General features: G+C 44.3%; 1 long non-coding RNA gene across 7 annotated transcripts; it reads left to right on the forward strand.

Annotated features, from left to right (window-relative positions):
* The first annotated feature begins 3,577 nt into the window (after positions 1 to 3,577).
* On the forward strand, positions 3,578 to 21,948 carry LOC128340272 (uncharacterized). 7 transcript variants are annotated; one of them, XR_008313566.1, is made up of 7 exons: positions 3,578 to 4,122; positions 6,871 to 6,925; positions 8,574 to 8,682; positions 14,877 to 15,048; positions 15,846 to 15,906; positions 18,228 to 18,358; positions 19,613 to 21,948. It is a non-coding gene; the product is annotated as an uncharacterized LOC128340272 (long non-coding RNA). The 7 variants fall into 7 exon arrangements; XR_008313567.1 differs by adding an exon at positions 16,193 to 16,272 and having other exon boundaries at positions 3,578 to 8,682; XR_008313563.1 differs by having other exon boundaries at positions 3,578 to 6,925.
* The last annotated feature ends 50,141 nt before the right edge of the window (positions 21,949 to 72,089 follow it).

The following is a 72,089-nucleotide window of genomic DNA, read 5'->3' on the forward strand; positions in this document are numbered from 1 at the left end:
ACTGCATGTATTTGATTGCTTTGATTGCTTGATTTAGGAAAAAAATATAGCCTTACAAAGTATTGGTAATGATTTTTTTAAAACCTACAAAAAGCATGTCCAGCATTGTCCATGACAGGTTTGTACAATATAAGTAAAACATTTATCTATTTGCTGTGCTTTCTTGCCACTTGGTGAGGCTGTGCACACAAGCACAGGTTAGGGCAGCCCTACCCGGGTAGGACTGCTCGTATGCACTCCCGGAATTGAGGCTGATCCTGTCACTGCTTTCCCTGGTAGCCTGGGTTTTTTTAACCTGGGATTTAACCTGGGTTAAAGGGCACGTGCGCCCTTTACCCCAGGTCCAGGGTTGTGTGTATACAGAGAGCCAGGTGCCACTCGGATCGAGAGGGAATCCGTGAATGCACCGTGCTGCTCGCACAAATGTGGAGGCCACATTTTCCTGGCCTTCAGCAATCTACACTGCCGGGAGCAGCACGGATCATGTGGGTGTGCGACAGTACACCAAAGAAATTAGAGGAAGGTAGGTCCCTCCATGCCTCCCCCCCCGCCCACTCGCCCACCTGCCCGGTCATGTGAATATGCTTAGTATCTGTCGGTATAGACTACAAAATAGCTTTGGCTTGTAAGAAACCTATATTTTATAGGAACTATTTAGCAAAGCCATACCTATACAAGATATGACTGACCTGTGCTAGCAAGGAATTACAGGCTCCCTTGGAATCTATTTAGTCAAAGTTTGAGCAAACACTTCCACATATTTTATTTATGTATTTATGTATTTATTTGATTTGGATGTTTTAGCCTCAAAACAGCTAAAAATATCAAGTAACATACATATAAACCATCATATAAACATATAAACATCATATAAAACATCATATAAACCATCAACCCCCCCATAACTGTAAGACACAATAAAGGCGCAAAATGAAGATTCCCCTCCCCACCCCGCCAAAAATATCCACCTTGTACAATCTGCAGGAGAAATCTGAAAACCAGCAGAGATGGGGCAGCACAGATCTCCTGAGTGAAGGAGCTCCAGAAGCTGAGTTTGACCACGGAAAAAACCCTATCTTGTGTCCTTACCAGCTGAGCCACAATAGACAGCAGCATTTGGACCACAGCTTCCCCCAAAGGAAAATGTCAGGCAGGATCATGCGGGAGCAGGTGGTTCTTGAGATTCCTAGGGCCTCATATAAAAAGCTCCGTGGTAGAATCAGTCTCCCTGACATGCTGCCTTTCCATGGGCAGCAAGTTTATGCTATCTAGGCAGCATTCCCTAGGGAGCCCTTTCCCACACTTGGAAGTGTAGGGTTGTGCCGCTTTGAGCACATTAAAGGAGAAATGTGGCATAAATATGTGTTTAAAACAAAGCTTGGCATACAGTCAACATTACTCATTAAGTTGCATTGACATTAAAGGGACATTAGTCATGACGTCAGCCAAAATAAATACACGCTGCATACATTTTTTTAATGTGAAGGCTCAGCTGAAGTTCCCATGTACTCACATGGTGGTAACTGCAATGATAACTGCAGCTAATTAAAAAAAATGTGAATTTTTTTTCTAGTGAATCATTGTGGAGGAGTTTGTTATATCACAATACACTTAATTTTTAGGTAAATTACTTAAAAATGGGAGCCTAGCTTAGTCTTGTGGTAGCAAGCATGACTTGTTCCCTTAGGTAAGCAGGGTCTGCCCTGGTTGCAAATGAACGGGAGACGACATGTGAGCACTATAAGATATTCCCCTTAGGGGATGGATCCGTTCTGGGAAGAACATCAAGGTTCCAAGTTCCCTCCCCTGGCATCTCCAAAATAGGGCTGAAGGAGATTCCTGCCTGCAACCTTGGAGGAACTGCTGCCAGTCTGTGTAGACAATACTGAGATAGATGGACCAATGGTCTGACTCAGTATATGGCAGCTTCCTATGTTCCTTTGCCATATTTGCTTTCTACTCTCACCTTAAACTTCTGGTGTGAGTACTTTAACCTTCACAGTAATGTTGGTTAAATAAAAACTACTGTACTGCTACTACTTTGCACAGAAATTGAGGCTTCTTCACTTCCAATCTAATTCTTGACATCTCCACAGTACATGCAGAACACATATAGAGTATAAATAAATGATTCTGTATTCCCTCCTGATAACATATGCCCATGCAGAGCTCAAAATTAGAGGGAATATGAAGTGTTCTATTAATTGCATGAATGTTGATTGTTAAAATTGTGCACTAATTGGTGATATCTGTGTGTGGTAGGCTTCCTCAATATGTGTTAGATTATATTAACTAACCTTGTGTCCTGGATATCAGATATTAGGCATTTTGTAAGAGTAATTGTTAAACTGTGTATAATTGGCTGATACAGGTTATCAATATAAACCAAAAGCAACAAGAGGAAGGTATACAGAATATGCAGCAGGAATCACTTGAGGAAGATATATAACAGATGTGAAAGAATAGAGGTGAGAAGTGTCATTTTCAGTCCATTCCTGCCTCTTTTCAGAGCACTTTGACATCATGTGCTCAGATAAAAGATGAGAATATGTTAGGTGAAAAAAATAGTAACTGGTGCTGGAAGATCATTTTGTTAACTATTTAAATTTCTATTTTGTAGACTCTATCCTGTATAGCACTTACAAAGAGAAAAGTGTGTATTTGAAAATCACTAACTTGTAAAGTTTATTACCAGATTTTTCCCAAGAACCAACATGTGCCTATATAAAAATCTATATATTTAATTATCTAAGGCATACCCATGGCTAATCCCATGCGTGGCAGCTCTCGTGAGAGTTTGTGAGCAGAAGCACTGTGGTGATTGGGCAGTGGGGATTCCATATGTAGATAGGGAGGAAGAGCCTGTGGCATCATGGTGATTAGGCAGTAGGGATTCCATATGCAGATAGGGAGGAGGAGCCTGTGAGAGCAGAAGCATCATGGTGATTTGGCAATGAGGATTCCATATGCAGATAGGGAGGAGGAGTGTGATGGTTAAGGTCAGTTGGAATGCAACTGTTACTGGTTGATTGATTCTTACTGTTACTTCTTACAGTTGGAATGCAACTGTTACTTCTCGATTGTAGAAGAGAGGAATCTCTCTCTCTCTCTCTCTCTCTCTCTCTCGTGGGGAGGGGTCTGTGAAGAGGGGAGCTGTGAGGGAGGAAAGAGCCCCTTCAGGAGAAGGAGGCTGCCATTGTGGGAATTAGATAAGGAAACAAGAGAGAGCGAGAAGGGAGGAGAAGAGAGAAAAGGAAGAGCAAGGGACGGGCCCGAGCCTGTCAGCAGCCTGAGGGGAACAAGCGGTCATGGCAGTGGCAGCAGTGAGGAAGGGCCCAGTCAACCGTTGCTGCTCCTGTGGGAAGGAGCAGGAGTGGGGCTCAGGTGAGAGTGGGGAGGTCTCTGGGGATAGGGGGCTGCAGCTTGGCTAATAGGCACCACAATGCTACAGCTGTGACCAAGGGGGGTGAGAGGGATGGAGTAAATAGATGAAGGAGGAGGAGCAGGAGTGCAGCTCAGGTGATGGTGGAGAGATCTCTGAGGTGAGGGGGGCTGTGGCAGGGGGTGAGGGGAGCAATCAAGTACTAGCGCACAGATGCTCTGCACGGTTAAGCTAGTATATTATATTGCTTGTATACATTCTTATTCAGTGATGGGAAGTAACAAGGATGAAGGATTTTCAATCAGCCATTTGGGGCTTTTCATTATGGAAGAGAATTCCACTGTTGTAGAGAAACCAGTATTATGTATGTATGTTTGTTTGTTTGTAGATTTAATATACCATCCAATCCACAGACTCAGGGCGGTGTACAAACAAGAACAGCATCCGAGATTTTTGGGGGGGGGGATTAAAGGGCAAATGCCTGGCGGAAAAGAAGTGTCTTCAATAAGGTTTTAAAGGCTGAAAGGGAGGAGGCAGACCAAATCTGGGGAGGAAGAGAATTCCAAAGTGAAGGGACGGCAACAGAGGAAGCCCTTCCACGGGCACTAGTACTATGGAGCTCTCTGACACCAGGGACTGAAAGAAGTGCAACCTGTGAAGATCTCACAGGATGGGACAGGACTGGCCGGGAGACGTGGTCCTGAAGTTAAACAGGTGCTAAGTTCTGAAGGGTTTTAAAGGTAAGAACCAGCACCAACACAGACCCGGAAACAAATAGGTAACCAGTGCAGCGATTGCATGAGAGATGTCACACTATCATATCTCCTAGTGCCCATAAGCAGGTGGGCCGCCGCATTCTGGACCAACTGGAGCTTCTGGGTCGTCTTCAAAGGCAACCCCAGGTAGAGCGCATTACAGTAATCCAGACAAGAGATGACGAGGGCATGAGTTACCATTGCCAGGGCCTGCTTGGCAAAATGATGACTCTTTTCTGTTGGTTAAAGCACAGTAGTCTTAATGGGGTGAGCAATAGGCCTGTTCCCTGGCAACGGATAGGCCTGTGCCCTGGCAACAGATGAGAAAAAGCACAGGAGGTTCTGGGAGGGGTGGGTGAGGAAGTGCAGACCTTTCCCTATAGAGCTCTATGGGGAAAACACTTCCCAAAGCACCTGATGTACCTTCCCAGCCTCTGCTGGGGCACAGGGCTCTGCTTCCCATAAAGAACACACACACACACACACACATTGAAAGGACACAGTATTAAGTGGATATGGCTGTTCTTGGAGTGGCTGACTGCCTTAGCATGGTTTCAAAAGGTTGGTATAACTTATTAAGTTATTCAGATATTCTGAAATGCACCCCTAGTGAGCAATATACTTATTATATTGTAAGCCACCTTGAACATTCAGGTGAGTTCTGCCATAACAGGGAGGACTCTTGACAGTTGGAACTCAGACAAAATCCCTCCTGTGCTGGCGGAACTCTGTTAGAGTTCCAACATGCCCGTCAAACCCAAATTAAATGGCCCTCACCACTGAGAGGTACAGTTCAGGCCATTTTGAAAGTAAAATGGCAAGTCCAGTAGTTCTCAACTGGAAGGCAGACTGGCTACCATTTGGTTGGCTGCTATGTATGTTAAAGGGGAAACCCCTTTAACCCCTGCTAACTAGGCAAAGAGGCACCTTTTACCATGGTGATTCTCTTTATTTAACGGGGGAGAGTAACTGGCCCTATCCACCCCCAGCACAGTACTTCCAGTGACTGTTGCTGGTGTCTATCTTATGTTTCTTTTTCGAATGTGAGCCCTTTGGGGACAGGGATCCATCTTATTTATTTATTATTTCTCTGTGTAAACTGCCCTGAGCCATTTTTTTTGGAAGGGTGGTTGTTGGGGAATGCTGGATTTCTGATTTGACACAACCATTTTGGGAAGCCATTTTGGCCCTCCCAACTATTTCTTCATTGAGTTGCAGCAGATCCAATTTTGTTGTTGTTGCATATGTTGTCTCCAGTGCCCATGTAGGTAAATGTGAATGATTGCAAAGTACCATACCATGTATAGCTTGCTGCTTTACAGCTATTAAGGTACATTCTGAACATTTTGATCTACACAGATCATAGGGCCTTTTCAGCTTTTAAAGCAGTGGGGGCACAGATTGTTGCAAAAACTGAGGTCAGAGTGGAGGCTTCAGCAATAAGAAGGGAGAGGGGCTACTTTCAGGCAGTGATATTTGGTATGATAATAGAAGTGATTCAAGCCTGTCCCTGTTTTAATCTGTGAAATGCTGGAGGGGCTGTTGAACATATCTATATGTGTCATCTAGTTGGCCATAAGACAACAACTCTGCAGTGTATTCCTTTACAGATCCCAGCCAAATCTCCTGAGAAATGTGTTTAGGCAGTTATAATGGAATTTAGAAAATCCAGTAAACTTCATCAGTTGTCCTGAGAACTGCAGCAGATATTATATGAAACCAGTTTTTCCCCCTTTTACAAGCATCCCAAATGTTGACACTGAATCAAACAGTGCATAAACTATACTTGAGTTTTAATTAAAAGGAAAACTGATAAATTACTAAGATTCTGGTGTGTGCAAGATGGCTATCTGTTATGCAAACTCATTTTAGTGTCTAATGTTCTATCTCTAACATATGAAATGGTCTCCGGATTAATTTTTATCATAAATGGAAATTATATCATAAATACTTATATATCATTAAAAAAAAATTCCAGTTCTTCCCCAGCAAATGCAATTAGATTAACAAAATCATGGCATTATAAAGTGTGAGGCTTAGGAATTGCGGTGACCACTGGAAGTATGTGAGAAAATTTTGCAATTAACAATTAATAACAACAATTAAGAAATTAAGGAAGAAATTGCTTGTGTGTTGTTTTTAAGTTTAAGCAAAAATGACTATCAGTCCTTGAAAGGTTAACTGTCAGATTAAGTAATAGGGATGCAGACTGGCCAATGGCTACCCGGGGGCAAATATTAAGTTTACTCCAGCTCACACAATTTACAAAAAAAAGATTAGCTCCCTTGTGTCTCTCGAGAACTTATGGAGAGCAGGCCTCATATTCCACAGCAGGCTTTGATAACCCAGCAAGCAGCACCAGGCCCTGACTGGTCATGTGAGAATCTGAGCTAATGGTATACATTTCCAGTGATGTAAAAGTAAATTAGAGAACAGGAAAAGTTATTACACTGGAGATTGTAGGACTATGGGGAATAATAAAAATCAGGTTACCCTAATTTCCTTTGAACAACTAAATATATACAGGTCATTACTGCCTTTAATAGGTAGGCCTCAAAAGTGCAAGACTCAATTCTGAACTGAAACCTTGGGGGCAAAGGGGGTGGGATACCCAAGCAACCAAAGGTACTGTCAAAGGGAAAGGCCAGAAATAAGTTGTGTTTCTGCTTAAATAATTATAAGTGCAATATGCCTTTTTGATAGTAAATGTAATACGTATGAAATATTTGTTAGAAAGCTCAGGAGGAGAGATTTCTTCATCTACCCCTGCTTCAATGGAAGTGCACAGGTAAGGGAACACTGCTAATTAATATTGTCTGGAGACATGGAGTTAAAGTTCCAAATAAAGTAGTTTATTTAGGAAATCCATCAGGGAGAGAGATAAGACCTACATACATGAACTCTGGTAAAATGGCTGAAGCCTGTGTAGCACTTCCTAGGTTTGGTGAGATATCTTTGTGCCTCACTATGATCAGTAAGCTTTTCTAGCAACCATAATGAAGAAGGACTCTTTTGGTGTTTAAAGGTAGCCTCTCTGCTTTGACTATTTGAACATCAGAGAGTATCACAAGGTAGTTTAAAGTGGTAGTGTATCTGCATGATTAGCTAATTGAAAGGACATGTTACTTCCTCTTATGGGCTAGCGCCTGGAGTGATCCTTCTTGCCTGGGCTTTGTTCCCCCCCTGGGTTGACCATGGGCATATCAAGGTTGGAGTGGGCCCTTGGACAAAGATGAGCCCCACCCACCTTCTTTTAGGGAATGTGAGGATGGGAGAAAAGAGCAAGCTGTCACCTTGCTGGTAGGGCTCCCTCCCTCAGGGGCGTAGGAACATATATTCAATTGTAACTTCGCCCCTGAGGCTGATTCTGGTAGCTGTTGCTCCTGGATTCTGCTTATCAGCCATGCTTCTATCTTCCCTGCACCCATTTTTTCATTCCTTTATTGACTACAACATTTGGGTATCCAAAATTGGGAATGCTTGTACTAATTGTACTAATATATTGTGTAGAGTCCCCCGCCCCCCGCCGCACGCACACACAGACACACCTTCTGATAATTGCTTTACAACATTTTTTATTCTTGTCACTGGAGCTCTTCTGGAAGCTAGCTATTGCTCCACAGGTATACCAAACTGTGTTCTAACCTACTACCTCACTTTGGAATTCTTCAGGACTGGAACAAGTGGACATGCTCAGAATCTGTATGTGCTAATTTCAAGAAATCGAAACCAGAGGTGTTGATCTTTTGTGGACAACTGGGAGAACTTCTTCTCCCATGGCCTATTTCTCAGGATATTTATTTATTTATTTATTTATTTAACATATTTTCATACGGGCAGTTTACAACAAAGCAAAACAAACAGAAAATGTTAAAACATTAGTTAAAACAAAATAACAGAAAAGGTTAAAACATTACAACAATTTAATTTTTTAAAAACAGGGTTAAAACAATTAAAACAATATTTAATTAAAAGCCTGGGTGAACAGATGCATCTTTAAAGACTTTTTAAAAGGTGTCAGAGATGGGGAGGCTCTTATTTTAGCAGGGAGCTCATTCCAAAGACTCAGGGCAACCGTGGAGAAGGCCCAACTGCAAGTAGCCACCAGACGAGCCAGTGGCAACTGTAGATGGACCTCTCCTGATGATCTTCATGGGCAGTGGGGTTCATAACTAAGAATTTGTTCTCTTAAATACCCAGGGCCCAAGCCGTTTAGGGCTTTATAGATTATAACCAGCACCTTGTATTTTGCCTGGAAACCTATCGGCAGCCAGTGTAGCTCTTTCAGTATGGAAGTAACATATTTAGAGCATGCAGATTCATTTAAGCATTGAAGCTCATCTGACTGCCTTAATATTTCAGTTTTCCCACAACCTGGAAATCTGCCATTATTATACAGCTTGTATACAATCTTCCCTTTCTCCTTCCCAATGCAGGTTCCTGAACTCCTTGAAAAGCTACTCCTTAGAATCAGAGGATCCTTGGGAAAGGCATGAGATAGAGTGAGAGAGGGGAATTCCCCCATACTGGGCACAACCATCTTTGGTAAGTGGAGCTACTACTCCACTTTATGGGATCCTTGAGGGAAGTAAGATGGGAAAACCAAAGGTATTCCCATTTATTTAAGGTAGAAATGCTAGAGAGTAATTCAGTAAGCTTTCTTATGGATACAACAAAACTTGCAATGTCCAAGTTGATGAATGCATGTATGGATGTTTCTAACAACAACAACAACAACAACAACAACAACCTTTATTTGTTAGCTGCCCCATAACAAATTGTTCTCTGGGCAGCTCACAACAGAGGATTAAAAAATACAGTAAAACCACATAACACGTTAAATAATATCAGACAAAAAAGAAGAAAAATACAAAAGACAATACAAAGCAGATTAAAAACTCATCTTAAAATTAGTTAAAAATCAGATCAAAACTGAAAACCAAAATTTAGAAGACCTGTGTGAACAAAAAGGTCTTTACCTGGCATCTAAAAGAACAAAGTGATGAAGCCAGGTGAACCTCACTGGGGAGGCTATTCCATAATAGGGGTGCAACCACTGAAAAGGCTGTCTCCCTGGTAGCCACTCGCCTCACCTCGTTTGACAGGGGCACCTGCTGGAGGGCCTCTGAAGAAGATCTTAAGGTTTGGGTAGGGACACATGAGTCACGGTGCTCTCTCAGGTAACCTGGTCCCAAGCCATTTAAGGCTTTAAAGATTAAAACCATCACTTTTAATTGGATGCAGAAATGGACTGGGAGCCAGTGCAAATGATGAAGCTCTGGTGTTATATGATCAAAACATCCAGTCCCAGTTAATAATCTTGCAGCCCTATTTTGTACCAGCTACAGTTTCCAGTCAGTTTTCAAAGGCAGTCCCATGTACAACACATTGCATTAATCTAAGCAAGAAGTTACCAGAGCATAAGTAACTGTGGCCAAGCGATCTCTGTCCAGGGTAAGGTTGCAGTTGGAGTATCAGCCGAAGCTGATAAAAGGTGCTCCAAGCCACAGAACTTGAACCTCTACTGACAGAGCTGGATCAATGAGCACCTCCAAACTGATAACTGGTCCTTCAGAGGGAGTGCAATCCCATTTAGGACAGGCTGAACATCATTCACCTGGGCAGATGAACCACCGACCAACAGTATATCAGTCTTGTCTGGAGTGAGTCTCAGCTTATTCATCCTCATCCAGTCCATTACTGCAACCAAGTACCGATTCAGGACACTCACCACTTCACCTGCATCTGATGAAAAAGAGAGTTACAACTGAGTGTCATCTGCATATTAATGACACCTCAAGCCAAATCTTCTGGTGACCTCTCCCAGTGTTTTCATGTAGATGTTAAACAGCATAGGGGAAAGAAGAGAACCTTGCAGAACTCCATAGCATAATTGTGAAGGAGTTGAGCAGTAGTCCACCAGCACCACCTTTTGGTAACGGGCCTCAAGGTAGGAGCAGAACCACTTCCAAACATTGCCTCTCTCACACTCAACTCAGCTAGCCTATCCAAGTGGATACCATGGTCAATGCTATCGAAAGCTGCTGAGAGATCCAAGAGAATAAATAGGGGGTTGCACTCCCCCCCCACTCTCTCTCTGCATAGGTCATCCCACAGGGTGACCAAAGCAGTTTCTGTAGGGATGTGCATTTTGATTTGGGTACAAAACGTTTTGTGTCCAAAAATGGCACTTTAAGACATTTTGTACACATACCGAAAAGGGGAAATGCCATAACAAAGAGTTTTGGACCTGAATTGAAATGGCCCCATTTTGGAAATGAAGATTTGTATTTTGTAAAAAAAATTGGACTTATTTTTCAATCGCTAGCAGCCTCCAAAAGTATCCCTTTTAGTTCTTCTGCTGATGTCTGTTTGGATTTCCTGCCCTTCAGGCCTACAGATTGGCAGGCGAAAGCAGGGCCGGATGCGGCAGGGAGGAGCTTCCAGAGCAGCAGGGACAGAGTGGCAGACAGAGTGGCAGGGACAGGGACACAGGGAGCTTGCCGGCCAGAGCCTGGAGAGCTCTTTGCTTGTGTGGGCACAGCTGCGGTGTCAGAGAGGAGGCGGATGGCGGGGTGAGGAGCCATGGGTCCTGGAAGAGCAGGTGGGCAGTGGGGTATGGCGTATGGTGGGGTATGGAGGCAGCGGTGGGGTATGCAGGCGGTGGTGGCAGGCCCTATCGGAGGAGGTGGGCGGGCGAGTGAAAATGGCGGGGAGGGAAGGAGGGAGCCCATTACCGGGGAGAGAAAGCGGGGAAGGAGAACAGATGGGAAGGAGGACAACAACGGGGAATGGACTGGGGCGGAAGGGAGGGGGGAAGTGGCGGGCAGATGCAGCCTGCAATTCAGCTTCGGAGCAATTCGGCTCTGAAACCGAAAATTGGGGGCTTCGGGAGAGTTGATTTTGGACCCTCCCCAAATGGGGGGGCCCTTCAGATTCGGCCAAAGCCGAATGGAAAAACCCCTGAAATGCACAACCCTAAGTTTCTGTTCCAAAGCCGGGTGATGTTCAGGCTGATTATAGGCTGATGTATTGACATTAAGAGTATGCACAGTTGAGTTGGCAATGGATCACTTTTCCAGTGTTCTGGGTGAAGAAGGAACAGTGTGGGAGCAGGCCTCCATCTCTGGGTCTGTTGTCCAAATCTCCAGTGTAACATTTGCATATGTGTGTGAAACTGTATGTAGAAAAGACTCTTTTCTACACTCAAGAACCCAGAGAGGTTAAAAATAATATGTGATATTTAAGTTTTAAATTATACGGATATTTTGTCTGCCCTTTATGATATAAATAGTGCTGAATTTTGTTTGCATATACTAGTCTTATCTATATATATAATTCGCTTACGGACGACCGAGTTGAGGACTATGTCTTGAGGCATCTGGAGCCGTGTGGATGCCTGAAGCCATGATTACCTAATGCCTTGGGAAGGGAGGGGCAGCAAGCTGGGACAGCAGGCAGAATCTGCAGACTCAGGAGACAGAAGAAGAAAGGAGGAAAGGCAGAGGGGAAAGGAGGAATCATTGCCTGGGGAGGGACTGGGAGCAGCAGTGAGGGAGGTGGGAATCGACAGACTCGGGAACAGGAAAGGAAAGGAAAAGGGAAGGGAAGGTGGAGAAAACCAACCACAGAGAGGGGATGGCTGACCACAGAGAGAGGTGCGGGGGGGGGGGAGAGACAGAATGAGTGAGAGAGGTGTGAAGGAGGGAGAGACAGAGAGAGCGAGAGAGGCGTGGGGGGAGAGATAGAGAGAGCGAGAGAGGCGCGGGAGGAAAGACAGAAAGAGTGAGGGGGAGAGACAGAGCGAGCGGCAGAGGTGTGGGGCGAGAGACAGAGCGAGCGAGAGAGGCGCGGGGGGAGGCAGAGTGAGCGAGAGAGGTGCGGGGGGGAGACAGAGCAAGCGAGAGAGATGCGGGGGGAGAGGCAGAGCGAGTAAGAGAGGCATGGGGGGAGAGGCAGAGCAAGTGAGAGAGGCACGGGGGAGAGACAGAAAGAGCGAGGGGGGAGAGACAGAGCGAGCAACAGAGGTGCGGGGGGAGAGATAGAGTGAGCGAGAGAGGTGCAGGGGGAGACAGAGCGAGCGAGAGAGATGCGGGGGGAGAGGCAGAGCGATTGAGAGAGGCATGGGGGAGAGGCAGGCCGAGTGAGAGAGGCGCGGGGGAGAGACAGAATGAGCGAGAGGCATGGGGGAGAGACAGAGCGAGAAAGAGAGGCGTGGGGGGAGAGACAGAGCGAGTGAGAGAGGCACAGGGGGAGACAGAGAGAGAAAGAGAGGCACGGGGGAGAGACAGAGCGAGCAAGAGAGGCACGGGGAGACAGAGAGAGTGAGAGAGGCACGGGGAGAGAGAGAGAGCGAGTGACAGAGGTGCGGGAGGAGAGAAAGAGTGAGCGAGAGAGGCGTGGGGGGAGGCAGAGCGAGCGAGAGAGGCACGGGGGGAGAGGCAGAGCGAGTGAGAGAGGCATGGGGGGAGAGGCAGAGTGAGTGAGAGAGGCACGGGGTGAGAGACAGAATGAGCGAGAGGCATGGGGGAGAGACAGAGCGAGCAAGAGAGGCGTGGGGGGGAGAGACAGAGCAAGTGAGAGAGGCACAGGGGGAGACAGAGAGAGCGAGAGAGGCACGGGGGGAGAGACAGAGCGAGCGAGAGAGGCACGGGGGAGAGACAGAGAGAGAAAGAGGCGCGGGGGAGAGACACACAGAGAGAGAGGCGTGGGGTGGCTAGACAGAGAGAGGGGGGGTGGGGGGCAGAGACAGAGTGAGCGAGAGAGGTGTGGGGGGGAGAGACAACCCGAGCAAGAGAGCTGTGGGAGGACCAGCCAAAAGAATTCTCCCAACTAAACCCATAAAGGAAGTAAACTACCGCACAGATGCTCTGTGCGGGTTCAGCTAGTATGATATATTGCTAAAATTATTGTTTGTTTTTAATGGAAAATGCCAAATAGTTTTTTTTTTTTTAAGAATCCTATTTTTCCAAGGCTCCTGATGAGATTTATACACATAAGTTACACTCACAAGATCTCATAGGACATATTACACTGAAGATATGAACATCAGAAGCAGGGAGGTACACTACCATATTGACCAGAATAGAAGGTGACTCTGAATTTAAGATGATGCCTTAAAAGACTGATGTTAAATTCAGGTATACCTGTATTTACCCTAAAGAAAGAGGATTCTGAATTCAATACACACAAACACACACCATATTTACTGTAACTGGAAAGATCTGGGGGGAAACCTCATCTATTCTATTCTATTCTATTCTATTCTATTCTATTCTATTCTATTCTATTCTATTCTATTCAGGTAAATAGAATCCTGCTTTCTCCCTTCCATGCCCCTCCAGGTTTACACTGCAGATTACTTCTCTGTAGCTAAGACTATTTAATTTAATTTAATTTAATTTAATTTAATTTAATTTAATTTAATTTAATTTAATTATTTATTTATTACATTTATATCCCGCTCTTCCTCTGAGGAGCTCAGAGCGGTGTACATGGATATTTTTATCCTCACAACAACCATGTTGCGGTTGCCATGAACCGGACGCCCACACGACTGCCAGCTCTGTCATGGATCTGGCAGGGGCTTGGGAGTGTGGGGGCCGTGAGCCCCCCAGAAGCTCCAGCATGCCCTGTGCAAGTGTGCAGGGCATGCTGGAGAGGCCTCCTGGTTGGGGTTCTACTCGTGAGTTGCCGTGGAGCAAAGCCGTACTGTGGCAACACATGATTTTAAAAGCCAGGTTTGTGGAGCACTCGCTCCTCAAACCTGGTTTAAGGGCAGGGGTAGTTTAGTGGGTTACCCACTTAAGAACCACCGGGCTCTCAGCCGAGCCTGGTGGTTCTCACGATGGGAGAAAATCGGGCTAGCCTCCGCTAGCCCAATTTTCTCCCATTGTGTGGATAGCCTCACTATCTTGCAGCTCCAGTGTACACATGTAAGTTTGTGTAAGAAGAGATCAAGCATAGTCACATACTTAGGTCACACACTTTGGCAGATCTGTAATTCAGAAGACTTGGAATGGGAAATATGATGTTCATATACAATCAAATGCACCGTAGTTAGCACAAGAGAAGATAACATGTAGCTGAGACCCATGGATATTTTCTAGGTTACATACCAAGATATTGGTAGTATCAACAATATAATGCAAGTATTATGGCCTCATTCACACATCATGTGGAACTCCAGTCCAATAGACCTGTGGTTCCGCTCCCCACCCCACCCCACCCCACCCCACCCCACCCCACCCCCACTCTCCTGTCCACATTCAGACAAGACTGCAGAGAGGAGCGGGAACTGGCTATGCAGGTTTCCTTCTTGCTTGAAAAACAGCCCGCACAGCCAGTCATGGTTGGAGAGGAGGACCCGGTTGGAGCGAATGTAGCCTCCAGTGCTGCATTTGGACTTCACGCTCCAGCACTCTAACCCCGATTATGAGCAGCGAAACTCACTGCACACTAAGGGTTTAAATTCTAGTTTGCAGAACACAACCGTGGGTTGTTTGGAAACAGGACCAGAGTTGTACGCATTCGGACGTGACGGTTGCCCTGCAACTCTGATTCTGTATTACATGCAAACGCAGCCTATGTCTTGTCAGTACTGAGTGTGAATATGATCATCGTAAAAAGTCCAAAGGAACACCATAAATAAAGGGTCGAATGAACTTATTGCAAAGCAATTGTGCATTGGACTTAATCTGAAGGTCCTATTTCTATGTTTGCCTTTTTCTTTTCTTCAGACTACATTCAACTATCCAATGAGAGTGTAAGTCTAACTAGTGTCAGCAGAAGTTCATATGCAGATAGAAGGCAACTCATGCCCCCGAGCATTAAGCCAGTCCCAAATTAAAGTCATGTCTCCAGCATAAAAGTGCTTTGTGCTACCTGCCAGGCCACAAGATTGGCAAAAAAGTAAGTATTTTTTTCCTTTAAGAGCTATGGTTTCCTGTTGTTAATCTTAAAGCATAATAAAAACTTAAATATATATTGTGAAAATGCCGTGCCTGCCTAATCAAGATGGTTGCCTCGAAGAATATGCCATAAAACACTGTGAAAGGTTTACTGTACCCTCAAAAACTACAGGTTTATTAGTTCTCGAGGATATTTTGGAATTGCAATTTTTTTTCTAATTTCCTCTTGAACTTGATTCTGTCCAAAGATGAAGATAAAAGGGTTAAGTTCACCTACAATGAGAAAAAAACCTCTAAATATTCATAGGGAGATCATTTATAGCTCGATCCAATGATCTGGTATGCTGATGCAATGAGCTAATATCTGTTGAAAAAATCTGAGTGTAAACGGAAGAGGCCAACCTCATCTTGTCAAGATGAGGTGCTGGGACCTGAGACCTTCAGCTCCACTGACAGACACTAAACTAGCACAGCTGTGCCTCTGCTTCTTTCAAGATAATTCCAGAGCTGTGGGTTGTCATGCCTGAACAATGAATAACCTGAATGGAGCCCAACTGGATTAATCAAATGCCCTTGGTCTTCCCTCCTAAAGATGGACATCCTACATAGCCATCGTTACAGGAGAACGCTGGTATCAATGAAGGTTCCGTTCTCCGCTATAATAACAGATAACGGAACTGCGGATACCGAGGCATTGAGTCAATGGGAATCAGGGGTTAATGGTCCTGGGGGTGGGGGACATCAAAATAATGCAGAAACTGATCAAAATAATGCAAAATGCTGTATCATGCTTTGCAGGTCTCCAGATGTCCTGTGATGCTCTTCATAAGGCCCAATTCTGCAATTTCTTGGTGAAAAGGTGCAGTTAATTTTTTTTCTTTAAATATGAGCCACAAAATGGCTCCTGTGCTCAAAATGGAAGCCAGAAATTACCTTGGAGGTCATTTCAGGCCACCCTGAACCCACAGCTATATAGAATTAACCCCCCCTTTTTTTGCCTGTTCCCCCCGCCCCCACAACATATGCTGAGGTTGGGTGTCAATTACCTGACCGCAGAGACCCGAAAATATAAATGCTGGATCCATGAATGGTGAGGTTCTCCTGTACTAAAATTTGTTATGACTATGATCTAAACTTGTTTCTAGACCAAGGTCGGTTTCCAGGCCCCATTTTCTGGGACTTAAAGTACAGCCAGCGAAAGGACTGCTCTGCTGTCCAAACAAATGTAGGTAGACTCCTAGTACTTAAAAAAAAAAACCTGGCCCATCCTGTAGTGCCTGCCAATCACAGGAGGCAATATTGCTTACTCTTGTTTGCTTCTGTTTAAAAAAGTAGTCTGAGACCCAGTTACACATACTCCAAGGCAGGTTCCAGCTTCAGACTGGTCTTATCATCCCTAACAGTTCCTCCAGATCAAGGATAACATAATGGAAGATCTAGGCTGCCTTTCTTTACCTTGTGGTGGCCCCTTTACCATGAGGTAAAGGTGCAGCACCACAGGTGCACTAGCACCACCACTGCTGGTTTTCTTCCTTCCACTCTCTTACCCTTCTCTTTACTCTGCAGGGTGCTAGCGCCAATGCTGCACCTTTTCATCATCCCACTCCCACTATTTTAGAAAGGAGGAAGGAAGCAGAAGAGGAACTGTGGAGCAGAGGAGAATGATAGCTAGGCTAGAGAATGATGCTCTATACAACATGTTCCTCTCTTCCTGTTCCCTTCCCCTCTTTCTAAAATGTCAGGGTGGGAGGAAGGTTCAGTGATGATGCAATGGTTCACCAGTGTGTTGCCCAATGAGAGGCCAGTGAATGTGACTGGCTGAAGATGGAGACTGGTGGGTGCAAGATGCCTACTACCCATCTACTGCCTGAAGTTACCACTTCAGTCAACTTCATGGACAGGCCGGCTGTGAGAGAATGGTCTGAAGACACATGACGCTGTTGCACTGCTCAAGCAAAGAAAATATGGCCCTGTAAGGTGTGTCTGTACAGGAGATTGCTTGAAAACCTGGCAGTCTTTGGAAGAAGAAGTGATAAAATAGAAAATACTTGAAGAGCAATCTGATTATGTATGAAACAAATAGCAGAGAAACCTTGAAGATAGAATACTTATTTAAAAAATACAAGAATGGCAGGGAGACCATTGCACAATGTATAATGTTTCATTGTATTGCCTTAAAGATACTGTATCTAGGAAACAAACTAATGATTAAGTAAAGACGGGATTTTGCTTTTTGCTGTTTCTTTCCAAGTAGTCCACCCCCACATAGGTCACTTGGAATTCATTTGTCTACATCCTGGATGGCACGTAGTTCAGGGGAAAGGCCTGGGATCTTTGCAAAAGGAATGTGACAGGGCATGGGAATCATAGCATCACGGTGGTCACTTGAGCATATTTTGGCTTGCCTTAAAACAAGCAAGTACCGTCAGACCTCCTGGACTCTAGCAAATCGGTCTTGCTGTTGGGCTACCTACCAGGGCCTGAATGCTAGAGGAAAAGTGTGTGGGTTTTTGACTGCGCTGCAGGCACTGAAGGCCTCTTCCCCACTGCTGTGTGCTTCTTGACTTCCAGTTGTATACAGTGACCTCAGCAACAATCCAGCATCCTGTTACAGTCCATTTCAATAATTAAATAGTTAGAGATGGCAGTTTTCTCACCATCAGTAGCAAAACTGGTGCTCCACGTTCCTTCCACCCACACAGAAAATCAGGACTGTTTGTTTTTAATTATATTAGCTGGTGCCTATTAATGGATTTCACAATCTGCTAAAGAAATGTTTGCTGTTTGCAAAGAAAAAGGCACTGGCAAGTAGTAAAAGCAGTTTATTTCTTCGTTATGGTATTTCAAAGAAAGGAACCAGGTGCCAGCAAAGTCATATGTCTGAAATTTCAGTCATAGAAAGCAGGCTCAGTGGCAGATTTACTCTTCCAAGGAAGTGCATAGCTCACCCATCTGGAGAATAATTAGAATCATCAGGTCAGAAGGGTCCAAAAGGCCACTGGGGCAAGCTAGCTCCCTAAGATGGTCCCATGTTAGCTAAACAATACAATCCAGACTACAGTGCACTACAAACAAACACACCAAAGTGTATCACTTATCAGTGTCTGCAGAACAACTTTCCAGCTTACTAACCCAGCTTCTGTCCCCAAGTAACTCAAAACATTAGTTTCTCCATCACAGGTCAGAAGGCAATGCTAGATCTGGAGCTTTCAGGCTGCCTATGGCAGTGAGTTCAGTGATATCTGGGAACCTAAGGTGAACAGGACTATTTGTCACCACTATCTGTCTTCCAAGAGCAAGACCATCGCCAGGTATAAAGCAACATGGGCCAGGCCTCTTTGTCCTGCTTAGAGAATTCACTGCCACAGGGTGTGGTGAAAACCAATGACTTTAAAAGGGAATTAGAGTATTGGTTAATTAAGGGTAGGCCTTCTATGAGGGGAGGGGAGCTGGTTGCCTTAAGAAGCATATAACTGGGACACCAGTGGGGCAGCTGGACACCTCCTTCTGTCCCCACCACTTCGCCTGCCTTTTACCACTTGAACAAAAGGGAAAGGGAGCAGCATTTGGCACCCTCCCTCCGGTTTTGGGCCACTGCCAAGGTCAGTCAGGAACAATGAGTCGTGGAGGCTCTGTAACTCAGGATCTATAGCTAAACAGAAGCTCCATGTTCAGAAGCAGTATGCATCTGAAGAGTAATTGCTGGAGAAAAACAACAGAGGAAGGGCTGATGCCTTCATATTGTGCTTGTGGCCTGGCTGGCTGGCTGGCTGTTGCTGGAGCCAGGATGCTGGATTACAGAGTTCATGGTCTGATCCAGCTTTGCCTCTCTTATGCAATGCAACCATTAGCTTATATAGGAGAAAGTAAAGGGATGTCCCGCTGCAGTGGAAGCTGAATCTGCCTCTGATGTCAAGGCCTGGCAAGCATGTTTTCCCCTTTCCACATTTGTCCAGATTTACAGCCTGTTTTTCCTCACATGAAACTAGTGCTGGGGATAACTCAGAAGTGGCTAGGGGAAATAATTACTGTCTCCCCCAAAAATTACTGTCTCCCTGAGCCTAATGACAACCCAATTTGTGGGGTAATGCCCCCATTAATGTCCTCTGCAGTGTGGTAGCATTTCACTCTGTTTTTTCCAGTATCTAATATTCAGAGACATACAGTACTGGTTGACATACAGATTAACAAAGCATGTCTGCAATGAATGTGCTCCATGTGCTACAAGAGAGAGCTGGTTTTCTTGACCACCCCTTCCCTCTGCAGCCAATGGTGACTGGTGACTCCAGAAACTAAGTATCCCTGAAAACTGTGTACCAAAGCACATCCTGTGTACCAAAGCACATGTGTAAACATGTGCAACTTCCCTAATCCTTCTACCAGGGGCGTGGGGTTCATTGGACAAGGGGGGGCAATTTTCCCCAGGCCCAGAGGGCCAAGGCGCCCCACAGGGCTCTACAGATCTGTGGCCAGGGTGTGCCATTGCCCCCCAAATGTTTCTCTTCCCTCCCCTGCCAGCTGCGTGACTCCCAATCACGGCCAATGAACTGTTTCTCTTTTTTCAGGCAGGAGGATGACGACGACTGCTGAGAAAGGAAAGGGTTAAACCAGCCCAGCAGCAGCCGTCTTTGATTGGTCCTCCTTGAGTTGTGCTCCTCTTGTGCTTGGCAATTCAATGCAGAGTTGGCAAGGGAGCAGGAAGGGAGCATGGCCACAAGGAGAGCTGGAAAGGAAAGTCAAACAAACAAACAACTCTTGTCTGTTTTTTCTGTGAACGTGATTTCTTTCTTCAGAAGCCAACATGTGTTTTTCTCCCAGATTCATGAACCGTATGTGAATGTGTGTGTGAGAGAGATCCCATCCCCAATTGAAAACCTCCCTTGGTGTGTCTCTTCCCTATCCCCAAACCCTTGTTTGTGCTTGTGTGAGAGATTTTTTAACTTTTAAAAAATGATTTTAAATGATTGAATTCTTCCCAATAAGTCCTGGCCCATATGATCTTCTCCTCAGAACTTGCAATGAGTTGTTTTTCTCTCTGTGGAAAGGAAAGCAGAAAGTAAGAGAGCAAGAGCGAGGGGGTGGAGTTTATTGGCTGGTCTGTGGTGGTTATTAAATATATATTCGACTGTTTTTCAGCCAAACAAGTTCTCAGAATTGTATACATAGCTAGGTGGCCAGATTTGGCTTTTTAAAAGCCAAATTCTGGCTTACGGCCCATCTGACCCACGAGTATACCCCTTAGGTTCTGGCCACCCTGAACATAGCACAGAGAAAGAGAATTTTAGACTTTTAGAAAATCATTTTCAAACTTTTCAGAAGTATGCACTGAGTTATTTTCAATGCTTCTCATTTCCTATGTCTGGAAGCTAAGGGCTACCTCTGACCATGGCTGCTTTTGTTGTCCTTGGTGTACATATTTTGCCAGCCCTCAAAAGTCAAGTCCTTTCTTACTTCTCATGTTGTATCCAGTCCTTGGAGCAGCTTTGATCTGTGTGTGCGTGTGAGGGTGAGAGCGAGAGCGAGAGAGTACAAATGGGCAAATAGGGATAGGGACATTGCGAGGGTTGTATGCGTGAATACACAGTATTCACAGTAGTAGGCATATTTGTTAAAAATGTTTCTGAGCTAAGGGAATATGCATGCACAAGTACTGTATGTGTGTGAAAGTGTATGCATATATGAAGAGAGTGTAATATATGCACAGAAGGGAAAGAAAGGGCATGCTAAGAATCTTGTTTTTACCATTTCCTAACATTTTTTCTGCAAAAAAGGTATGGGGGGTGGGAGAAACAAAGAAGATGGAGAGCAAGGGAGCTCATCTTCATTTTTTGTCCCTAGGCCCACTCCAACCTTGCTACACCGCTGCCTGCTACATATGCTGTTGCACAAGCAGTAGAAATGTCTCCACTCTGCACGCAATCCAGAAGTGCTCTGGAAGAAAGGAAATATGTCACTGAGGATCAGTGAGGTAGTTCCTTTCTTCCAGAGTGTTTCTGGGGTGTGGGCAAAAGGAGGACGCTCTTACTGCTTGCACAACACACAGCGTGCATTCTAGAGGCATTGGGGGAGTTGCATGTTTGTGCAGATGTGTCCCTGCAGTCCCTCTTACATGTGTGCTTTGGCAGTCAGGATGTCAGCCACTAATTAGTTTTCCCTAATGGGACTAATAACAGCTTCAGAGTGACTCAGCGTAACAAACCTATCTCTCTTGTTCAACTGGGGAAACTTCAGAGAGGAAAATTATCCTGGAAGATAAATGTTATCCTGTAATAGATGGTGTCCTTCATATGAGCCAAATTCTGATCTCAGTTTAGCCACTATGAATCCAGCCAAAGAAATGAGGTTCCTTGTAGAGCTATATGCAACTGTCATCAAGGTGGAAACAAATCTTCCCCTATACCCTATATTTACAGTCCAAAAAGCCTCCTTTGCATGTCCTTTTTGTGTGGGAGAAAAGAAACTTGCAGAGTAAAAAATGAGATATTGGAGGCTCATCCTTTCCAGGTGTACATATGCCAAATAGTGCTATGAAGATGGCAAGCTCCCAGCATTACAAAAGAATGAAGAAAATATCAGACATGGAACTTTGTCCCTTTTCTGTGACAGAACAGCAATAAAAACTTGTCACTCCTTCTGCCTGTTTGAAAGCAGTAGACATTGAAAAGCAGCTGAAGCATTTTAAACTAGCACTTCTAAACCCTACGGAAATCTGCATGTAGAGAGCTTGAAATCCCTATGCCACATGGACTATATGGATGCCTTTTCCCCCCCTGAAAAGGACGTTTGTACTATTATGGTTGCTCAGAAAATAAGCAGGATGTTTCCTAAAACTGCAAAAAAACAAGTAGACAAATTTTATTTATGGTATTCGTCTATCTCATAATTTCTAAGTAAATTTCTTTCCCAGGGGATGAGTTATCATGCAAATGTTTGTAATCAACACAGGTTCTGTGGAACTTCTTAGTATGTCTGGAATACTCAATGACTGCACAGAACTGAGTTGTACTTCCCATTTTCCAGCTTTAGCTGTGACGTCTGCAGCACGACTCTCAGATATCAGAATTGGAGGATCATGTGGGGCTCACAAATCCCACAATAGGTAAAATCCACAATTCTCACTTTGGACATTACAATAGAAGCTCAGCAATTGAATGCATAGATCATTCACACTGTTGCTTTTCTTAGTTCTGGGTAAACCTCCAACTGGCTCCAAGAAAGGAATTGTTACACCAAGAATGGTTTCTTGGAAATGAGATCCAATTCAAACCCATGAGTTCTGGAATGCCACCAGTTAAAAGTTTGCTAGGATTTGGTGTCTTAGGTAACAGTTATTTAAAATCTGAATCAAGTAGCACTTTTGAATTGATACTGTTTTTTACTAGCAGCGTTTTTAACTGCACTATGACCTACTTCTTCAGTTGCCAGGAGTCACAAAGGTTAAGTTTAATGCAGTTTCGACTTAAAACTTGCTTGCCATTTTGGCAATGTGTAGGTTTGTGAGGAAGCACTGACAGAGGGCCAATTCTGAGAATATTCTTCTCCACGGGAGTGCATTATTTCCATGGAGAAACACACATGGAAGCTGTGGCTGTAAAGCCACATGTATCTTTCAGCAAACTTTCATGAGCAGGAACCAGCAGGAACCTAGTTTCCCACTTACTGATCCTTCTTTAAGAATCCATCTGGACTTCTTCACTAACCTAGCATTTTCCCACAGGAATCCTTCCAAAAGGACTCCTGGGGAGGAACACATTATGTTGGGAGAGGATTTGAGATCTCAGTCATGTGACTGCTATGCTCTGCATTGTTCCGAGAATGACCAGTTTTCAATAACACTGAGTGGGCTATGACACAATGTTGACAGCATTTATGCTAACAGAATCCAGCATATAATATATGTGCACTAGATGTATGCATATTAGCTGTGGATCAATAGCTTATAAAAAATCACACACACACACACACACACACACACACACACACACACACAGCGGAAATCTGGAATAAAGACTTCTGTAGTAGGCTTACAGTCGTGCCAAGAGCTGGGGCCAGATGAGGAATATTCCTGTGGGGAGACACATGGGTAGTGGAAGGGTAATTTTCCCCAGGTGCTTCTTATTATCATCATAATTTGGAGATACTTTTAAAGACTAAGCTCTGTCTGTAAAAAGCACTTGAGGTTATTTCTGCCTGTTCCGCTGTAGCTTTGCAAAAATTACACATGACAGATAATATTATGTGGGCTCTCCATATGATGAAACTAAACATTAGCGTTTTCCCATGTTGAAAGAAAAGGAAATAACTGGGAGCTTTGGTTCCTCATACTTTGTTCTGTATCCAAAAAAGAGTAAAACTACCTGAAATAGAACTCACTAAGGATTGCACAAGAGAATAAGATATTCATTCACACTCTTGAAACCACTTTCATATGTAAAAATGGGCAAACCATTTCATACAGAATATTCGGTTTGACCAACCACAGAATTCCTCACAGAGGAATGATTCCTTATTCTGCCTTCTTGTTTTATGAAATTGTCTATTTGAAAAGACAGTCATTAAAAAAAAACAACTCAATTTCTTTTTTCCAGTATATCATAAATAGGCAACTCCAAGATAGGGCTGAGAGAGATTCCTGCCTGCAACCTTGGAGAAGCTGCAGCCAGTCTGTGAAGACAATACTGAGCTAGATGGACCAATGGTCTGACTCAGTATATGGAAGCTTCCTATGTTCCTATGAATGCAAAGGATATGTGGGATTGTGTAATACTGAGTCAGATAATTGGCCCATCTAGCCCAGTACTGTTCACTCAGACTGGCAGTGGCTCTTGGTCTCAGGCAGAGTCTTTCCCAGTGCAACTGAGACTGCTTTAGGTGAAGATGCTGTTAATAAAACTGGGGTCTCTGACATGCAAAACATTCTCTACCACTAAGCTGTGGACCCTTGCATAGTGGTGAATGTCTCACCTGCATCCTTTTTCATAAAAAAGACTGAATAATGATCAGTTTTGAAATGCTGACCAGACAGTTCTAAAATTCGATTGAATGGGCCTCTGTTTTACTGGCATTTATATTGATAATGCCAAAAGCCTGATAACCCTGAAAAGTGTTACTCTTGTAAAGTGAAAGAATTCCAAGCATCAAGCATTACATTGCCCAGGTGATGTAATCCTCCTCCTCTTCCTCCTCCTCCTCCTCCTCAACAACAAATACAGTTGTTTATTATAATAATAATAGGTGTGATGTTTGAATGGTTATTCATAGTTGTATGTTCACCATGATGACTTGATACTGAGGTCATCATGGTGAACATGCTTGTGCGAATTATCAATTAGTCACTAATGGATAATAGAGGTCGAGCCCAAACCCCTGGACTGGCTCGAGGCTGGTTTGGAAGTCCTAGAGTATTTTTTAAAAAATGTTTTTTACTCACCACTGAGTTCAGGAGCAGCTTCAGGAGTGCTGCCATGGCCGTGAGGGGTCTCCCGCGGTTCCCACACACACACACCGACCTCCTTGCAGCCATTACCCAGCCATGCAAATGGCCTCCAAAATGGCTATCTCCACCTCAGAAAGGGCCAAAAGCCTGGAAATTGGCCAAAATGGCCTTTCAGTGACTGGGTGCAGCCAGCGGGGTAGAGGGAACCACCAGAAACCCCCCATGGTCACGGCAACACCCCTGAGGCTGCCGCTGAACTCAGTGGTGAGTAAAAGACATTTTTTTAATACTCTAGATCCTCCAAACTGGCCTCAAGCCAGTTTGAGGGTTTCAGCTTGACCTCGAACTAAACCAGACCAGTTCAATGTCAAACCGGCTTGAAGTTGAGCTGGTTCGCACAACTCTATCCAGTGGCTATTGCTGGTGTTTATCTTATGTTTCTTTTTAGATTGTGAGCCCTTTGGGGACAAGGATGCATTTTTATTTATTTATTTTTATTTCTCTGTGTAAACTGCTTTGGGAACTTCTGTTGAAAAGCAGTACATAAATATTCATAGTAGTCGTAGTGCATTGTTAGTCTGGATGTCAGCCAGTAATGGCAAGTACATTTGACTAGGATTTCCTGGAGCCCTGTGGTGCATAAGAACTGCCTCCAGCCAACCAGACAGGAAAGCTATACAGGGACCACAAATGACAAAATGTAAGTTTGGTGAGTGAACAGGCAAGCTAGTAACCGAATATAATTCAGGCACTTTTATGGACATTTGCTACATTAGACACTCAAGACCAGTGTGCTTTTGTTCAATGCAATACACTTTTTCCTATAATGCAGAGAAGAAAAGCTAACGTGAGCTGCATTTGAAGGATATTGCTATTCGGTACTTTACGCCTGGAGTTAATTACTGTCCCAGACCACCAAGTGTTTATTCTCCTCTCACCTTCAGTCTCTTCACAGCCTAAAGGGAATGGCAGAACCTTCCCTGATTAAGTTTTTGTTTTGATACTTGTAAGTTAATATTCAGATGCTAAGCCAGGAAGGGAGAAAAGGGGATGGCCCGAGAGGGTTTTGTTCCTCCAGCTGTCAGTGCAGAATCCTGGCAGGGCTTGTACTTGATTGTACCTGGGGGTGGGGCTGCTCTTGTGCTAACAAATACCTTTGTACAATATTATACACGTTTTCTATTCTCCTGGCACTAAATGAGAAGATTGGTTTGGAGTAGGGTCGCCAGGTCTCAGAGAACATCACACACACATTCAAACAGATATTCACAGCCATGCTGTGATACAAATTGTTGGTGTGTATGGGGCAGGGTGAGACTGAAAAGAGACAATTTATTTATTTTATTCATTTAAAATATTTATTCCCCACCCCTTCAGTACACTACTGCTTGGGGTGGGTCACAATATTAATACATTTCTGCATATTAATGTTGCGCCTCTCTCAGGGATGTAAGGGACTCAGGGACATAAGGACTCTAGCTCCCTGTGAGGGCAGAACAAGAGCTCCACCCTCGTAAATCTGTGGAGCATGTGGGCCAGTGTCCCAAAGATCTATAGCCAAACCTTCACATTGAACAGGGGCGTAGCTATAATTGAGCAGATGGGTTCAGGGGGCCCAGCTCCTGAGGGGCCACCAGCTCCACTCCTCCCTATTTTCTTCATTATCTTCCTCACTCCAAGGGGCCACCAGGAAGAGGGGCAAACACAGACCCCCTCTCCCCTAGCTATGCCCCTGACTTTGAACTTCAAGGGATAGATGGCTTGAACTGAAACAACCTCTTCAACTCTTTCACAGGTTAGCAACTGTGTGTGTGTGCATCCATCTTTTTATTTCAGTAGACACAGACAACACAGGGATGCAGGATAGAGCCTTGCCCCCAAGTTGCAGGAGCAATATGCTTGGTAGACATCCAGACTGCACTTCTGGTCTAAATACCCTAGTGTAACAGCCAAAGTACATGTAACTAGGGATGTGCAAAAAATTTTGGGCACAGATCGATCTGTGCCCGAAATGAGCAATTTCGGGTGATTCGGGTCCGAACCGAATCACCCCTGATGTCCCCCGATATTTTCCGGGGCCGAGCCGAATCACCCCTGATTCGGGCCCGAAAAATTCGGGTGATTCAGGCTGACGTCTCTTTGAATTTCCCGCCTTTTTGCCTCCATTGATTTGAATGCAAAAAGGTCTGATGTGACATAAGCTCGAATTTTGGGTCCCAGGGGCAAAATAGTGGGGTGGGGTGGTAGTGCCTAATGGATGGAGGCTACCACCCAAATTTCAGGGGGATTGGGCAAAGGGCTGATTTTGGGGGAATTTTTGAAGTTTTAGTGTCTTTGGGGCAGTTTGGGGGCATAGCGTGGGATCTGGGCAAAAAGAGTGGGGTGGGGTGGTAGTGCCTAATGGGTGGAGGCTACCACCCCAATTTCAGAGTGATTGGGCAGAGGGCTGATTTTGGGGGAATTGTTGAAGTTTACGCGTCTTTAAGGTTTTTCCCCATAGAGAAGCATTGAGGTGTCAGCAAATGTATAGCTTCACACGGGGGGCAAAGGGGTGGCCTAGAGCAGTGTGGGGTTGGTGGTAGTGCCAGGTAGGGTCAAGGAAGCTACCTGAATTTTTTCAAAGGATTCTATGATAGCAAATTAGAGTGGATTCATGGTGTTTCATTGAAAATCTCATTAGCTATCATAGAATCCACACTCAGAATACCTCTGAAACAACAGAACCCTGTACCCCATGGGTTAGAAACCAATGGGGGTGGTTGGCACCCTATGTGCACTACACTACCACTCGCTCTGGGCCACCCCAGCACCCCCCAAGTGCACTTATGGGGCTGCTGAAAGCTCCATGCATACCCTATGAGGAAAAACCTTAAAGACATGTAAACTTTAACAATTCCCCAAAAATCAGCCCTTTGCCCAAATCCTTTGAAAAAATTCAGGTAGCTTCCTTGACCCTACCTGGCACTACCACCAACCCCAAACTGCTCTAGACCACCCCTTTGCCCCCCGCGTGAAGCTATACATTTGCTGACACCTCAATGCTTCTCTATGGGGAAAAACCTTAAAGATGCTTAAACTTCAACAATTCCCCCAAAATCAGCCCTCTGCCCAATCACTCTGAAATTGGGATGGTAGCCTCCACCCATTAGGCACTACCACCCCACCCCACTCTTTTTTCTCAGATCCCACGCTATGCCCCCGATCTGCCCCAAAGACACTAAAACTTCAAAAATTCCCCCAAAATCAGCCCTTTGCCCAATCCCCCTGAAATTTGGGTGGTAGCCTCCAACCATTGGGCACTACCACCGCACCACACTATTTTTCACCTGGGACCCATTTTTCATACCCGAATTGATTTGGATTAAATCCAAATCCAAACCTAATCAAGGGTGATTCAGGTAGCCCAGATTCGGGCACAGAACAGAACGGGGGTGATTCGGTACGGGTCCCGAACCGAATCACCGAAAACCCGAATTGCACACCCCTACATGAGCCCCTGGTGGCGCAGTGGTAAAACTGCCGCCCTGTAACCAGAAGGTTACAAGTTCGATTCTGACCAGGGGCTCAAGGTTGACTCAGCCTTCCATCCTTCCGAGGTCGGTAAATTGAGTACCCAGAATGTTGGGGGCAATATGCTAAATCATTGTAAACCGCTTAGAGAGCTTCCAGCTATAGAGCGGTATATAAATGTAAGTGCTATTGCTATTGCTATTGCTACATGTAACTGAACAAATTTGATGTTTTTCTTCTATGTAGTTCTACCTCCACTTCTCTCCTCACCTTCTCTATCAAGGTATAGATCGGGGTAGGCAACTGCCACTGGAGATGGTGAGGGCTGCAGTTCATCAACACACAACTGGAGAGCCAAGGTGGTTTATCCATGGTCTAGACTGTGAGCACTATGGTGTGCGGACCAGTTCGCCTTCCTCTGTGATGTGCCATTCACTGCTAAAGATAAAGTGTGCCGTCAAGTCGGTGTCAAATCCTGGCGACCAAAGAGCCCTGTGTTTGTCTTTGGTAGAATACAGGAGCAGTTTAGCATTGCCATCTCCCACCCAGTATGAGATGATGCTTTTCAGCATCTTCCTACATTGCTGCTGCCCCGATACAGGTGTTTCCCATAGTCTGGGAAAAATACCAGCGGGGATTCGAACCGGCAACCTCTGGCTTGCTAGTCAAGTCATTTCCCTGCTGCTCCAGTAGGTGACAATTCAATTCATTGCTACTACAATAGTAATTAAAAAATACCTCAAGATGTTCTGTCTTCTGGAACATTTGAAGGTGCTTTTCAAACATCTAGTTTTAGATTTTGCTTGTTTGGCAATGCAGTGAAACATAGCAATGCTATCATATTAAAGACCACTTTGAATCTTGATCCAAGAAATTTGTAGCTGCATTAACTCTCTGTCAATGTTACTTTAAATTACTGCTTTGAAGAAAAATAGATCTCTATAAACCACTTTTTAAAAGAAAAAATATTTCATGTGGTTGCTTATTATTATTATCACCACACCACCTTCACCGACACGTGACTTTCAATTTTCCCATTTCAGACTTGGGCGGAGGGCAGGATGAAAAAAATTGCCACAATTCATTTTTCTGGATATGGGTGGGAGTTTTTTGGTCTTGTTTTGGTTTTTTACTCCTGGGCCTTTGAATCTGAGGCCTTGTCCCGTTTTAGAATTGTTTTTGTCCTGGTGGTTTGACTGATGTTTTACATTTCTTGACATTTGCTGGCATTTGAAATTTGTTTAGTTATCATAGCTAAATGTTTTAAAAGCTTTATAGTGTGAGTTCTAGAATACTTATTTTAAAGCACTTCGGGTGTCTGGCCAACAGAGGCTGCAGCACAGAAGCATCTTAATGAATCATAAAGAAATAATATTTCATATCATGCTTTTAAAAAATTTATTTGTTTGTTTGTTTGTTTATTTTTAACTTTATATACCGCCATTCATTAAAACTATCCCAAGGCAGTTTGCAGCAAAAATGTAAACACAAGATGGTAAAAAAGACGCAATTAAAATATTAAGTGAAAAATATTTCACTTTCTGGTGTGGAGACTGATTTTCAGTTCTACAAGTTTTATTTATTTGCAGGAATTCTGAAGTCTTTTGTGGTAGTACTTTGTCCTTGGTTTTTTTAGTTCCCTAATGTCTCTGGAATTCATATAATTGATTATTATTATTAATTAATTAATTTATTTATTTGATTTATATACCACCCTTCCGAAATGGCTCAGGGCGGTTTACAATTAAAACAAGCCTCTAAAACAATAAAAAGCTAAAACAAATTAAAAACAATATAGCAACAATTAACAATTTAAAAACATTTTAAAACAACAATTAAACAGTTTACAGTAATTAAAAGCCCCAAAATTGGGTTAAAATTAAAAAACCCTGGAAAGCCAGGCCAAAGAAATACATTTTAAGGGCTCTCCTGAAGGCTAATAGAGAATTCAAATTACGAATTTCCGCAGGGAGCGCATTCCACAGCCCTGGAGCAGCTATAGAGAAGGCCCGCCTCTGAGTCGCCACCAGATGAACTGGTGGTAACTGGAGACGAACCTCCTCAGATGAACTTAATGTGCGGTGGGGATCACGCAGAAGAAGGCGCTCTCTAAGGTAACTCGGGCCTAAGCCGTTCAGAGCTTTAAAGGTAATCACCAGCACTTTGTATTTTGCCCAGAAACATATCGGCAGGCAGTGCAATTGTTTCAAAATAGGTGTAATATGGTCTCTTCGGGTTACCGCAGAGACCAATCTGGCTGCCGCATTCTGAACTAATTGAAGTTTCTGAACTACGTACAAAGGCAGCCCCACGTAGAGCGCATTGCAATAGTCAAGCCAGGAGGTTACCAGCTGGTGCACCACTGTTTTGAGGTCATCCTCCTCAAGGAATGGACACAGCTGTCGAATCAGCCAAAGCTGATAGAAAGCACTCCTGGCCATGGCCTCCACCTGAGAAACCAGGGTGAGGCCTGGATCCAGGAGTACTCCCAAGCTGCGCACCTGCTCCTTCTGGGGGAGTGTAACCCCATCCAGCACAGAGAGTTCTAACTCACTCCTCAGATTCTGAGCCCCCACAATGAGCACCTCCGTCTTGCTTGGATTCAGCTTCAATTTCTTCTCCCTCATCCAGCCCATTACTGCCTGTAGGCAGGCATTTAAAGAGTGAGTGCCATTTCCTGAAGATGAAAAGGAGAAGTAGATTTGGGTGTCATCAGCATACTGATAACACCCAGCACCAAATCTCCTGATGACCTCACCCAGCGGTTTCATGTAGATATTAAAAAGCATTGGTGACAGAATGGAGCCCTGAGGGACTCCATATAATAGCTCATGCTTTGAGGAGTGACTGTCACCAAGCTCCACCATCTGGGATCTACCCGAGAGATAGGAACGGAACCACTGCAAAGCAGTGCCTCCTATTCCCAACTCCTCCAGGTGACCCAGAAGGATACCATGGTTGATGGTATCGAACGCCGCCGAGAGATCCAAGAGGACCAACAGAGTCACACTCCCTCTGTCGATTCCCCGGTAAAGGTCATCCATCAGGCTGACCAAGGCTGTCTCAACCCCATAGCCCGTTCTAAAGCCAGTTTGAAATGGGTCTAGATAATCAGTTTCCTCCAAAACTGCCTGGAGCTGGTTAGCCACCACCCTCTCGATTACCTTGCCCAGCCAGGGGAGATCGGAGATTGGCCTATAACTATCCATCGCTGAGGGATCCAGGGTAGGCTTCTTAAGAAGAGGTCTAACTATTGCCTCCTTCAAACAGGAAGGCACCCTACCCTCCCCCAGCAATGCATTTATGATATTAACTAGGCCATCTCCAACAATCTCTCCGCTAGATCGAAGCAGCCAGGTCGGGCAAGGATCCAGAGAACAAGTGGTAGGCCGTACCGCTCCAAGCAGCTTGTCCACGTCATCAGGAGTCACAGATTGAAACAGATCCAACCTAACACTGCAAGAGGGATTGCTGGATACCTCCCTCACAGACCCTGCAGAAATAGTGGAGTCCAAGTCGGCCCGAATACAGGAGATTTTATTTGCAAAGAACCCACTAACAGCGTCACAGCAGAGTGTCTCTGGGAGCTGATTTGAGGCAGAGGGAGCAGAAATTATACTCCTCACCACCCGGGATAACTCTGCCGTGCGTGAGCCCGCAGACGCAATGCGCGCCGACCAAAAACGCTTTTTTGCTGCGCGCACTGCCATTGCATAGGTCTTCAAGTGGGTTCTATGCTGCATCCTGTCAGATTCGAGCTGAGTTCTCCTCCACTTGCGTTCCAGTCGCCTACCAAGCTGCTTCATCCCCCGCAACTCCTCCGTGTACCAGGGGGCCATCTTAGAAGCAGGCCTGGAGGGACCCTTAGGAGTGATAATATCTACTGCCCTGGTGAGTTCTCTATTCCATGTTCCCACCAGGGCATCGACAGAATCACCGGCCGCACCAACATCAAAACCCTCCAAGGCCATTTGGAAACCTACTGGGTCCAGCAGCCTTTTTGGGCGGATCATCCTAATCAGTCCATCACCCCTGCAGGGGTGGATTGTGACCGTGACACCAACCTTAACCAGGTAGTGATCCGTCCATGACAATGGGGTAACCACCGGATTCTCCACCCACGGAATGCCCCCCTGATCCGAACAGAAGACCAAATCCAGTGTGTGGCCGGCAACATGAGTTGGTTCAAAAATTAATTGGGATAGGCCCATAGTTGTCATGGCCGCTATGAACTCCTGAGCCGCACCAGACAAGCCAGTCCCAAAGTGGATATTGAAGTCCCCCAGCACCAAAAGCCTGGGGGACTCCAACACCAACTTCGCGACCAGCTCTGTTAGCTCAGTTAGGGAGTCAGTTGGGCAGCGGGGTGAACGGTACACCAACAGAATCCCCAATCTATCCCTAGTTCCCAGCCTCAAGAATACACACTCAATATAGGTCAACTGTCTCACAGGGGCCCTGGTAAGGGAGATAGTATTTTTATGGACCACAGCCACTCCACCACCCCCCGCCCACTTCCCCTAACCTGCTCCACAACAGAGTAACCTGGAGGGAGAAGCTGAGCCCACACTGGGCCACTCGCTTCCCCCAACCAGGTCTCAGTTATGCATGCCAGGTCAGCTCCCTCATCCATGATCAGATCATGAACAATTTCGGTCTTATTTTGAACTGACCTGGCATTACAAAGGAGCAAGGTCAGGCTCTGTGGGTAGTGCTGCTCCCCAAGGCCTGAGAGTTGTCAGAACAGTTGGAAGTAGAAATAGTTACTAAATTACTAATTTCTCTTCCCCCGTAATGGCCAGCTGTTCTGCCAGCGCCAATTCTTCTATTCCCCACCACTACAGCAATATCTGCCCCAAGGCTGCCAGGTGCACCCCCTGCATCCTCCTCCTCAGGAGAGCCCAAACACATCTCAGCAACTAGGCCTGGCACAACTCAGGGCAATAAAAACAGCACTTGTCCCAAAAACTCCACCCACCCACAAAAGAACCATCCCCTAGTCCTCAGCCCCACCCCCGAAGGCCCAGCCCCAAAGGCCGGCCCCCTTTGGCAGCCGGCTTTGGCGGCCACCCACAGGCAGACCGCCGGCCACGCCGCCAGCGTGTCTTCAGCAGTATTTATGTCTCTAAAGCTTCCCAACAGCCCCCTCTGCCACAAAGGACAGCTGGCCGACACAGGTGTTGGTTGTCAGGCTTTCTGAAGACAGCAGGCTGGTAGGCAGCTCCTCGTCAGGGCAAGATGGAAAACAAACCCAGAGGGGCCAGATGTAGACTCCGAGTGGTGGAGGGGGGAGGGAGGGGGGAGGGAGGGAGGAAACAGCAGCCAGACCCTCAAACCTTTCTCCTCCTCGTCCTGTTGGCTTAGACAACAAAGCTAATGGAATGACATCTGCACCATGGATGCCTCACATTTACCAGCATTGCATAGGAAGCTGCCTTATACCGAGGCAGCCCATTGGTCCATCTGGCTCAGTATTGACAATACACTGAGGGAATTCACACAGTCAAAAAATATGTTCTACGCAAGTTTGAGAGCTGTGTGCTCCCAATTTTCAGTTGTGTTGAAGCATGGTAGAGTTAAATCTTGGGTAGCTTTCCCTCCTACCTTGCTTCCACACAGTCACTTCTACCCAGGTTTTCCTCTTACCTTGCTTCCACACAACCAAAAATGGGGCACACACACAACTCCCAAACCCAGGTAGAACATAGGTTTTGATTGTGTGAATGACCTCACTGACTGGAAGCAGCTCTTCAAGGTTCCAGGCAGGAGTCTTTCCCAGCCCTACCTGCAGATGCCAGGGATTCAACCATGGGGACGTTCTGCATGTACATAAGATGGTCTACCACTGAGCAACAGCCCCATCCTCTATAAAAGTGTTACTGTTTCACATTTTGTGCTGAATTGGGGCAAATAAACAATCCCTTTTTGTGTTTTAGTACATGCTGTGAACCATAGATCTCTTGCCTTTTCATGTGAGATTGTATCGTGAGATCTGAAAGGCTGTGCTTTATGTGGGCTGTATGATGATTCTTATATTTCTGGTGAGCATCCTCAAGGGCTTCCAGATGTAGGTTTCCACCTACCTGTTTTTCACCCATACACTATGAGAATTGGAAAGGAGGTCTTGTAAGCAACGGGAACAACTTTTAATCTGGATGCTCAAAATCAGAGAATAGCTGAGAAGGTGTTGATGGAGCCAGAGGATTTCCCTGAGCACACTGCAAGACTTTTGCACTCTTGTACACAGCACCGACCCAGACATTATGTTGGCCATGTGAATCCTGAACTAGATTTGGGCTATTAGCTAACAATCTGGGCATTAGTTACAGCCCTGGAAGTCCAAACTGTGGTAGCCCAGCCACCTTACCAATGGAACCCAGCCCCAAAGCGAGTGAAAGTCTGATGAAAGTAGACTGGAGTAGGAACAGAAAAATGTATCAGTGAAATCTCTGTCAAAGCTACTTGTTTTAACTGCATGCAAATGGGAGCATGTAACATAAATTATTCCAAGAACCGAAAAGAACAGCATTAAAAGAATGGAACCATCAGGGAAAAGTCAAATCCAGGACACAACTGAGATCAGCCACAGAAGGCTAGGAGTAGCAACAACAGCAGCAAGAGCAACATATTAACAGGGAAATGAAACTATTTCAAAGGGAATAAGAAATGAAAAACTGACCTAAAATATTATTTAACTGTAAGAATTTTTGTGAGAATTAGAATTAGACTCTAAATAATAAACATGGTTTTGTAGATCTTGGATTGAGAACTATTTCTTGTGGCCAGCCTCTCCTTCACTTATGTGGCGTTGTTCTCACCAAGGCTGGAGACATTATTTTGTTAATGTATCTTTTACACTCAGTATTGGTTTTAGTACATATTTTTTTAAAGAGCGATTGGAGGACTGAAGCTCCCATTTGGGCTCTCCCACTTCTGTGATGGGAAGCCAAAGGTTCTTCGCTGTCTCTGTTGCTTCCACTTCTATCCTTCACAGTTGCTGGGGAAATCCATCCAAGGCTGATTGTATCCATCCATTGCACCCCCAGGCCCGAATGAAGATAGGACACTCTTAAATGGAGTAAAATAGAGCCACTTTATGAATGTACAGCAGAAATAAGACTTGCAACAAGGTACCTAACTAACCAGAGTGCGGGTACTCCTCATGTGTGGCACAGCCTCCTAGGGAAGCCATCTTACTTGAGGTCGAAAGGCTGGGTGCTGATTCTGTCAGGCACCAGGTCCTGACGTCCTCTCATCGCAAGGCTTTCTCAAGCTGAGGGAGGGCAACATGGCCCAACCCAACCCAAGCTGCACAACTCTGAGTGGTGAGCCGAGCCACCCCTCAAGCAGGGGCCATTACCAACTCTCCAGGAATGGGAACACATTCGATGTCAAACCTGTTTGCACATCCCTAGCGGTAACCGCACTGCCAATTTCCCTGTTCACTTTTTTGCATGCCCAATTGAAGTACAGTGGAACTCCTTGGCCCCTCCACTTCAGCCATGGAACCAAGCTGGACTAAAACAACAAGTTCAGCCACCACTCAGCCAGTCTACACAGGTCCACAATCACCTGTAGTTTCAAGGCCTTGCCCTGCAGCAAGCCAATATCATTGCCCCCCAGGAGAATGACTAGCACATGCAGCGACCCCCGCACAGCAGTGTACTTATACAGTAGCGGTAGCAAAAGGTTCCACAGCATTCCTTGACACCCCAGCCAGTCTACCTCCGCATCTCCAGCAAAGCCCAACTGGGTGCCCATATTGGTCTGCTGAGCTGTCCAGTTGGCCCAAAACACATAGCTGTGACCTTATATGACTTGAAGAGGGAAAAGATGCCACCGGTGGTCTGCTAAACAAAGGCAAGTTAGCATCTCCTTCCAGGAAGCTCCCCTTACTGCCATAATAGGCTTATGTAGCAGCGGCAAGCATATGAACGCCACTGCCCCAATTCCCGAATATGACCCTCGGGCATCCCCACCACTGACACTGAAGAAGCAGCCCCTATCCTGCAGGAGTTGGTGCCATACTCCACTGGGTTAAGGCCCTCCCTCCGCAACGCTGAGAAAACTGAAAACAGGTAAGAGGGGAAATGTCCTTGTGGCAGAATAGGGGGCCATCCACCTCCCCTGGACCTCCAGATGAGCAAGTAATGCCCGCATTGGGCATAAGCCCATGGTAGTCTCACTTGCAAGGGTGACAGTGATGCCCCTGCCCCACTGGTCAGTTTTTGCTTTCCACAAGTGGAGCTTCACCCTGTCCCTCTCTAGGGGCACATCCTGGCATCACAGGGCCCATGCCATCATGTCAGAACTTGAAGCAGCGGCGAGCTCACTGATCCGCAATGCCCCAAAGAAGGGGGGGCCTAAGTAATCAGACCTCAAAATTTCAAAAAAAAAAAAAAGCGTCTTCAAAGTGTGTTAGTAGCTTTCCTATAGTTGAAGTGGCTATTGAAACCCTGGAATCTGAGCACTGAGGGGACATCCATACCCATTCCTCTATCATCCTGCACACCCGAAGAACAGCTTTGAAATCCACATGCCAGGGAGGTGGTTGGTCCATTAGAAAATCAGGGAGTGAAAGGGATTATTAAGGAGGATATGGAGGTTGCAGAGAAGCAAAGTGAGTTCGTTGCGTCCGTCTTCATGGCAGAGGATACTGAGCATATACCTGTTCCTGAAACTGGCTTTTCGGGAATGGAGGCTAAAGAATTTTGTCAGATAGAAGTGACAAGAGATGATGTTCTAAACTGTCTGGAAAAACTGAAAACTAGTAAATCACAAGGGCTGGATGGCATCCATCCAGGAGTCCTCAAATAACTCAAATGTGAAATTGCCGATCTCCTTGCAAAAATATATAACTTATCCCTGCAATCGGGCTCTGTACCAGAGGACTGCAGAGTAGCAAATGTAACACCGATTTTCAAAAAGGGATCCAGGGGCGATCTGGGAAATTACAGGCCAGTTAGCTTAATGTCCATTCCAGGCAAATTGATGGAAAGCATCCTCAAGGATAAAATTGTAAAGCACATAGAGCAGGCGGCCCTGCTGGGAGAGAACCAGCATGGCTTCTGCAAAGGTAAATCTTGCCTCACAAACCTTTTGGGGTTCTTTGAGAGTGTCAACAAGTGTGTGGATAAAGGTGATCCAGTTGGCATCGTATACTTGGACTTCTAAAAATATTTCAATAAAGTTCCTCATCAAAGACTCCTAAGAAAACTTAGCAGTCATGGTATTAAGGGGACAAGTACATGTGTGGATTGCTAACTGGTTGAAGGACAGGAAACAGAGGGTAGGGATAAATGGAGAGTTTTCACAGTGGAGGGAAGTAAGAAGTGGGGTCCTCCAGGGATCTATACTGGGACTGGTGCTCTTTAATGTATTCATAAATGATCTAGAAGTAGGGGTAAGCAGCAAAGTGACCAAATTTGCAGATGATACTAAACTCTTTTGGGTAGTGAAATCCAAAAGAGATTGTGAGGTGCTCCAAAAGGATATCTCCAAACTGGGGGAGTAGGCAACAAAGTGGCAAATGTGGTTCAGTGTTGGCAAGTATAAGGTAATGCACATTGGAATGAAAAACTCCAACTTGAAGTATACATTCATGGATCTGAGCTGTCGGTGACTCACAAGGACAGGGATGTTGGGGTCATGGTGGACAGCTTGCTGAAAGTCTCAACTCAATATGCAGCAGCTGTGAAAAAGGCCAATTCCATGCTAGGGATTATTAGGAAGAAAATTGAAAATAAAACTGCTAACATCATAATGCCATTATACAAAACTATGGTGCAGCCACACCTGGAGTACTGCGTAAAATTCTGGTCACCACATCTCACAAAGGACATTGTAGAACTGGAAAAGGTGCAGAAGAGGGCAACCAAGATGATCAGGGGAATAGAGCACCTTCCTTGTGAGGCAAGGCTACAATACCTGGGGCTATTTAGTTTAGAAAAAAGACGACTGCGGGGAGACATGATAGAGGTCTATAAAATCATGCATAGTGTGGAGAAAGTGGATAGAGAGAAATTCTTCTCCCTCTCACATAACACTAGTACCAGGGGTCATCCCATGAAATTGATTGCCAGGATATTTAGGACCAACAAATAGAAGTACTTTTTCACACAACACATAATCAACTTGTGGAATTCTCTGCCACAAGATGTGGTGACAGCCAACAACCTGGATGGCTTTAAGAGGGGTCTGGATAACTTCCAGGAGGAGAGGTCTATCAACGGCTACTAGTTGGAGGGCTGTGGGCCACCTCCAGCCTCAGAGGCAAGATGCCTCTGAGTACCAGTTGCAGGGGAGTAATAGCAGGAGAGAGGGCATGCACTCAACTCCTGCCTGTGGCTTCCAACGGCATCTGGTGGGCCACTGTGTGAAACAGGATGCTGAACTAGATTGACTTGTTCTTTTGTTCTTCTGCCCCCACCCCCATGCTTGGCCTGGAAGGTGAGTGCCTCCTGCTTTCCACTAATGGACCTAGGTGCCAATCTCTGGCTGTGCAGGTGGCTGCAAGAGCATAGCACGTGGTCCACTGGGAGAAGACATAAGTCACCCAAGCCGGATGTCACCCTGAATGCGTGAATCTCATGTACTGCTTCTGAGTATCTTTTTCCAGTCCTAAGGGCTAAAGAGAGGCAAATGGTCTGCTCGACCTCTAGCCTCCAAGTTTCCATAGTTCAGCAGGAAAGACTTCAGAGAGTTCCCTGGCTGTCAGTGCAAGGGTCTGAAAGTGCTCTTCCTGCATCTGAGAAGCACGTCCACGATGCTATTATCTAACCCGGGTACATGCCGTGCACTAAACAGAAAGCTGTGCAACAAACATTGTAGCATGAAACATTGCACCAGAAGCATCACCCAGGGACTCCTGGAAGTCCCAGAGTTGATAATGTGCACAGCTGCCATGTTATTGCACCAGAACTGCACAGTGCAATCTGTGAACTCCTTGGACCAAATGTGTACTACCATGACAATTGGGAAGAATTCCAGGAACGTCAGATCTCAAGTGCCGCCCCTTGCTTCTCACTCTCTTGTTCATCTAACTCTGCAACACCTCCCCCGAAAGAACAGGCTGACAACCTGCCCACCTGCCACATCTGACTGGATTTGCAGCTCAGCCTCCAACAAGAACTTGGAGTGCCAGAATGAAATGCCATTGAATTCCCTTAGAAATTCCATCCACATCCTGGCGTCTTCCCTGACATCATGTGTTACACGGATCCGGTGATGAGGGGCTTTAATGCTCTTGGTGGCATCACACAACCTCCTGAGAAAGGCCCTCCCTGGTGCCACTAGCTTGCATGCAAATTTCAGGTGCCCCATGATGCATTGCATCTCCCTCAACATCACCTCTTTGGCCTCTAACAGCTGTCTCAGCCATAGCGCTAATGCTCCCCCTTTCCTGGAGATTCCTGGGGCAGGTGTGTGGTCCCTGCCCTTTGCACAGGTGCTAAAGGCCTCCACAAATCAAGCAGGCATGGTGAAAGCAACAGCGGCAATGGGAGCACACTCCCTAAGACTCAAATTCCCAGCACAGTTGGTGAAACTGGCATCCAGGCCTTGGTGCCTGTACCCAGCCGGTACTGCTGAGGATTTCAGTATCAGGTGACCTCTTTCCAAGTACTCACTGGTCACCAGTTGGTTGTGGGGTCATAATCTGCAACCAGAGCGTGTTCAGGCAGGGGGGCCTCCATTGGCCTGGCAGGTTTTGCTCCCAGTTCTGATCCCAGCCTCCACCCCAGCCTCTTTTTCCAGTGTGTCGAGCCTCGCCTTGATAAACTCATTTATCTATCTATCTATCTATCTATCTATCTATCTATCTATCTATCTATTTATTTATTTATTTATTATCTGTTCATTTATTTATGTATTCGATCTCTATACTGCCCTTCCAAAAATGACTCAGGGTAGTTTACACAGAGAAATAATAAATAAAGTAAGTAAGTAAGTAAGATGGATTCATATCCCCAAAGGGCTCACAGTCTAAAAGAAAAACATAAGATAGACACCAGCAACAGTTACTAGAGGTCCTGTGCTGGGGGTAGAGAGGGCGAGTTGCTCTCCCCCTGCCAAATAAAGAGAATCACCACGTTAAAAGGTGCCTCTTTGCCAAGTTAGCAGGGGTAACTTGTAAGAGTTGCAGCTGTTTGTTAGCCTGAATACCTGCCTTCTTAGAGTCCCCTTTTGTACCCATTCTGGACCCCGCACCATGACAGGGGATGCTGCTTACTGGACTCTAATGCCTCCAGGTGGGGCAAGATATACTCCATAACAAGCTGCCCTTCATTATCAGAAGAGGGGGAGGAAGCCTTGGGCTCTTTGGGCCAAGGCATCATACGCTTAGGGGCAGGTGCCTTCCCTTTGCCCTTAGCCTTGCTGGGCTCCTTCTTCAATGACATTCTGGCCCCCACTGGACAATTTATTAGCTGCCTCTCGCTTGATCCACCAATCAAATGCCCCTAATCAATTAAATCAATTAAATGCCCACCACTGAATGAGCAAAGGCCCCCCAAGGGCAATTGATAAGTTAATGTACTCCAATGCAATTAATGAGGGAATGCCCCCAATTAATGAATTAATGCTGCTCCCATGCCCCCACAGATCTGTAATTGGTGGGAGGGTAAGGAACCAAGGCTTGAGGGGGGCAGTAGCTGCCCAGCAGAGACAGGTGCACCTCTAGTAGGCTGCCCGTCTACTGGTACAGGATGAACCAGTCACGGCTGGGAGCCTGGTACCTTGCCAAAAGAGAGAGGCCGCAAAAGGCCCTCATGGGCATCCTGGCCTCAAAGAAAGGCCCCAAGGAGGAGAACAGCTCATGGTGGAACAACTGGCTCTAGGCCGAGTAGAGGAGGGAGTTACATGGCGCGGAATACAGGCTCAAACCAAAGGGGTCGGAGCCCTACTGATGCTCCGCTGCTTGCCCGCCAGTCTAAGGACTTCCTGGCCCTGCTGCTGCCATTGCTGCTGCCACACCACCACTGGCCCCTCCGCCACTGCATCAATCTGCCGCTCACCCCTCCGCTGCTGTGACATCACTGCCTGGCCCAGGCCCATCCACGTGGGTCCTCTGCAGCGATCCCCGGCAGCAATCCTCTCTGCTGCTATGCTGCAGAGTGACTGGGCCGAATGGAGGCAGGCCGGTGCTGTAACCGGCCCACCCCCTTCCCCAATCGGCTGGTCCGGGCCATGTGCAGGGAGAGGCAAGATGGCGACACCCTGCCTGCATCACATGCTGGGAACACAACCTCGCCCCCTGCCCCATCGCGCTGGCACAGTGGTGGTGATCGGCAATGCCTGAACTACAGGGTGGTTGCACATGCTAGCAGTGGTGTGTTTTGATCACAGAAATGGCCACTAGAAAGGGAGATGCCCCCCCCAAATGAAATTCAGAGAAATGGTATTGATCTTTTTCAAATCTAGCATTTGTCCCTTGATAGGGATATCTGATTACATTCAGTTAACCGCTGTATGCGATAAAGGGATAGCCTCTACAGATGTCCCACTGAGTGCACTCTCGGCGCATCCCCTTCCTGAAAGTGTCATCTAAACCAGCCCAATTCTTGTGCTAGCGTAACAACATGTTGTAGTGGTTGTGCAACCTCTTGCACAAGCACATAGGCAAGCAAATTAGGAGCTCCTTGCTCGGTCTCTTTAGCAAGCCTACTTATATGCAAATGAGGAGCTCTTTGCACAATGTGCATTTGGGTCTTCTATCTTCTGCTAGCAATACCGCAGCTTTACAGAGCACATCAACCAAAAGAGGTTTTCCCATGAGTGTCACTGTGGATGCTAATTGTTAAAAAATCATGGCTCTCATGTAGAGCAGTGGAATGCAGACACTTCTGAACCACCTATGCCACTGCGAGTGTGTAAAAAATGCCTGTGGCACTGCTCAGGAGTTCTCTTGTACTAATACATAAAGTGCACACACTTCCATGACACTACTAACATTATTTCCAGTTTAAGTAGTATTGCAGAAGTGTGATTGCACAAGAGGAGCGCAAAGGGGGAGAAGAAACCAATTTCCTATTCTTTTTGGTAAATAAACTACTTAAAGAACTTATATTGGAATGCTGTTTTATAAAAACTGGCCTACACATTTCTTAATCTGTATGGCAAACAGCTCCAATATCATGACTCCCTCTTCTCCAATCTTTACCTGACTGGCAGATTACTTAGTTCACACAACACACTTAAGTGGTTGACAATTTAGTGGTGTTTGCATATCCGGTTCGGCAAATTCCTGTTACATTGCAGAAGGTGATCTGGATGACCCTTAAATTCTACTCTAATTCATCCATCTCATTTAGGAACATAGTTCATTCTAAAGCAAAAATCATCCTAAAAGTATGTACACATTATAGGGCTTCAGGAAGCAGGTCCTTCACCATGAGAAATCAACAAAGGGCAAAATATTCTGTAGGACAAAAATAAGACCTTCGTGATAAAAGATGTACCATGTTGATTGCCATTAAATAATGATATAGATAAGCACATTGGTTTAAAGGTTGGGCTTCTGGTGATCTCTTTAGTTTCTCTCAAGGAGGAATTCTTAAATCAATAGGCTAAGACGGCATATCAGTTAGTGACAAATAAGTACTTTATCACCTGAAATTCAATTCAACACAATTTGAAAAAGAGCTACGGCAAACTGCATAGAACTTGTTAATGAGTCGTTGCCTCAGACATTTAGGCTGACAAGAAAACTTCTGGTGAGCTAAAAAATGACACTTATAAAAATTTTTTAAAATCTCCTGTGCCTCTCTTACCATGTTCTTTTGAGGCATTATTTTTTTAGAAACTAAATAGAGTTCACATAGGAAACATATGATGGATATCCAGATGCTATAGGGCTCACATTAGTGAGTCACCAGTTATATTTCCCTTTGAAATATTATTTAAGCTCTATCCATGTATACATCCATGTAGATGTAGAGCATGTGGAGGTGTAGAAATTGGGCTTATTGTCACTGGTTTCTTCCCCTCCGCCATATGTGAGGGCATTCACATTTTTACCTGGGCTTTTACTGAAGTGAAGGGTGCAAGTGTGCCCTTCTACAACAGTCCCTGGTCATGTGGCTGCTCAGGCCGCCTGCAGCCCGATCAGCCACAGCATTGGGTGGCTAGAGTACCTGGCAGTGGGGAAATCCCCCAATGCACCACACTCCTTGTGTGGTACAGTACATTGTGGGATTTGCATAAGAACAGCCCAGCTGGATCAGGCCCAAGTCCTATCTAGTTCAGCATCCTGTTGCACACAGTGGCCCACCTGATGCCTTTGGGAAGCCCACAGGCAAGAAGCGAGGGCATGCCTTTTCCCTTACTGCTGCTCCCCTGCAACTGGTATTCAGAGGCATCGTTTCTCTGAGGTTGAAGGTGGCCTTGAAGGTGTCGAATCAGCAGAAACTGGTAGAAAGTGCTCCTGGCCATAACCTCCACCTGAGATACCATGGTGAGGCCTGGATCCAAGAGCACTCCCAAACTGCATACCTGTCCCTTCTAGGAGAGTATAACCCCTGCACAGGAAGATCTAACTAAATTCCGATCCCCCACAACGAGCACCTCGGTCTTTCTTGGATTGAGCTTTAATTTGTTATCCCTCATCCAGCCCATTATTGCCTGTAGGCAGGCATTTAGGGAGTGAATGCTATTTCCTGATGATGATGATGATGATGCTAAGGAGAAATAGATACTTATCCATATAGATAACAAATCACAGTTACTGAGTCCATATGTAATGTAGTTTGTCAGGAGTTTTCAAACATGGGTTCCCAGATGTTGGACTATAATCCCCATCATCCCCAGGCACAATGGCCAAAGGATTATGGTAGTTCAACAATATCTGGGGATGCAATTTTACGAATCCCTGTGGCATACAGTTTGTTCCTATAATGAAATCAAAGGCTTTAGCTCTCCTCTTGCTTCCAAAGGAGGAGGAGAGGGCAGGCAAGGTGCATGAACCTTTAGTGGGAACCCATGTTCTTTCATGACATCTGAACCAAGCATCTGTTTAAAGATCAGATTTGAGACAGATATATAAAACTGGGAATTGTTAAACTCATCATTTCATCCCCCCTGTTTTAACTTGAAATGGTAGAATTGTTTCTTATCTCATATTCTAAATTCTTGTATGAATAATTCAATATCATGCAGAGTGGATTACAACTCCAGTGGTCCAATTTTATTTTGCATGGAACATACACAAACAGAATCTCAAGAATGTCTGTCCCAGCTCTCAAACATGTATTTTAAGACAATTCTTTACCATTTGCAATACTTTCAGGGAATCTTCTATGTAGATATATACAAGACACACAGAGACACAGACACAGACATACACAGCACCTACTTTGGCTTCTCTTAGAACTCCTTTTCCTGAAAAAGGAATTAACATATTTGCTTTGAATTTCACTTTGGGCAAAAAGCTGACAGTGCAGGGAAACAATAAAGGCAGAACTCCACTGGTAGTATACTGTATGTCTACATCTTTCCACACCTGCCTGGAGATAGGTAGAAACCACTTTAAACTGATCAGCACTACTCCAAGTCTAACCAAGGTTACATGTGTGCAGCCATGACAGGTCTATCAAGCTGGGGAATCATGCTCACGAGATTCACATGCACAGAAGGTTGTGAATCTCTCAATGAGTCTCGATTGAGACAAAGTTGTTAGTTCTTGGTGATGAAGAGTTTTTAAAGCAGAAAGTATGTTATTTAGATTCTTAATTGTTAGTCATTAAGTACTTGTTAGCCTGCTACTTGGGTTGCTTACTAACAAAATTTCTTATTAACTTGCTGTGAATTGTTTAAAGAACATGAAAAAGAATAGTTAAGAACATGAAAAAGAATAGTTTAAAAAGAAAGGAACATGTTTTTTTAAAAGGTAAAATTTAGAAAAGTGTGAGAAAGTGTTTGTATTTTTACTTCAGAATTTATTCTGTGTTTAGTAGCAATTAGCAGAGGCCATGACACAAAACCATATGAAATACAGAATATAGGAGCTGCTACCAGAAATACAGATAAACCCAGACATATGTACCAGACACCACAGCTACAATTAAGGACATTACCCATTCTTCCCTCTAGATCATTGAATTAATCCTTCTCTTTAATTGGCTAGGATGGAGGAGGAAATATATTATGGAATATGAGATCTATTTTTCAAAGAAGAGTCCCAAAATGTGTTTCTAGTAAAACAGATGTACAATTGTACAGTCTGTCCCAAAAAGTACCATAGACGAGTGTTATCCAATGGGCAGATGTTAACTTAAAGTGCACATTGTTTGGAAAAAAGCTAATTAACAACTTATTAATTGGATAGAAAGTCTGAAACTGTTGTACTTCTAGCAAATACATAATTTTCTTCAAGTATTATTAAAGCGTTTTTGTTGTACCTATTAAAGATTCTTGTCTCTAAGTTAATTTCATTATGCTAATAAGCTATCATCGTTACAGAACCTACGCTTTGATCCATGTTAATTGTCGTGATCTTCAAAGACAAAGTCACCACTTACTTTAAATGAATTTTACATCTTTTTAAAGAATCACACGGAAATTAGGGGAAGTAATTAATTTTTTATTATGTGTCCCAATATTTTTAAAGGAGGAAGTCAATGGTATTGGCTAGAATTCATTTTAACATTTAACTAGGGAAAACAGCATGAGGCAAAAAAACCCGTTCAGATGCAAAAGATTAAAGAAAATTTGAAACTGGGACCTAATTTGTCTTGATAAACTTTGGTGTTTAATATGCTTCTTTTGTTCTCAGTGTGAAACTGCAGGGTTTTGATTTGTATAAACTTTTTGAAGAATTAATTCTTTCTAATTTTTATTCCTTTCTTTGCTTTTCCTTTACAGTAAGACAGAGAAGTTGACCTTCAAACCGTAACACTTTTAAAGATCTACAAAATGCACAAGGTCAGATCTATTAGTGGCCTGTGATCAGCTATTATACACTTACCAAAAAATGTGTGTTTTCTGTAGCTGATTCCAACTTCTAGAATATGAAGTTACCATATGCCAACAGCAACCTTACAACTTGTAAGTGCCTGTGCAAGATTAACCCACTGGGCACAGAAGGGGCCAATATGCATCAATTGGAAATCTTCATTTTGAAAATTGGAAAGGAATTCACAGCTGCAGTGGGATTGTAAAATCTAGTGTGAATTTTGCAACACAAGCAGCCTAGCAAAAAGTAAACCAGTCATTTACTTGCTATGTTTACCTTCAAGTGCAGATCAGAGCAAAGTGCAATCTAACTGCACCTAGCCTCTCACATAACGTGGGGATTGATTATAGAACAGCTATCCAGAGGTTAATGTTGCTAGCGCATGAAGTAACATAAATGTGAAGGGCAATAGGTTATCTATTGTATGCAAGACATAATATACACTACACTACACTACAGCTATCCTGTTGATATCTACATTATAGTGAATCGGATTTTGCCTTGGGGGGGGGGTTGATCTAGGTAGCCGGAAAGGAGTTTAAGGGATACTAGCAATAATTGAAATCAAAAGCCAGATTACCTACTTCAGTCTTCCAATTTAGCAACATGCTAATATTGTAAACCCAAGCAAGCATCAGGTTTAAACTGAACCTATACAAGTAGGATTTCTGCAATCCAGTAGACAGGTGGTGAGCTCATTTCAAGGATTTCTCAGTATTAACGCTGGACTCATTTGGACTAACATCAGGCTTCAGTGACCCTCATCTGGATTTAACCCATGACCTGACAATCCAGAGACATACTTGCTAACCAGTGTTTCATAATTTTTTTGTTTTCCTCTGAGGGCATAGATGCTTTTAAGTAGAATGTGGTCTAATGTGTACAAATGCTGGCTTTAATTTGTGTGTTTTTGTATAAGCAAACTGTACTGTATATGAATGAGGCCTATTAATGCTATACTATCTACAAAGACAAATGCTTTGGGTGCAAGTTGATATTCCGAATACCACACCGGGAGCATTCTTGTGCTCATATTGGAGGATAGCAAAGATCCTGTATGCAGATGGAGTACTTCTGTATATCCCCTGGGGCTCTTAAACTGTAGCTATGAATAGGAATGTGCATAAAATTCATCTGAAATCGATTCAAATTTGAATCGATTTGATTTGGAACCATTGAACAGAGTGGAAATTCATTGGATTCCATTTGAATCTGACTGAATTCAATTCAACTCAATTTGAATTTGGGTGAATTCAAATCAATTTGAATGGATCTCCACTCTGTTCAGTGGTTCCAAATCAAACTTCAATCAAATTCAGGCAAATTTCATGCACATCCCTACTATGAGAAATGATCCCATATGGAACATGTACAATTCAGCCATGGGATGAGACCCACTGTTTCAGAATCTGTCCCCTGCTCCCAAACAGAACTTCCAAGCTGCTTTTTAAACTTCCTTCAGTTCAAAAATCAGTTTTGAGGGTTCACTATGGGAGCAGTTTCAAAGGAAAATTACAGCCCCTTACAAAAAAACCCACTTTAAAAAGTAATTTGGGCCATGTCCCAAATAGTTTGGGTGAATTCCAAAGTAAAATTTGAAATTGATTTGGAGAAAGAATCTCTGAAACTACAGTTAGTTGTGTAAGTGACTAATTATGTTGTAGTGTGGGTCGCACTTATTCAAGGATGGGATAAGGAAGTTATTCACACAAGCAGCCCTACCTGGACTTTCAGAGTTGTACCCAGGAAGGGCTGCTTGTGTGGAGCACCAGGATTGGTCCCAGTTCTGGTGCTCTTCATCGGGGTAGCCCACGTTTGTTTTTTACCCTGATTTATACTGAGATAGAAGGGCCACAGTCCCTGCTCATATGAATGCTCAAGCTGCCTGCAGCCTGACTGTTCTTTGAGCCAGGCTGCTAGAGTGCCTGGCAGTGGGGAAATCTCCCAGCACACCATGCTCATCATGCCACAAGAGCCAGCGTGATATAGTGGTTAGAGTGCTGGATTAGGGCCGGGGAGACCCGAGTTCAAATCCCCATTCAGCCATGAGACTTGCTGGGTGACTTTGGGCCAGTCACTTCTCTCTCAGCCTAACCTACTTCACAGGGTTGTTGTGAGGAGAAACTCAAGTATGTAGTACACTGTTCTGGGCTCCTTGGAGGAAGAGCGGGATATAAATGTAAATATAATAATGATAATGATAATAATGCCAATTATTTTAACTTGTTTTTCTTTCTTCTCAACTACAGTTATATCTGGTGTATTGTGTGGCAGATGTTTGTCTGTTTGTAGTCAGAAGTCCCATAATATTTTTGCATCTTCATTTTCTACCACTTCTTCAATTTTATGGTCCCACCAATGTTTAGCTACAGGTAGCTTGTATTTTTGGCAGATTGCCCCTCCCCTTGGCCTCGTGCAGAGGGGAGGGCGATTTGTGCCAGCCACCCCTGCACAAGGCCAAAAAAGCAGCCTCATTGGCTAAGTCAAGGGAAGGGGGCGGGGCTTCCGCCACGGTCCAGTGGCACCCGCCCCAAACTATTCATTCGGAGCTTGGCTTTCCCCCGCCCGCCCATCCCTGGTACAGAGCGGGTCTAGCGACTGGTCGCCTTGGGCCGAGTAGGAATTTTTTACCTTCAATGCATTGGCCATTGTTGGGTTTTGTTTTTTTTGCCTACTCCATTCTGTTGTCAGGTGTATAGCCAGTTAGGCAGGTCATGACTTGGCAGGAACAGTGCGGGCTGGGGGTAATTTCAGGAATAATCTTTGGTGAGCACCTTTGAATAATTTTCAGGTCGATTGGTCAATCGCTCCCTTGTGGTTTGTGCGGCCCAGGGAGATTGATTCACCATGACACCAGCTTCAGGAATTCACCGGCCCTTGGGCTGCGCGGGCCGGGACTGGTGAAGACCTAGAAGTATTCAGGCCCCTTCAGGTGAGGGGGTTGGCCTTGAAGGCAGAAGGTAGGTTGTACCTGCTTCTTGCCTGAGCCAAGGTGTGTCGCCCTTACAGGTTTGGGAAAAGGATGCGGGAATCCTAACCCAACCTTAGCAGACCCGCACTGTTAATTTAGGGTGATTGACCACCTATTGGTTTGCCAGTCCACTTTATCTTATTTTATTTAAATAAAGTTGTGGCCCTTTACCCAAATAAGTTTGTGTCCGTGTCTTTTTAGGGCTCGGGGTCTGGGCACAAGCTCCAGTGTATCATCCCTGCTACCTTGAGATGCCTTTGTTTGTAGTCGACATTAGCAATACCAGGGGATAGCAGAACAGAAGAAAAAGAAATAGAAAAAAAAATTACAAAATATAAAGATCTACATTGAAATTGAAAGGCTGTGGCAGAAGAAGACCAAAATAATCCCAGTAGTAACTGGTGCCCTAGATGCAATTCCAAAACAACTCAAAGAGCACCTCAGCACCACAGGGGCCACAGAAATCACCATCAGCCAATTACAAAAAGCAACATTACTGGGAACAGCCTATATTCTGCGACAATATCTATAATAACAACAGCAACAACACTGATAATAAAATTTGGCCATCCCAGGTCCTTGGGAAGGACTTGATGTCTGGATAAAACAAACCAGTCAATAACAGCTGTCTGACTGTGTAAATAATAATAATAATAATAATAATAATAATGCCATGCATTGTGAGATTTCTGGAGGCCAGGCTGCATTTCCCCAGCTTCCAGGTGGGCATGCCACTCGCTGCAGCACAGCTCATGTGAGTGCATGAGTGCTGCAGCCAAAGAGGACAGCCGGATCCTCTGGATGGAAGGTAAGTGCGATCCTGCCTTGCTCCCTGCCCTCTCCAGTGCCACACAATTAGTGTTATAGGCCTAGTGTTGTAGGCCTTGGCTTTTATATATATTTTAAATGTAGTTCATCATACAAAAGAATAATGACCTCAACACTCCTTCATTTGCAGAAAGTAGGCTTTCTGTTGGTTCTCTATCATGATATTTTGGATTCCTCTAAACTAGTGGCAGAAGTTGAAGAAAGAAATAACCTGTATTTGATACAATATACTACCCTTAAATCCCTCTAGGGTGCTCTTCCTCTGCATAGTGATATACTTGAAAGTTTTACCAACAGAGCCTAGCAGCAATAACGTTGAAGAATTATACCATATGCAAATTATGTTTTTAATCCAGTATATAATAGAACAAAAATGCCTTTGTCTTCAGTGTATATCTGATTAGCTATATTTGTGAGTGTGTTTATATAGACTGTGAGAGTGAACATGTATAAAAACTAATGTCTCTCTTCTGTCCCTTCCCCATTCTTGTCCCACCCAGTAGGAGATTATAAAATGCTGGGGTTAACTGTCAGATGCTTTACTCTTCTAAAAACCTTTGCTTTTTAACTAAATGCTTTCTTATCTTTCTAATTTAACATAGTCCCACATTTCTTCTTTGAAGTAATTTTGGGCTATCTGATAACATATAATGGAAAACATGTTTACGTCTTCCACCAGTTCTTGTTGCATATTTCAAATGCTTAGAACAACAATTTTCAGAAGCTTTCATTAAGGTTAATTTTAAAAACTACATTAAATATGAACAGATTTTCTCACAAACAAAATGCAATGTGTATTTAACAGACTTCTGTATGTTATATTTGATAAACTACCTCATATAAATGCAAATTTTTGACTTTCTGCCAGAACCAGGTGGTATGGAAAATATTTCTATTAAACAAATAATGCTGGGTGAGCAAACTAAAAAGTTATGGTATGGTATGCTTTTTTTTTTAAGGTGCTTTTACTCAAGTTGGATAGATTTGTCCCCAGGTGTCCCTGTGCGCAATAAATAAATAAATAAATAAATAAATAAGATAAAAGAAACACAAAATGAGTTACAGACTTCAGTGTATAGAAAAATCTGAATTCTTAAGTGAATAAAACAGAAATGATTTCCAGCATCACACAACCACCAACTTCACACAAGGGAGGCTTCACATGGCCACCAACAAGTCCAGTGCCTGAGAAATTGTCAGGAAAATGTCAGGAACCAAGAATGTGCACTCCTATGTCATATGAACCCAGCCAAGTCCAGCTCCCATGCCATCCACCTGACATTTTACCAGTATTCTTCACCCACTTGAAACTGAGATTTGAAGTTGGATAGAGAAAGTTGGTAGAATGTCAGGTGGATATCTTGGGAAGTAGACTTGGGCAGATTTGCATGACATGCCCACTGGGAGCATGGACTCTCAGTTCCTGACATTTTCCCCATTTTTTTTTCCCAGATGGTTGTGTGAAGCTGCTGTGTGAAGTTGTGTGAAGCTGCTGGACTTGGTGGTTGTGTGAAGTTACCCATAGTTACTTAATAATGCTGTTCTGATCTGGGTTTCCTCCAAGAGGCAAGTAGGCAAGACTTTACCATAAAAGGATAAACAACAACAACAACAAAAAATATTTATATACCACTTTTTAACAAAAGTGTCCAAAGTGGTTTACATAGTGGGATAAACAAACAAACAAACAAACAAACAAACAAGAAAGCTAAAAGACTTGTTCCATATATTCAGATCTTTGGTTGTAAGTGGTCCCTGGTTCAATCCCTGGCATTGACAGGTAAGGCTGGGAAAGATCCCTGTCTGAAACCCTGGAGTACTGTGTGCACGACTGTTGCCAGTCACAGTATATACCGGTAATACTGAACTAGATAGACCATTGATCTGACTCTTTCATATACTAGCATGTCCAAATACAATTTTATTTAGGTTTTTTCATTGTTCTCACAGAGCTAAGAATTGCAGATCCTATTTCCCTTCTCTCTTATAATAGTTCTTATGAGACTAACCAATAATGAACACTTGTTTACATATTGGAGCCCCGATATTTAATCAGGATTTTTAGCCTTGGGAAAATGCACATGAAGCATTTTTGTGCATTTCCTCCTGTTGGATTGGGGTATTTGTAGTAGAAAGAAGTAGCTAGTGTTGCATGCATAGTGGTTAAGAGATTATCTGTGAGCAGGAAACCCAAATTAAAATCTCAATTCAGCCATGAAGTTGCTGGATAGCTTTAGGCAAGCTATAATGCCTTTGCCCTTCTCCCCCTGCAGTATGAGGATGGTTTTCAGTTCCATATTATCTATTTTACTCTTGGAAGAACAGCAGTCCAATAGATTATTAAAGATGTTTCCAGACTAGCATGCTTCTGCTTTCTAAAAGTCCCCCTCCAGCGTGTTAGATGGATTGGAGGTAGCCATGATGTAGCTGAGCAAGCAAGCTCCAGAATCTGCTGGCTGCCATCCTTACTCTAAAAGCACCAGTGGTCCAGCTAACTCAGCCCCACTGCTGGCTCAGTGGTGGGGGCAAATTTCAGTGACCACCCCTTCTCAAAAAAGCATCCTCAAATATGTCCCTGAGCATTGTGCAGCCCTCAGGGAGCTGTTTTAGGTGACACAAAGTACTCCCAGGGGAAGGGTGGCCATAGAAATTTGCCCCCACCCCAAGCCAGCAGTGGAGCTGAGTTAGCTGAACCTTTTAGAGTCACTGAACCTTTCAGAACACTGGAGTTCACTGAACCCATCCACCCCCACCCAAGACTTCTTCAGATGTTATCAGTGCGAGCAGCACTCAAGCTTACAGCCCCACCCCCTGCTGTCACTCACTTCCTCCTGCCTGATGAACATGCTTTACAATGCCATTGCCAGTGTTCACTGGCAATTCCGTGAGCTGCAATCTTGATTGATCCAGGTTGCTGCTTACGGAATCACTGGTAAACATGCTTACACACCTTCAGGCAAACAGCTCCATAAGCATGTGATGGGACTTCCTCCCTAGTTTAGCCCTTTAAGTGCTATGCTGATAATGTCTGAAGAGGGCTACACACTAGTACCAATGAAACATGTCTCTAACGCTTCAGAAGCACTGCTGTTTCTCCTGTTGCACCAGTGCTTCATTAATGGTGCTTCATTAGTCAGGATGTCAGCCACTATCTTAAAAAATGTTGTCCAGGACAGACATTGCAGCCCCCTGTAAATATGTAACTTATTACTGGGACACCCGCAGGGACATATTTTGGGGGGTGCAGAAAGGAGAGATCAGCAAAAATCACATCTCCATACTTGCATCTTCCATTCATGGAAATACTAGTCTGGATGCTGTTCAACTGGCATAAACTTCTTCAGGTCTTCTTGAACAAAAATTGAGATAAGGCGACTTCTGCCAATATTAGTACAAATGTTTATGAAACGTTTTTTCTTATCTAAAAAAACCCCCCAGAATACTTGATTAGGCATGTTGCAACTCAGTTTTCACTTAATAAGATAGATGATCGGTTTTCAGTCGGTGTCCAAAACCACAAATGTATTCTGCATTTCAAGGATACCTTAGGGTAATTTCTTTTTTTAAAAAAACCCAACATAGCAGAATCAAATGTCATCAGCTTGTTCACCATTTCCTGACTTATTTCCAAGATGTTAACCCCAATATTAGACCCATGCAAAGATTTGGCTTTGAAGCAAGGAGGCAGCCACTCCCCCCGCTTATTTCCCCACAGAGCAGTGCGTGCAATGCACCGTGGAGGGCCGTTAAAGGGACTGAAGCTGCAAGAAGTTCCAGTGACAACATAGAAGCTGTTCCATAAAGCAGAAATTGAACTCTGGGAAAGGTAACCCTTTCCAGAGTTCCCCCCATAGGTAGGTATAACAGGTAACTTTCCTCGTTACCTGTTATATAATATCATTAAAGGGTTTGCTCCCTTTAACGGAGGGCCATTAAAGGGAGAGAACCTACATGGTGGAAGCCCAGTCAGAAAGGACTAATGGAACACTGGGGGAAGCACTGGACGAACTGAATTTCCCAGCGTTCCATTAGTCCTTTCTGACTGGGCTTCCATAATGTTACTGGGGCATCGTGTAGATTTGCTCCCTTTAATGGCCCTCCCCCATCTTTGCTCTGTATGGAGGTAAGTGGGGAGTGGGGGAGTGGCTGCCTTAAGACAAGGCCAGAGGCAAGAAGCAAATGATTTGGCTTCAGTGCTTCAAAGCCAATGTTTTGCTCATGCCTACTCATTACTAGACCTGATGGGCTTGTTTCTTTCCTCAGTGAATTGTATGCATGGAGGGACTAATCCAGATCATGATCATAGCATGGGATGTCATGGAAGCTTTCCTTCCAAGACAAACAGCAGCTGTGGGGGACCACTCTGGATTGGGATCAGGGCCACATGCATATCATGGTCTGAATTGGGTTCCCCACACATGCTAAGGCAGTTCACATGACCAGTCCTACCTGGGCTTTTACAGCCCTACCCAGGTAGGGCTGGTCATGTGGAGTGCTGGGATTGATCCTGATCCTGGTGCTCTGCATGGGAGTAGCCTGGGTTTCTTACGCAAGCTAAAAGTGAGGTAAAAGGGCATAAGCGTTCCCTTCTACCTGACTCCCCAGTCATGTGAATGAGCCCAATTCCGACACTGCTCTTGCGGGTAGCCCAGAGTTTTACCTCAATCTTTAGCCAGGATTAAGGACATGAGTGCTCCCTTAACCTTGGCACAGGGGTTGTGTGTGTGCTCGGATTGCACACAGCCCAAGTGCACAAAGTTGGGTGCAAAGACTGACTCAAGGGGAATCCGCAATTGTGGGATATCTGGAGGATGGGCATCCTTCCTCTTGCCTTCCTGCTACTGTGCTGCTCATTGCAGCAGTGCTCATGTGCTAGTGCAGTGCGGTGATCAGGGCTGCTGTGCTGATCATGTGGGGGAAGGTAGAAGCAATCCTGCCTCCCCCCTGCCCCTTCCTGACTCCAAGAAAAGAGGTTGTGTGTACAACCTCAATAGTTCAAATCAAGGTTTAATGTGGGTTACCGATATTAGATTGATTGTGTGAATTCACACCAAGATAGGAGAGCTGGTCTTCTGGTACCAAGCATGACTTGTCCACTTAGCTAAGCAGGGTCTGCCCTGATTGCATATGTAAGGGAGACTAGAAGTGTGAGCAGTCCCCTTAGGAGATGGAGCTGCTCTAGGAAGAGCAGAAGGTTCCAAGTTCCCTCCCTGGCATTTCCAAAATAGGGCTGAGAGAACTAGATGGAACTATGGTATAAGGCAGCTTCCTATCTTCCTATGTTCCTAAGTGGGAATCTGAGACTCATCTTGGTCCATAAACCACCTTGGCATGGTTTCATTCAATCACGCTAATGTTATTAGCCCATAATTAACCTAGATTCAAATGATTGTATGAACCAGATAAATGTATCAAAAGGTAAGTCTCCATTGTAAACATTTTACAAGTTACATGTTGTGTTACTCAAGTTCTATCTGGAAAACATTATTTTGTTTTATCTGAAATTCTCATGCTTGATATAGACTTTCCTTAAATGCAATGACTTCAGTATAAACTGCCAACTCCACCACATGCAAACGCAAAAGAAACTCAAACACCTTAATGCTTTATCATTTCAGAAGATGTCATTTTCGTATGTATACAGTCTCAGTGTCTGCCAAGTTACAAATGTCACATGAAACGATCCATAAAAGCTAGCTAAACTGGCCTAGATTTAGGATTTAATGAAAGCAGACAGTATGAAAAATTTAGCTCTTAGAGGTGAAAGAAACCTAACCTGATGATTAAATATGAATAAGCTCTAACTTAATACAATTACATTAAAATGGTTTTCACTGGGTTTTTTAAAAAGTAACTTTACACTCCACAACAGATGTCACATATTTACAAAGTACAGAAGTTTATCATTAAAGGTTACTTCATATGGAAACACAAGGATTGTGGCTTGTGCCTTGTGGCTTCAAAAGGGGATGCTCACCCTCCTCAGATGAATCCATCAAGTTTAATAGGGGCTGCATGAGCACTGTGGTGGACATGTATGCCCATCAGCTGCACATGAAGATCAATCTTGTTAAATTGGGGCAAAGGTGCCTTTTAAAAAGCAGCACTGGATTTCATGTATTAACTGATTTTATTCATGCAAATATAGGACCATAGGAAACTGCCTTCTACTAAGTCAGACCATTGGTCCATCAAACTCAGTATTGTCTACAGCAAGCCTTCTTACCTTAGACACACACACCCTGGTGTTTTTAGACTACAGCTCCCATAATCCCCAGCCACTGTGGCCAATAGCCAGGGATTATGGGAGTTGTAGGCCAACATCTGTAGAAAGGCTGAAGTTGAGCAGCCCTGGTCTACACAGACCAGGCAGCGGCTTCTCCAAAGTTACAGACAGGAGTCTCTCCCAGACCTATCTGGAGATGCCAGGGAGGGCACTCGGAATCTTCTGCATGCAAGCATGCAGATGCTCATCCCAGAGCACCCCCATACGCTGAGAGGAATATCACATGTTTCATTCAGATGCAAACCAGGGAGGACCCTGTTAACAAAGAGGGCAATTTATGCTTGCTACCACAGGACCAGCTCTCCTCCTAATTGGTAACAAAAAATTATGACAATATGCTATTACCATGAAGAAAACTTATATGAGTCCATATCAGCATTAAAATGATTTAATATAACAGGTAACAAAGGGAGTCCAGGTTTTTGTTCTCAAGGCATTACTTGCCATCATGTAACAGAATGTACTATACAGTTAATTTGGCCATAACTGCCAACTTCAGAGTCATAGAAAACCATTCTTGTTGAGCTGGAGGGCTGAAATTATGCCAGCTCTTGACAATTAAACTATTTCCCGTAGTTAGAACAGAATATATAGTGGGGTACAAGGAAAAGTGTGACCCACCAATCTTTCCAATCACTGTAAATTATTTTCATCCAGAAGAACACAATCCTATTGCTTTTCCATCAAACATGAATAAAACGACCTTTGGATTTCATATATTTCTTGCTAATGGCAGGATTTCCCCCCCACCACCATTGTGTCTGTGGAATTGGCAGCCATTATTTTACAACTGAAATACATGTCTGTCAAAGCTATTTTACACATATCCCTTTCAAGGTGTGTCTTGGGAAGGGTTGGCCAATGGCCACTGCTCCACCTTACTTACACTATGGGTCTAGGTACATGGGTGGGGGGAGCTAGATATTCTACCTGAGTAAGATTTCCAGTGCCTGGACATTCCCCTATTTTCATTTAAACCAGGGGCGTAGCAAGGCGGGAGGGGGCCCAGAGACAAGATTTTAAAATGGCCCCCCCATCACTGAAGCTCAGCTCATGAAGTAAAGAAATCTTAAATGAGGCTGAATAGTGGTAACAAAAAGCAGAGTAGAATTTATATATATATATATATATATATATATATATAACCTATGTATATATATATATATATATAACACTTATATATATATATATATATATATAACACCTATGCGCCACAATAGAACATCATCCTAAATGATTTTTAAAATGATTTTGTAAATTGTGGATGATGCAAGTCATTGAATGGTACTAGAGAAAGAGATGCTGTTCTGGCAGCTCCAGGTCTTAATGCTCACATCAGTTTCGGAGGATGATACAACTGAAGGAAGCCCGGGCGGGTGTGTGGTTGGGGGAGTCAGTCATGTGACTTGCCTCTGGGCCCCCCCCAAGGCAGTGGGCCCCCAGACAACTGTCTCCCCTGGCCCTATTATAGTGACGCCCCTGATTTAAACTGCAAATGGTTTGACTGATATCAGTACCAGAACTGTGGCAGAGGAAAGCTGGTCTTGTGGTAGCAAGCATCACGTGTCTCCTTAGCTAAGCAGGGTCTGCCCTGGTTGCATATGAATGGGAGACTTGATGTGTAAGCACTGTAAGATATGCCCATTTGTGGATGGAGCTGCTCTGGGAAGAGCAGAAGGTTCCAAGTTCCCTCCCTGGCTTCTCCAAGATAGGGCTGAGAATGATTCCTGCTTGAAACCTTGGAGAAGCTGCTGCCAGTCTTTGTAGACAATACTGAGCTAGGTGGACCTATGGTCTGACTCAGTGAAGCTATTCTCACGATCAGTGAGAAGAGCTCCTGTCAAATCTGTGGGGAGAGCGGGCTTAGCCCACTCTCCCCACAGACGATCAAGTTCATCGCCTTGGGTCGCTGGATTGGCTGCCCACACAACTGCCGGCTCCGTCAGAGAGAGCCAGCAGGGGCTGTGTGGCCCCCAGAAGTCCCAGGATGCCCTGCATGAGTTCATGGGGCATCATGGAGAGACTTGGAGGCTAAGCTGGGAGCCTGGGAGGCTACTCATGTGTCGCTGTGCTTGCTCCATTAATCTCATTTAAGGGAAGGGTGTTTTAGACAGGCTTGCCACTCGACTCGCGGGTGGTCACTGGGCTCCCGGGTGGTTCCCACGATCAATGGGAAATGGGCTAAGGGAGCTTAGCCCACTTTCCATTGATTGTGGGAATAGCCTCCATTGATCGTGGGAATAGCCTCAGTATATGGCAGCTTCCTATGTTTCTAACTAGCAGGCTTGCTTTTGTAATCTGAAATAGCAGTAGTATAGTACTATTAGCACTAGTAGTATAGTAGTGTAGTATGCAGTAGGGTTGGTTTCAGGGCTGAAGTGCAGATTCTCACCCTCCCTAAGTATCTGAGACATTCTGTCATTTTACTGAACTCTCCCAAGTCATATTTCTCCCTCCTCTGCACTGCAAAAAAGTTGTCTTTCCTCTCCACCCCACTAAAATTTAAGTGGGGAGTTGCTCTTCAAGCTTTGTCTCTGTCTGCACCCTGGTCAAGGGTTGGTATCAGCTGCTCAGCACCCTCTTCAGGGCCCAGTGCCAGTCCCCAAGGCCAACTGGGTCCAAGGTAATGCAGGCCTGTCAGCATTTTTCACTGGAAGTGATTCTGATGAAAAATGCCTCCAGTATATGCAATCTATTCAATACCATACCTCTGTGCTCATAGCCATCATGTGGTGACAGTAGAGACATTCTTTTGGCTTAGACTCAGAGAGTTGCTCCATGATCTCCTTTGTTCATCCCACCTAAAAATATAAGCACCTTAAGGCAAACAGGTAAGAGGACACCCATGGAGGGCAGTTTGCTGACGGCCCCCCAAACCCTGAGTCTGTCTTGGCATGTGATCCACAGAATATGGTCAGCATCGTGCTTTTAATCTTTCTTTTTTTTCCTGAGTTCTGAATGGTACAGAAAATCCTGGCAATTCTGTTTCTGAAGAGACAGAGATGTGGTTAAACTTTATAGAGTCCTTTACATTTCAATTCCAGTGGTTTCCATTTTCCCTTCAAACAACTTTCATGTATGCATACACACATATCTGGGCATCTCTTCTTTGGGCTTTTACTTACAGCACATGCAGTGCATCCTTCACACTACACTTACCATTTTTGGTTTTAATTTGCAAGGATTGCCTGCATCTTATTGTATGTTGTTCCTTGTTTACAGCTTTCCTAGGATTAAACAGAATCAGAGTCCTGAAAGTTATTTTAACAGGCTCGCCCTCTGCAATCTGTGGCCAGCCTCTACCAATTATCACTAATTCTCTGTGTTAGACATATCTTTTATGGATCTGATGACTACATTGTGTGTGTGTGTGTGGTGGGGGGACCCTTCAGCTTGTGGTGCGATCAAAAACAAAACCCAACTTTTAGTGAAATAACTTGCTGGATGCCACTAGATGGCAAATTCAAAATGTAGTACCATAAATAATGTAAAAGGTTATTAAGCCTCTAGTTTTGTTAAAAGTGAATATATATAATACAGTGAAATCAACATTCTGTTTTTTGGTCCCCAAAAGATTATTGAAATAAAACAGTACAACTCGAGGGTGACAGTTCCTAAGCTAGGCTTTAGAAAACCCTGACCTACCCCCACACATAATTTCTTAACTTTGCGACTTCCTTTTGGACATCAGTAATGGCTGTATATACAGACAGGGTAGGGTGGGTAGGATTTGGTTATCACATTGCATTGATAATCAGGTGCAAGGCAGTGGAAGCTGTAACGGAGCATTTTTTACTGGAAACAATTCTGATGAAAAATGACTCCAATACAAACGATCTATTCGATACCATACCACATTGTACCAGTATGGTATCAAACAGGATCGGGTGGGGGTGAGGCTTACCTGTATTGAAGAGCCAGTTTATTTAGAAAAATAGGCTGCCTTCTGGGAAGCTGTGATGGTGGCAGCATTTCAAATTTTCATGTTTCTTTCCTTGGTCTCACCTTAGAGTGCATCAGGAAAGAAAGCAATATCTTGATGTTGCATCCTTTTCCTGGTGTATTAGGGGAAATGGCCATGCCCTATAGTCAGCATTTCCTCTAACAGGGAATCCCAGATGTTGTTGACTACAGCTCCTAGCATCACCAGCTATGATGGCCTTTGGTTGGGAATTATGGGAGTTGTAGTCAACAACATATTGGAATCCCTGTTAGAGGGAACACTGCCTATAGTTGTCCTGAAGGGAGAAGGGGATGTTGTTATTGGTCTTTCCCCTTGGCAAATGGGGCCACAGGATGTCTGTGGGGAGGAACAGCATCGGCTCTTCTGGTTCCTCATTCTTGAAGGATGGGAGAAGGGTGAAGAACTGCTGTGCCCCTCCCCAAATGTTGAGTAGGAGGGGAAGAAGCCACTGCTGGATCTCTTGGCAGTGACTCCTCCTCCTCCACAGTAAATAAGTTTTTCTCCAGAACCTCTTGAATTATTGCAGGAAAATGTGGAAGTCGCTTTGCTGAGGGGAGGGTAGAATGAGAGGGTAGAATGAGGAGAGGGTGGAATGACAGCAGAGTGAGATTCTTGAGCTGCCTTCTTCAACATGCTCTTCATCCAAGTCACTTGCATTTGCCTTGTGTTGGATTCTACAGTTGATGCAGTGTCATTGGGAGAGGGGTCCAGAAACACCTGTTTAGTTTGTCTAGAGGAGTTTCAATTAATTGATTTGAATATTTTGCTATTCGAATCGAGCTCAAATAGAATAACAAAATACTGTTTGTGCACATATCTATTCTGGACTAAGGTGGCAGTCATTCAAACATTTTGAATTAATGGGTGGGTGGATGGATGTGTTAGCTAGTTCCTCTAAGTCAGTAGTTTGTATTGTTGCACCACTACAATAGGGTGCACCTGCACAACCTGTGGCACACCTCGAGCTGTGAAACATTTTCCTTCTGTCCTTCAGGACCTCCACCCCTGCAGATTCTACCTTCACAATGAGTTCTATCCAATGAAACAGCTCACTTTATTATGAGTCAATCAGGATGCAATACACAGCAGATCTCTTTGCAGAGTGAACTGCTATACTATGGCATCAAAACAAATGTCTCAAAATGCAAGACCACATTTCTGTTAGTTCTGTCAGCTGCTCATTTAGGTCCATTATGGTCAGGAGAGAGCACCACAAAGTTAGGGAGGAATTAGTATGATTAAAGAATTATCTACAGAATTGTCTTAAAAAGGTTTAGTTGTCATTTCTTCTTACAGAATTGTCTTTAAAAGGTTTAGTTGTCATTTCTTCTTGCTGGGGAACTGTGGAAATTATAGTTCTCTGAGGGAGATCAGGCATCTCTAACAAAGATTTCAGTACCTGATCAAACTACAACTCCTAGGACAATCATAGGCCTCCCCTGCCGGCGCCCCGCCCACGCTCCCCACCCCATTTTGATAGTGAATATAGCCTTTATGTTTTTCCCCAAGTTCCTCGATGTTAGAAATGGTGTGTGTGTCTGTGTCTTAAATTCAGAGTATTCTGCCTTTTGGGTAAATATAGGTGTATGTATTTCTAAAGAGTTCAGCAACACCACACACACAAACATTAAAATTTAGAATATTTACATATCCTGAGCCTCTCTGCATTTTATTTAGGCCACGAACCCATTGCTGTATTTGAGAATGAATAACTAACATGCTGAGGAAGCTCTGTGGTGAACAGCTCTTCTGTATGCAGTGGGCTAGTGCCAGGCATCCAAAGTCACCCTGGCATCCTAAACACTAAAATGGGATCTGGGTCCACAGCCTAAGAGCTCTTTGAGAGAAGACTTTGTGACTACTCAAGTCTCAGAATCAAGACAGTAAAACACTCATGCGGGTGGTATTCCAGAGCTCATTCTAAATAAGCATTTCTGTTTGGTTATTTACTTGACCATTAGGTTAGACTTACAGCTGTCTTCCATCGCTGTTGTGTAGATTTGTTACTGCTTCAGGTCAATAGGAAACAAGGCTAATGACTAAACACTAAAAGTTAAAAAGCTTTCAGAGTCATAGTATTTTTTTTTATATGCTGTCTGAAGATTCCCATTATTCATCCTGTGCAAGATTCCTGAGCTACTTTCAGTACTTTGGTTCACCATTACCATTAAAAAAAAAATAAAAAAACCCTCTCTCTTTTTGTGTGTTTAAAGACATCTCTAGATATTGACAATTTTTAAATGTCATGATGAAAAAAAACCCGAGGAAATTACTGGGTCATTAAACTGACTATCTGTTGAGAATGCCCTGAGTTGCTTCTACACAGCGCAAGCTGGCTTGTTTAAGCTGACTTTATAAAGCTTTTGCAGAATTAAAACAGCATGCTCTGTGCCAGGATGCCTGCACTTCCTGTGCCTTCATGTTAAATCCTATAGTACTGGGGATCTTATAAATGACTGAGTTATTTTTAAACCACTGGATGGCTTCCAGTCCCTCTATTTCACGCTGGATTAATTATGTAAGAATACTGACTTGTTCATCAGTAATGTTACAGCTTTTAAAAACAACATGCTGTTTAAATTCAGGTTTGGCAATTGTTGCCCAAGTCCCCTGAAATTTATGGCACCACACCCAAAGCATAATAAAAAAAATTTAGTGGCCCTTTTGTCTTTTCTATTTTTTCTCTCTCCAGGGTGTTTTATGCCGAAAGATGCATGCGAAAGTTGTCCAGATGTTATTTGTATCAGGGCCGGGATTTCAATCCAGCTATCTGTGGTTGCAAATGTTTATTTTTAATGGGTTATTGTGCAATTCTAGCTCTGTGGACTTTAGTGGCCTGATAAGTACACTCTCAGCAATGCCAGGACATTGTTTTTAGATAGATTCGCATTGTCCAATAGAACTGTTATGAGTCACTGGGGGATTAAAAAAAAAGTAACACCTGTAATGCTGAAAACATTTTTGCTAATGGCTGTTTGTTGACTCTGTGCAAAATGTTCAACTAAAAAGATGCAGCCAATGAAGATAAAAGGAGGTGTGGCCTAATGACTAGCAAAGCCACTGGCCTCAGAGACAGAATTTCAGTGTGGCACTAAAAAGGACAAAGGTGATAAACCCCTGAAAACCCCATGTAAAGCTTTTCAATGGAAACCAAAAAGGTTAGTTCAGTATATGCTGGAATAATATTTTGCCATTGGTGTTGTTACAAACAAAGGGGTGGGTCTACTTTATTGCACATATTTGGAATTCCAATAAAATCTTAACAGTGGGTTCAATGCTGAAGTATGCCGGTAACTAAAAACATATCATCCATATACCTCTAAGGAATGCAACTTTCACCTCATTAAAAAGAACCTTAAACCAACATTTCAGTGTATATTCAAGGCTGTATTGCAGTGAGAACAAAAATGCAAAATCTTAACTGGCAATTGACCTAACCCATTACTGACCAGTGCATATCTGCTTTTACTGATCTTCCAGCCATAGGTAGTCGGCGTGCGCTCAAAGGTGGGTTCGTATACAGGAGGGGATGCAGGAGAGAGAACAAAGAAGCCAAATGTGATACACTGTGATCTCTTAACTAGTAGGATGTGCATGGAACTGGTTTGGCTGGATCAGTTGGAATCCAGACCAGATTTGAACTGACCCAGCCCAGCCTGGTTCTGGGTTAATTCGAACCACCTCTGGCTCGGTCTGACACTCAAGCCAGGATGAATCGGCTCACAAACTGGCTCGAGTGTACTAGTAAAGGGGAATCCTTGAGGGTTGCCCTTTATCAGTAAAAGGGGTATCCCTAAACCTCTCTAAAGGCGCCGGTGGTGGGTAGTGAGAGAAAGCAGTCTCTGTACCTTTAGCAAAAGCCACAGAATAGGCGGCATAGGCAGCGAGGTGGCAGCAGCGAAGTATCAAGGCGGCAGAGGGGCGGTGGCGGGGGCTTCTCCAAGCCCCGCACTGGTCTCCCAAATAACAGCCTGGCTGGCTGCGGCCCGGTTCGAGCATCTGCACACACTCAGAGGCCGTTTTAACTTTTTAATTGTAATGTTTTAATCTTTTATTGGCTGTTTTTATTGTCCTGTAAACTGCCCAGAGATTTTGTGTTTTGGGCGGTATATAGATGTAAATAAATAAATAAATAAATAAATTTTGTGACCTCTGTGCATGTGCAGAGGCCATTTGCATCTCCACTGCTGACTCACTGTCTATACCACCTATCCCGTGGCCTCCGCTAAAGGCACTGAGGTTCTTGCTTTCACCAGCTCGCAGACTGGCTCTAGTATACTTGTAAAGGGGAACCCTCAAGGATTCCCCTTTACAAGTATACCCGAGCCAGTTCTTTTAACTGGGGGCTAGCCTGCTTCGGACTTGGTCTGGCCAAATGGGGGCAGCTTGATGTTGAGTCCGGCTCGAAGCAAGCTGGCTCACACATCCCTATTGACTAGTTTACAAGTTGGGAACATTGGCTGACCTCCAGAATATCAGTCCAAGGACTCAGCAGGAGCTGCAACCTTACAGACAGAGCCTTAATCCTCATAGCCAGGCACTTCCTGAGTAGCAGGGCGCCTGCAGAGGATTTTTGCTGATCTTCCCTACCTCCAGAAATATTATTTGCCTTCCAGAAATATATCCCTGAGGGTTACACAGTCAGGGGTATTTTTCTATGAGGCAAAGAGCACTTCTGGCGGCTGGGAGAGAAGTGAAAATCACTCTCCACAAACACACAAACTTTGTTCACACAGTTGTTTGAATCCAGGTTTAAAGTGAGATATCAACACTGAAGTATTCTGTGTAAACAGGCCTACATTTTGCTCCTCGAGAGCAGCCTCTCTTTCTGCAAGGATGCAACTCTGGAGGTCAGTCATTTTATCTGCACTCAACCTGTTTGGCTGAATACATGAGTGCACATTTCATTTGATATGGATGAAGGTGTTGCTCTATACTTTTCATCTGAATTCAGCAACAAGACACTTGACATTTGTTTGCTGTCAAACTTCAGTTATAACTACACAGTAGATGCAGTGCCCATGTTCACCCTGATACTCCAGTACAAGTACTCATTGAGGCTATCCACACAACACGAGCTGTCTGGGGTAACTAGGGTTGTGCGTTTTGTATTTTTTCTGTTTTGATTTGTACCAAGTCCGAATCAACCCCATTTTATATTTTGTCTGAAATTAAGCCTTCCGAATCACCCCAGTTTTGTTTTGTGTCTGAATTAATCCGAATCTGAATCTGAATTAATTCAGATTAAAAAATGGGTCATGTGGTCAAAAGAGTGGGTGGGGGTTATAGTGCCCAATGAGTGGAAGCTACCACAAAAATTTCAAAGGAATTGGGCAAACTGCTGATTTTTGGTTAATTTTTGAAGTTTGAGCGTCTTTCAGAGTTGAAAGCTCCCCCCACCACCGGCCCGCTGCCATTTCTAGTAGCAAGCTGGGGGGAAGGAGGGGCCATACCAAGTGTGGTGGCTGCTCGAATGAGAGCAGCTGCCACATTCATGCCATGTGGCACTCTAGGATGTGGGAGGAGCAATTCTCAGCTCCTACTGATGCCGCACTGCCATTCATGTGGGCATGTGGTGCAGCAGAGGGGAGGGCAGCCGCTGCTTGTCTGCTGGGGAAGCCCTTAGCAGCAGCAGCCAGATTTCGTGTGCACAACCTCATAGTGTCCCAGTATATAGGAAGAGCTCCAGTGGGCTATGGTTGCCCTATTTTCTCCAGGAATGAATGAAGCAGCAGCATCCAACTTGATGCAACACATACACATAGATTTTTGTCTATGCATACAAGCCCCATGTACAAGTCTAATAGTGAAGATTATCCTTCATATTTGCCTATCTGGCTGACAGAATTCCAGGCTTCCTGCCCTTATTAGCTTTCCTGCCCCTATAACTGCTAATATATGCCAATGGGGGGACATTACAGAGTGGGGCTGTAACACAATGGGCAAGCATCAGCTTTGCATGAAGAAGGTCCTAGGTTCAGTCCATGGCATATCCAGGCAAGCAGATCTGGAAAAAGACTCCTGCCTGCTGAAACCTTGGGGAGCTGCTACGCCTCCTCCAGATGTTATAAAACAGAGACGGTACTCAAGTACAGCCTCCTGAAAAGAGGTGGAAGTCCCACCCAGCTGTCAATCCCATTCCCCTGTTGGGTGGGCACCTCACAGTCTTTGTCTGAAATGGTGATGGCTGTAAGTGTGTTGGAGGGTGATACAGCCTTCGCTGCTTCAGATAAAGGCTGCAAGCATGAGGCACCCACCCAGCAGAGGAATGTGACTGACAAACGGGTGGGACTTCTGCCTCTTTTTCAGAGGTTGTTCTTGTACAATCTCTGCTTTATAACATCTGAAAGAGGCTAGTGTAGTCAGTTGGGAGGAGAGAGGGCATCTGGAAGGAGCTCACCGCCTCCCATCCCAGTAAAAGGGGAACTCTCTGCTCCTCACCCCAACTCCCTGGAGCTTCTGCCACAAGCGCTGGCCCACTCTCCATCCCCACCCTCTCTCCTTGGGTAAAACTGGTAAAGGATTTGTTAAGGGAAATTCTCCCCTCCTCGCCCCCGCCGTCCTGCAGCTTCTGCCACTGCCACACAGCGACAGGTTTTTTTTAAAAAGAAACATCATAAGGGGAAACTTTCTCCTTGCCACTGCCCACCCCCAACCCCCTGCCCCACCCCCGCTTCAGGCTGCTTAGCTCCTGCAACAAGTTTCCACATCGTGCCACTATCCGTCCGCGCACATGCCTGGTTGCAAAAAACACACAAATCTCAGTCAGGCACACTGGATTATTTATTTATTTCCAAAAGTTGGCGCTGGGGGAATTTTGCCGCCGTAGGCAGCTGCCTCTCCTTTAATCTGCCCTTGCACTGGAAGGCTCTTACACAAGTGGCACCGCTGTTGCACAGGAGGCAGTACTGTTATTGCCAACTGGTGTGCAATCTCCCATTGTGCGCTTCCATTATTCTCAACAGAAGCAGCGCCCAACATGTGATTGTGCAAGAGTCCGCAGCATTGGTACTGCCCTCTTAAGTAGCAGTGTGCTATGTTTGTGAGAGCCCTACATTGGCCCGGGCAGGTCTGGCACCACCCACATTACACTGCAGGACATGCAAATCACTGATGATCATGGATGGGGCCAGGACAGTCCCAACCCCTGTTCTGAATATCAGTTTCCTTCCCTATATAAGAATTATAAATGTAACTATTTATATATGTAAGTAACAAACAAATATGACTGCTTCTGAGCAGAGTGTGTGATGTGCACACAATGAGCACAGAGTGTGTGATGTGCACACAATGAGCACAGGACCTCCCTTTTGAGAAAGAAACAACTCTCTTGGTTTATATCACTTCACAGATGTAATTTATCAATTTCTAATTATTATTTGTGTATAACATTTTTCAGGTACTTGGGTACTAGCATGATATCAGTACCTTCTAACTTACATTTCTGAGTGTTATAGATCAGAAAGGCAGAGGGCTGGATTTTGGTATACCTGCCTATTCTGTATATTTTCAAAGATATCTATATGTTTTCCTGCCCCCAGTTATAAATTAAGCCATACAATCCAGTCTATAGTGTGTCACAAAATAGCCACGCCATACCAGACATGCCTTAAGGGAAGACAAGGAATAGTTCAGGAAAACTATGTCAAAGTACTTGCAAAACAAGCTGTAAACAGGATGAAAATCCATGGCAGGAATGGAGATTATATAAATTCAGCCTAGCCGTTTTTAAATTATGCATTGCCATTCACTGTCTTGTAGGTGTTTAGAGACTGTTTTACAGGTTAATTTTACAAATGTATTATATATTTATGAATATTACAGTCCAGCCAAAACATGTGTAGTTCTGTTTGTGTAATATATGTATATATATGGACAATCATTGCTCCACTCCAGGACCTGTACTGAGGTTCATGAGTTATCAGTTAAAATTGCAAAGGGCGTGGAGCTATCCTGACCTAGTTCTTTCAGCATCCTGGGCATAATTCATCTGTCCCTGGTGATTTCAATGGGCCAAATATATTTTGGCCTGTTTGTTTCCTGTTTGGGTCATCTTTCCAAAAGTATATCCCTATCCTGACCATCTACAACAAGTCTTAGTGATTTCTTATTGGTTACTTCCCATCATGTTCAATTCATATTAAATGACTCACTAAACATGGGGGGGGGGGTTTGAAGCATGTGACCTCTTTTTGTTTTAGGTTTTTTTCCCCCAAAACGAGCCTGGAGGGAGCCCCAAGGAGTCCAATACATCTGCTGTGTTTGTTAAGATACAAAGGCAAGGCTTGGAGAATTGGTACAAAGATGACGTTAGCAAAAGATTCCCTTAAAACAAAGGAAGTCTGATTCCATAAGGAACAAATACACTACATGGGTTTTATGTTCATGATGTGTTTAAGGGCTTATCTGCATTACTACTTTGCAACAGTAGGTTAGCTTGCTACTCCCTCATCTGTACCTCCTTTGGTTAAACTAGCTGGGATCTGGCAAGAGTGCCACTGAAAGCACTTTTTTAAAATGCTAGTCACAGAATACTGTTCTAAAGGAGATGTACCAATACTTAACATAACCCAAGTCCCCACTGCTAAGAAGAATCATGTTAGTTACACCTGTTCATTAAGTTTGGACATAGATCCAGGTAGCATCTCATTATCTCTCTTGTTCCCTTTGCAAATTTCAGTGTCCCTCCCAAGGAGAAATATCTAAGACTTTCTCAGCTGCTTTCTCCATATACCATGAACATGTAACCAAGCCATTCAGTTTTCTACCTTAGTGTGTGTGTGGTGATCGTTTCTCTGCCAGACTGCAGTGTGCATGTGCTTGCTAAGAATATACACCTGTGTATCTTCACACAAGATAACTCAAACTAGAAGGAACTTCATTGTCACAGAGATCACAGGGTAACGTTCTTTGGGCAGTCAGATCCATGATAAAACCAGCCAATTGTTTTCATGATGTTTTGTAATTTTCTCAACATGGCCCCTGTAAGTGCTTTTAAAGCAAGCCTGAGAGTATTCTTAAAGCACTAAAAATGCTCTTAAAGAACTTAGTGCTCTTTAAACATGCCCACAGCAAGGCTGAGAGATCTAAATTAAGGAAAGGGTTCAAACGCTGTAGAGAGCTCAGGGAGTGCTTGAGGACACTGAAACTATCAATACTGGTCGTTGAGAGAACACCCAAGCCTGAACCCAAAGTAGCCTTAAAAAGAAGGAAAGCTTCCTGCCTGTGAACTATTTGCCTGTTGGTTCCATACAAGCAGTCAACCTGAAGAATGGCATTTTCTTGGACATGGGGTAGAAGAGTCTGGAAATCTGTGCCATCCTCTATACTGAAACTCATCTCTTCCCCCAGAATCCAGATGTCCCTGCCCTCCTCTGTTCCATTACAATTCTTCTTTGAAATTCTTCTTTTCTCCCATCTGTATCATCTTGGAGCCTCTGCTCTGGTTTGCAAATGAGTTATGGCCATATTACAAACAAGGCAATCTAGGAAAGCAAAAGAAACCCACTTTTCCAAATTTCTCCAAGGCCAGAAATATATATATATCTCAACAAGCCGGGGGAGGAGGATTTTTGGCACAAACTAGTTTAGTACTTTTAAACTACTTTGAATTTGGCACGGGTAAAGACTAGTACAATTGCCACGAACCAGATCAACTCAGGTCTTCAGTTGCATTGTTCACAAGCCCAGTATTAGTCATTTATCCGTGGTTCTAAAATAGTCACAATTCACCTATCCATGGTTATTGGGTGGCCAGAAATGACTTCAGATGTCATTTCCAGCCACCATTTTGTAGGACGGAGCCATTTTGAGGTTCTTTCTTTTTTTAACCCTACCCCCACATTTTTCCATGGAAAATCGGAGGAATTGGGGGGCATTGTTGGGCAGCTGGAGAGCATGGTACAGTACTTTATTTCAGCCTCTCTCTTTTTAACCTTTAAGCCTTTTTATAACCTTAAGGAACCTAACCCCCAAGTTCTTGTTATCCATGGTTTTACTATCCCTGGTTGTAGGCCAAAATGGAGCTCCTGCAAATAATGAGGACCACCTGTACACAGTAATTAATGCAAGGCATTTAGGTGTGCATTTAAAAAGGTATGCCTTATCAACTATTTTTCAACAATATATATTTCCCCTCAATGGGCTGTGAATATTGAAAAGCAAAAATAATACATTGTTGGACTGAAGCTGCAGCAACCATTTTCTAAAAAGGAAATAGAATCTGGGTTGCATTTTATGTGGAGCGAAAGACTCATTTTAGTGCTTTTGCTATATGCCACAAGTCTAGATAGTGGATCTCTATAGCCTCAAAGATTGGTGACTCAGGTGACTTCTTCAACAGCAGCAATATGGCAGCCTGAATTGCATAAACATCCTGGTCTGCCAAACTGTGTGAATCATGTTTCTTAATATCACAGTATAGAAAAATGTGGTCAAGAGTGATATCACCATTTATGCATATCCAATACAGTAAGGGATCCAGCTTCACATCATTGCAGGCTCCCAGCATGGTCTGGCAGTGGTGGCTGCTGGTCACTTGAGCAGGGAGGCAGAGGGTAGGAGAGAAGCAATACCTATCATAACCTTTGTTAGACAATAGTTGATGGCTCTGCTTTATGCTGCCCTCAATTTTTATTGGTTTATGTGCCTTACTTTGCTGCGATTATATCTTATTGTTATGAAAGGACATACTAAAAATTAATGCAGTTATTCCTATAGAGACCAGACATGTCACATGGCATTCATGGCTCCCAGTACTTCCCGAGGACCTTCAGGAAGCACCCACTGTTTTCAGTGGGCATTCTTGTCATTCATCTTAGTACATCTCAGCTATTAATCCCTTGGGGCTTTCCCTCCACTTTCTGAGCACTTAAAGCACCCCGTTCAGTACCAATGCAAACACTTTTCCACAGCAGGCTGACCCATGCAACTGCTTGCAGCTGGACATGCTGGCAAACCGAAGTCTCTGAGTAGCAAGAGACTATAGCAAGCATCCAGCAAAGTGTGTGCTTTACCTTTCTTTTTTCCACTGGCGGGGGGGGAGAGTGGGGGTTGGAAATACAGAGGCTGTTGAAATCAGCCTGTATATCCCCCCCCCATGTGGATTGGGTAGGCAATGCTTATTGGAGCTCCCCAAACAATCAGAAGACAGGATAGCTTGACTGGCACCTTTTCTGGACAATCATGGGAGAGATGTGGCTCCATCAGCAGGAGGAGGAGTTGAAACAAGCTCTTTTCTCTTCAGATAAAATGGTGCACTCTCTCTTCTGATTAGGCTGTGAGTTTCCCTTAACAAGTGCATTAGTTTGCTTGCGGGCGCGGGGCACTGCCTCCACTGCCCTTAATGACCAGTCCCCAATGTGATCTGATGCCAGTTATAATTGTGGTTCACGTGCCGCTTTGCTTTCTCTTACTGTTCCAGGGCTGAATAGGATTGTTTACATAGTTTCAGCCTGAATGACACAGTTCCAAACTGTGTAACCACCAAGCTGAGCACAGACCACCGGCAACATGTATGGCGGCCCAAAAAAGGCCTAGAAGTCTTCCTGGGTTTGCTGCCTACCTGTGACTGCAGAGACAATGAAGTTTTCAAGCCCTTGGCTATCCACAACCCGGAGCTAACAGGCTGTGTTTAACTTGGTGTATCATATTCTGCAGGCCTATACTATTCACTCTTACTTTCATCTTATCCAGCCTTCTGTTCCTGTTCTAGGATATACTGCTTTTCTGTGGAAATTACACTCAAGGAAAGTTTTAGCAGGCAGTTCCTTTACCACCTGTGGAAAATGTATCATTCGCCCTGTGGGTGGGCTAGCCTTAAATTGCACATTATCCACTTGCCAAACACCTATAGCCTGCATCATGTTGTAACCTAAGCTATGTATTTTTGAAGCCACAATAAATAGTTTGGGTGATGATGAAGAATTACAGAACAGGTTTCCCAGGAATTTATCTTGGGAGCAGTTTGAGTACAGAATAATCAAGTCAAACTGTGCTAATAGCATAGCATTCTCATCTCATACAGATAATTTACTTTCAGTGGAAGGGGGAAAGTGCATTAGAGTTAAGACCATCAAACTCATTTCACCTTTGTTATATT

Source organism: Hemicordylus capensis, chromosome 1 (genome assembly GCF_027244095.1).
Source record: "Hemicordylus capensis ecotype Gifberg chromosome 1, rHemCap1.1.pri, whole genome shotgun sequence".
NCBI classification, from domain to species: Eukaryota; Metazoa; Chordata; class Lepidosauria; order Squamata; family Cordylidae; genus Hemicordylus; species Hemicordylus capensis.